Here is a 68,375-nt window from a genome sequence, read left to right on the forward strand (position 1 = left end):
AAGACTTGAAGTTGCCAGTATCAACAAGCGGTGAGAGCGAAATGGTCAAGAAACCTACCCCGGGATGCTGCTACAAAGGATATCAGACTCAGCCAGTGACCTGGGAGGAGATTGAAAGCAAGGGTTTCGTATTCAAGAATACGTTGTATGTGAACGTGGAACTCGAATAACAGCTATAGCGCTTGTTTGTTCGGGCCTTGGTCATTCAATGGAATGTCGCGATTTCAATGACTGCTGCTACAGTGGTTGTCAGTAATTTCAACTTTGAAGTCATAGCTTCAATGGCCTTGTGAAACGAGTAGCGTGTATTTACATCATTCACTGTCTGTCTATGATACCTATATAAAAGGAGTGAAATCTGCAGACTGTTCACAATAAATAAAATTTATACTTTTCTGGCATGTTTGTTGCTGGCTTCACGTGGGGCTCCGTCGTGGCCACGTGTCGTACAGGTAAACATATTAAGAACACTCGACTACCTAAGATGTGTTTCGCGACACACAGCAGCTAATCTACGACTCTTCCTTACTCTGCAAATTCCCTCAAAGAGCGTTCTTTTTGTTTGGAAGCAAGCTATTTTCCTGTATTAGTGCTGATTGAGGCCTTGGCGTGCGTACCATACGAGATCTCATCAGGCGTGGCATATATAATTATGGATTAACGCTAGTGCGCCTTAAGAAGTAGCAAAATTTTTGGCCCTTTTTTTACTGAGCGCTTACGGTAATTCTAGGCGAGATGCTAGCTGCTATCTTGACGAAGCTTAAGAAATAATAAGGTAGAATTTGATAACCTTTCTTTCACAAGTCTTAAGGTACAGAAAAGGCTACCTGATTGTTATGCGAGGCTTTCAGTTATAGTTCTCAACTATATGTGACCGAAAGCCTTCCTGAAAGAGGATTAGAACCTGGTATCTTGCGAAAGAAGGAAGGTTACAACAACGTTTAATGGCCACTTGACTCCCGCGAATTGTCCAGTATGGTGACGCCTTGCTGTGCGTTTACTTCTTCCTTTAATTTTCACCTTTTATAACTGGTACTACAAGGCTTGTCTGCTCAGGCAGCACGTTTGTCACTAGTTTGATATTGGACTAGAATGGCTTCGACGCGCAGAATCATTAGTGAACAGATAGCGGCGTCCTTGGCACTATCTTGACCATGGCGGCTTACTCGCTGCCAAGGCCTCAGTGGCTAACCCTTCCAGGATTCGTCGTCGTCATCTTCCGCACCTTTCTCCATTATATAAAAAACCATCACCAGCAATGGCTCGTGTGTCATGGTCTTCCAGAGCTGGCTGCGGTGCCGGTCATTATTCCAGTGTTGAATTTCAGTTCACTTGTGTCGTCGTAATGGGGAGGCCGCGTTTGCTGGAGTATGAGCCATTGCTTAAGGGAGTATAAGGATTTCATTGCCTTACGTGACCAGCACATTTAACAGAGGTCATCGCGAATGAGTGCGCGTATGTGTATAGCCACGATGGCCACAAATTAGGACAATTGTTCGTAATACATCTAGTGCTACTACTACATCCGCTGTGATTGTCCGTAAGATTCACGTGAAATCTATGGAAATACCACCAATTATTATTTTTTGGTATTCCCTCTAATCCGCAACCGATATAACTAAGCATAACTTTAACGCATTTCGCCGTGATTTTGGGTATGCATATCTCAAATGTGATACTAGCAGTAGCCATGTTGCTAATTTGGTATGCCTCGATCACTAAGCCGGTTCTATTCCGCAGTTGGAACATATGACTTGTGTTCCGCAGGGGCGTCTGCGTCAGCTGGCGTTTGGTGTGTTGCGATATCACGTACCCGAGCACATGAGGGTTGGACCCTCCCGCGTGTAGGCGTGCGAGGTTTAGCCATATTTGGGGAAAGGGGTTCCTGGGGGCTTAGCCGATGCTGGGTGTTTGGACCTTCAAGGCCTCCCGGTGGAGGCAACACACCTCTTGGGCCTCTGCTTCACATAGACGGCACCTCTAGGCTGACTCATCTGGAGGAAGTCGGCAGTCGCCTTTTCCTGTCCCTTTATTCAATCTTTTGCTTTCCCTCTCGCAGTCTCTTCTGTCCTGTCTTCTTATCACTTCTTGTCGCTGCCGAATTTCTAGGCGGCAAGGGTTAACCTGGTCTATGTATCAATCTTTGGGTATTTTATATTAGTTTTTAGTAGCTACGTACAACTGGCGTCTTCGTTTCCTCCCGGACTCGTGGCGTCCCCTTGTGATGGTTTGGTGACGCAATGTTTTTGTTTTGTTGTTGATCACATAGTTTTTGGGTGACAGCGATAACCACACCCAGAGCATGGCGAATACACTCAAAGCATTTAGGAAAAGGGGCCATGGACTTCTATTCACGTGTGAGGTTCCTAAACACAAAGAACTTCAGTTCCTTGAGTTGTCTTCGCGATTTGAACCTGCACAGTTTTTGTTGGATGTACGCTTGAAGATGCGTGAGACCCCGGTTAAGCTTTATCTCTGCGCATTCCAAGTCACTAAAATATGGGTCCACAAAATCGTGTTCTCAATCAGCAATTTCAAAATTCTCTTTTCAAGCCGCAGAAGAAAGCTTGGGTCGCCTGAAGATAGCCGATTTTCCCGCCGCCTTTCTTGTAACTCCTTCTGAGCATTTGCTAAAGAAGCTGAAAAGCGTTCTCAGTCAATCAGCTTGTGGCGTCGCAGAGTGAGCAGAGAAGAATTGGAATTCTTTATACACCCTCGATTTAGCGCAGGTTGAAGAAAGTTGCTGGCCATTACGGTGCTGGCGTCGCTTTTTCTGTTGGCAAAGAAGGCGGTGATTTGTGCGCGGCGATTGATAAGCATGCAAGGACTTGCGCCGGAGCGCGTGATCACGCATCCTCTTTTAAGCAGGTTAATGAATGCACTAACTGTTCCTTTCGAGTGGTGTATAGCATGTGTGGTAGGGTCAACATCGGACAGACAGGCCGTGTGTAAATACCAGGTTGCACGAGCATGCACATTTCTTAAAGGAAGTAGTGTCATCGCATCTTATCAGAAGTTGTCGTAACCATCACGACAATGACGATGACAGTTGACCCATACTTCAGTCATCACGAAACCACAATCAGCGCACACGTGAAACTGCTCATGAAAATAACATAGTCAAGAGCAAGAACATGTACATATGTAAGCTGTCAGTTTTCCTCTCACGTGGAGAGTTCGCGCTTATTGACAGCTCGTGATTGTGGGATAATTTTTTACATGCCATCCACATACCTTTTGCAATAACTGTTTTATCATCTTTTTTCAAGCAATAAAAATGTCGATCAGTTAGTCCTGTGTGGGTCACGTATTCTTTTCCGTGTTTCGCTTTTAGGGGCTCCTCAAGAAAGGACAGGTTCCAGCTCACCCGCCTTTCAATCCTTCTACGCGTTATGATGGCACGCCAAATCCAGACGTAGCCTTATGCAATATTGTATTTTTAAAAAGTACGGAGCGGTTAGAACAATCGCCTGCATTAGCTGCCAAGACAACGCCACCTGTTGCACCGCTACTGCTAATACAAGCACCGCCCCGATAACGACCACAGTCGCGGGTATGCGTTGAGAGAATCTCGAGACAGACCAAAACACGCGAATCACTACGGCTGGCACCTTCAATCTGCACGCTGCACAGTGCAAATTTGTTTAGCTTTGATACAATTGAGTTGGTGTGTAGGAACAACACAGCTACCTCGTCATACGCTCTAACCAGCAAGCTGGTTACCACCATTTGCCGTCGTTGGGATATCGCTCTGTCGTCTTCGGCTGATCTCCTGACGCGCTATCGCTTGTATTATGTTCTACACTTCGGTCTGAAACAAAAGAAACGACAACCAACAGCCTGCTTCCCACAAACGGTAGCGTAAAGTCTTGATGCACTGTCTTTAGAGTACATCTTGAGTGGGGCTTTCAATTATTTTTTTTCTTCTATTTGTGAAACTGCTGAATCAAGTGCAATCGAAAGCCGGGACTCATTCGGATGTAGGCTACACGAGCCTTGGAATGTGCAGCAAGGTAAGTCTTCACAAACTGAGAGGCTGAAGTTCACTTGTGTTAGAAGAAAGCTTATCGCTTCGCAGAAATGTTGCACAAAATAATTAGTTGTCGCCAGATTCACACTTGTGTGATTCAGCTTGCGCTCGTTCCTACTCAATTCGCTCTCCCGCAATAGCAATATTGTGAAGGCGGAAGTACTTCTAAAAACGTTTGGTGGGCGTTGTGCATGTCCGCCGGTTGCAGCAATTATATGTGGCACTTGAGGAAAGCAATCTAACGAAACGAACACTGCAGCTATTTCGATGGTGCGATTCATTTACGGATAATGAATAGATTGTGTCAGAACTTATTGCCCCCAAAGGTGGCAAGTTATTTCCTGCCATAAGAGGTGTCTTCCACGAGCTGATATTAGCGCATCAACAAAAGCCAAACAGTGAAAAACAGGAGGCTTCCATAAAAGCTTATCATTGAACATGTTCTGGTTATCAGCTCACTCATCGTCATTATCTCCGTCAGCTCAAAAACAATATAACGCAAGAAAGGCAAAAAATTGAAGGCTCTTTTTTGATTTGCGCTCTTTCGCTTATCGTAGTAATTGAACCAATAAAAGTAACCTGGAAACGATGAAGTGTGTTCTATCTGAAAAGTAATTTTCTGAGTCACATTTGAGCTCAGGACTGATACCTATGCGTCACAAACACGAGCAATTTCGCGTTCGCGTTGGCCATGCGAACACAGCGCGATAACATGAGTTTGTATAAGAGTCCCTCTTTCTCGCGTCACTCTCTGCGGGCGAACGCTCTTTCGCACCAAACTGACCCGAGCGCAGGGCCGATTGTTCCGTAGCTTCGCCTCCCTAGTTGTTTCGGCTGTTACACTACCGATCTCTGAAGGCGAAACATGACGGAACAAGTGGAGAACTTTGAAGACGCGGGAGATGACAGCCAAGTTGCGGAATGGAAGTGGCCTGCTTTTTTTGCCAAGACGGAGCCAGTCACTGCCGGACCGCACCGCTATGCCTCCCAGCCGGGGGCATTCGTCGCCTTGTTCGAGCTGCACGACGTGAAAGAGAAGCTTGAGTCACTCGGCGAGGACAACACCCAGACGACGATAGACAGCGAAGCCGCTACCTTGGGTGGCTACACAGTAGAAATTCAGTGTAAACTGCAAAAGGACGACAAAGGGGCGATCAGCGCGTCCTTTATCCTATGTCTCCGGTCTGGTGAATGGGACAGCTATTTGGACTGGCCCTTTGCGAAGAAGCTCACGGTGATCATCTCGCATACTGAAGGCCAAGCTAAAGACCTGAAGTTGCCGATATCAACAAGCGACGAGAGCGAAATGGTCAAGAAACCGGCCCCGGGATGCTGTAACAAAGGATATGAGAGTCAGCCAGTGACCTGGGAGGAGATCGAAAGCAAGGGTTTCGTATTCAAGAACACGTTGTATGTGAACGTGGAACTCGAATAACAGCTGTAGCACTTGTTTGGTCGTGCCTTGATCATTCAATGGAATGTCGCGGCTTCAATGGCTGCTGCTACAGTGGTTGTCAGTAATTTCATCTTTGAAGTCATAGCTTCAAAGGCCTTGTGAAACGAGTAGCCTCTATTTGCATCATTCGCTGTCTGTCTATGATACCTATATAAAATGTGTGAAATGTGCAGACTGTTCACAATAAATAAAATATATGCTTTTCTGATAGGTTTGTTGTGTGGTTTCACTTGGGGTTCCGTTGTAGCCGCGTCTAATGCAGGTAAACAATTTAGAAGCATTCGACTACCTAAGATATTGTGTTTCCTGACACACAGCAGCTAATCTACGACCCTTCCTTACACTGCGAATTCCCTCAAAGGCCGTTTTTTTTGTGGAAGCAAGCTATTTTCTTGTGTTAGTTCTGAGTGAGGCCTTGTCGGGCGCGCCATGCGAGATCCCATCAGGCGCGGCACATTTAGCTATGGAATGACGCTTGTCATGCTCGAGAAGCATCAAAATATTTAGGTCTTTTTTGTCTGAGCGCTTACAGGAATTCTAGACTAAATGCTAGCTGCAATTCTTGACGAAGCTTCGGAAATTAGGAAGTGTACTTTTATAACATTTTTTACGAAGACGTTTATGCTAAATTAAAGACTACCTAATTGTTACGTGAGGGCTTCAGTTTGTCTGCTAAAGTTTTCAACAATAGACCTGACAGAAAGCCCTGCCGAAAGAGGATTAGAATCTGGCGTCTTGCGAAAGAAGGAAGGTTACAACCGCATTTAATGGCCACTTGACTCCCGCGAATCGTCCAGTACGGTGAGGCTTTGCGGTGCTCTTGCTTCTTCCTTTTATTTGCACCGTTTATAACTGGTATTACAACGCTTGTCTGCTTAGGTCGCACTTTTTCATGCTATTGCGTAAACGTGTCCTTGGTCACTGGGTCGGTCGCATAAAATGGCTTCGACGCCTAGAACGTTTAGTGAACAGATAGCGCCGTCATTGGCGCTATCTTGGGAATGGTGGCGGACCCGCCATCAAGGTCTGAGTGCTGTTGTTATTGTAGCCTGTCACACGTGTGGCTCCAACCCACGATGGGGGATTTGCCAAGCCTTGGGTATTGGATTGGCCAGGCCTGAGCTGTAAACTCTCCCAGGGTTCGCCGTCGTCGTCTTCCGCAGCTTGCCCCGTTATGTAAAAAAAAAAAACCATCACCAGCAATGGCTCGAGTGTCGTCGTCTTCCACAGCTGGCTCCGGTGCCGCTCATTATTCCTGCGTAGAATTTCACTTCGCTTCTGTCGTTGTAATGGGGTGGCCGCATTTACTGGGGTATCATCCATTGCTTAAGAGAGTATAGGATAGGATAGAGTACACTTTATTGCTCTAATTTACAGAGTCATTAAGCGGTCAGACCGAGTGCTTCCATCTTATTCTTGTCGATGGTGACTCCCGTCTTGCAGTGTTGGCGCCCAGCAATTCATTGTCTTACGTGACCGGCACATTTACCACAGGTGATGCGCGAATGTGTGGGCATATCTGTATCGCCACGAGGACCACACATTACGACAATAAGTTTGTTCGTACTATATCTATTACTGGTACTACATCCGCTATAGCTGTCCGTAAGATTAAGGCGAAATCTATGGCAACCCCACCATTTATTCTTTTTGCGATTCCCTCTGATCCGCAATGGGTTAAACTAAGTGTTACTTCAACGCATTTTGTGGCGATATTGGGTATGCATATCTCAAATATGCGACTAGCAGCAGTAATTCTGCTAATTCTGCTAATTTAGCATGAGGTCGCGAGATCGAATCATGGCCACGGCGGCCGCATTCCGACGGGGGCGAAATGCGAAAACACCCTTGTACTTAGATTTAGGTGCACGTCAAACAACCCCAGGTGGTCCAAAATTCCAGAATTCCCCACTACGGCGTGCCTCATAATAATCAGTGGTTTTGGCTCGTGAAGTCCCATAGTTTGATTATAAAATATTCATTAGTAAGATAGGAGTAATTTAAGCGGGAGATATTTCCTATGTCCATATTCAAATTTTCTTTGTCCATATACCAGCGAGAATGTCACACCAAACCGCTTTACACTTGTCCCACTGAAATTGCTTGGGAATTACGCAACGGTTTCTCCGAAACAATGCTGCACATAAATGGGCCTGTATATATGCTATCGATAAGGAATAACAGTCATTAACACGCCTGTTCGCCAACAATAAAAGAATGCAATCGATATCATCAGCACATGTCGTAGTCAGTCTCGAGAGAAGTGAGAAAACCCGGGGCCGCATTAGAGCTTCATCCGGATACACAATCTACGGCAGCGTACACGGAATCCTTTACTTATTTTGACAGCTGAAGCAGCAGCGACTAGACCTAGAAACATGACGCGGAGCCCCAGAGGTGTGATCAGCAGACGCCCTTTGACTTTCTCGGCGCAGAGGGCATAGCAAACGGCACGCACGCGCAAGCAGACTAAATGGTACCGCTGTTCCAGCGCCGGCCTTATACACATGTTGTGCCACCCAGAGCGTATCTCTCATCTATACCTAATTCCTACCTAGGAGCCGCAAAGAAACTTCTTCTAGAGTTCTTTCTTGCTTCCGTCTTGTTCTTTTCCGCAGCTACACCTTCGCTATCAAAAGTTCCTTCCGATACTCATTACGCCTCGCCCTGCCTATCATCATTCACAGCTGAAGCCAAGAAATGGAGGAACCTTCTGAGACGCAAAAATAAACATCTGCAGGAGCGCCTCTTCCAGCGTACTCTAATGATGGCTTCGCCTGTTCGTCCTCAGGGAGATGCGGTGCTACCCGGACGTTTAGTGGGATTCAGAGATTGCTTTGGGGTCGCCCACTGCTTCGACAAGAAAAGTAATCGATCAGGCTTTAGGGAAGCCTTCATGGTGGTTTAGTTAGTAAAAAATTTCTAGGCACCTTTAACTTTCTCAAAACATTTTCTCAAACCGAAATTGCTAATACAAAACATTAGAAAGCGTGAGAAGAGCGGCGCAGAAGTTTTCTCGGTATCCTGGAAGGGCTGTATGTGGTAGCGACTACAAATTTGTAGTCTATGGGAGTAGCATTATGAGTGTTGAGCAAACATAGCTCGAAGTTTTCGCGTACATGACGGTTTTTGGCACAGAAAAAAAAGGCTGATTGAAGCGTTCGAAAGCAACAGCTTCGCTGAAAGTTTGGATGCGAATCCACAAGGTAGCCCAAGTCTGCGGTGTTTTCTTTTTCTTATTTGTTTTTGTCATTTCGCAAGGGCCTACCGCAGTTGCGAAATATTCGATGAGTTGTGGAACACAGTGTTGCCAACTTTTATTTCATTGCCGAAGGTATATTAGGAATCGTGCGGTCTTGCGTTTACTATTCATTACTACTATGTCTTGTGCCGAATCAGAGTCAACGTTGCTAAGTTATGAGCTCCCCTCGAGATATATGTCACACCGGAATTTCGGGCGTGCCGTTTTCTTTTTGTTGTCTTTTCTTTTTCTTTCGACAAACGACAGTGGTAAATTGTACACAGCACCCGTACTAGAGTCAGTGTACCACTCGACATAATTAATGGAGCAACTGCGGTAACCTCTCCTAATGTTGGCAATGTCGCAACACAACTTGCCCAACATTTCTTCCTACATAAAAATGAACATCTATGATTCAGCACCAAGCAACTCCTTTCATACGAGGCACATGGTCGGGATCTCGCCAATGATAATGCGGTTGCGCTCAATGCAACTACGGCCAACGGGACTAGTTTGAATTTTTAATCTATATAAAAGCTAGCCAGTTACCCTTTATCGATGCTTTTTATTTTTGCTAAGTTCATTGGTTCCGTTGTTTCCAAGGAAGCAAAAATGTCGTCGATAGTCTTAGAGATCAAGGAAACGAAGAAAAGATTACCAGAACGCTGCAGCTACCACCTTGCGCAATATTGTGCCTAATCTGCTTCGCTCCCCACCTTGCAGTTTAAATTGAAATAAAATTCTGGGCTTTTACATGTCAAAATCACTATTTCATAATGAGGCACGCCGTAGGGGGGGGGTGAGTCTCCTGATTAACTTTGACCACCTCGGGTTCTATAACCTGCACCCAATGCACTGCAAACGGTCGTTTCGACATTCTACTCCCATCGAAATGCGGCCGCCATGGCCGGTTTTCCATCATGCACCCTCGGGCTTAGTATCGCAACGCCCTAGCCACTACGCCAACACACAGGTGACTTTGCAGTTTAAATGGCCCTTCTGAATACATTGTCGCTTGCATCTGCAAAGTTTGGCATCAGCTACACGGTAGTTTGCGTAGCATTTATCAAGTTTACTGAAGCGTCCAGCAGATTATCTCGCTAGGCATACCGTCCCTGCTGCAATTTGCTTTTGTCACATGCTTTTCCAGTTATTTTTGTGTAATCTTTTGCGAAGGCACAGTAGTATCTTACTTTCTATCTTCTTTCAATTTGTTGACATTTGTTACCAGCAATTTTAATTGCCGACGTGCGGTCAATGCCCCTAGTGGGTAGGTGCCATTCGTTAAGGAGTCAACATATCGACAAAGCAGCAACATCAACTCGAAGAACAAAGAAGCACAGCAGCTGACTGACCACCAGCTATGCCGCCCATCAGGCCTGCGTTGGCTCCGCGTAAGTGCCCATATAGAATACCTTTCTTGCTGGGCGTTTTACACCAAAATGCCTGGTGGGCACAACGCTTCGCGCAGCTCGCAGTCTTGTTTGCGTTGCATTTCGGTTGTCCCTTATCGGGCGAGTGCGGATGTCTTATCCAGCCGCTTTGTCGTTGCTTGTCGCTGCGGGAAGGTGTTCGACGCGAAATTACGCTTTCGTAAGCATGGAAACCGATTTGGAAGCGGTCTTTGTTCTGTGAACGCCAATCATGAAAGAAATCGAAAAGCGCATCGAACGGACACGTTGGAATCTGTGTGAAGCGGAGCGTTGTTTGGTGATTGAGCTCAAGTTAAGCAATCTTCTCGATTAAGTTGGTGCACGTGCTTACGAAACCAGTGCACGAGTGGTAACGAGTACACGGGCGAAGCTCACGTAGATTGTGACATACGGGTTGGATCGGTGGGATGTGTTGGCGCGCAAGTATAGCCTCGCGTCTCACGACACAACGTTTACGCTAACTAGAGCTCGTTTCGCTAACGTGACACGTGACCACTGCTGAACCCTCATTGACGATGCACGCGTGGGCGCAGCAGTTCTCGGCGATCGCGCGACCTCCTAGGCCACCTGGTCAGTGAGAACTGACCACTTGACTGGCTTACGGGTTGAAGAGGTAAAGAAGGGTTCGCTTTAGTCTATTTGAGTCGTCACTGTGGCATATTCTTTCTGTGTGACTGGCCCGAGAATGGACGCATACCCTTCTATAAGTCGAAACAGCAGCCAGGAGCATAGTATATGTATGTATATATATATATATATATATATATATATATATATATATATATATATATATATATATATATATATCATCAGCCTGGTTACGCCCACTGCAGGGCAAAGGCCTCTCCTATACTTCTCCAACTGCCCCCGTCGTGTGCTAATTGTGGCCATGTTGTCCCAGCAAACCTCTTAATCTCATCCGCCCACCTAACTTTCTGCCACCCCCTGCTACGCTTCCTTTCCCTTGGAAGTCAGTCCGTAATTAATGACCATCGGTTATCTTGCATCCTCCCGATAAATATATATATATATATATATATATATATATATATATATATATATATATACAAAGCGAGAGCCTATACGCATCCGGGAGTTGAACAGGCACTTGTAGGTTGAGAACGCCCGTACGAAAAAACTATTTCCTACGTTTCGGCCATGGTCCGGCTTTCTTCAGATAATGGTTGAAACAGTAAATCCTGGTGCTTTATATATATATATATATATATATATATATATATATATATATATATATATATATATATATATATATATATATATATATACTCGTGGCTTAGGAAATCACGCTGTCCCCGGTAGGGAAATGAAGAAAAAAAAGCACGACGTACGTTCAATTAGCCCAGCATCTATATATAAATAAATAAAAAAATTATATATATATATATATATATATATATATATATATATATATATATATTATACTAACGCAGTGCTGGAACCTAAATGAAGCGAAACTTCTTTGAGTTAGCGTGCTAGCAGTGACAGTGGGCGACACTCGCACAACATTATCGCCTGTAGTTTTGTGTGACTTGGAAGGCCATGTATTATGCGCATCGAAGATAGTAAGCCGATGAGAGCTCTATGCACATAGATAAGTACGACAGACATGTAAGTACATCAGAGGCTTCTATACCAATGGTGTCACCATGGCACGTACCTAATCTGGGGGATTGAACCTAGAATGGGCAAATACACTCACTAAACAACTTGTGCTGCTGGGTTTCAAAACTGGAGATCGCAGGACGATGCGATAACCGTGTAGTGTACATAGAGCCTAATGGCAATGACCATGGTGATGTTGGCGATGATAAATACTGTGTTTTGATAGGTGGATACTATCTTGCCTAATTCGATGTTGAAAACCTGAGAAACTGGGTGACGCCACATGCTTCCACAGGAAAATATTACCCTTGCGTTGGGAAATATTCTTGTTCGCTATCATAGGGTAAATGCTTCCTTTTTTTTGCAAGGAGGACCAGCGGCAGCCGCAGGCGGAGCACAAAGATTACGGGCTCCTGCAGTGAGAGGTGAGGCACCTTCACAGCCTCAAAATTTTTTTCTACCTGAAGTGATCTCAAAAACAGTTACATTTCCTTTATTTGTTATCAAGCATGTGAAGATCAAACCTAAAAAAAAGTCGCAGTTTCGCCCGAAAGGTGAAGCATTCATTGCAATAGCGAATTAGGAGATAGCTATACGAAGTAAGTATAGTAGTTTTATCGCCCGTATAAGCTTGTAGATATTCGCTTACTAATTAAATTAACAAGCACTGTGTCACGTGCACACAGGTAAACATGAACACATCTCGATCCATGATCGCGGAAACTCACTGTCGAAACACTGGAATGAGGGATTTTGGCAGCAGCAGCGAGCGAATTGACCGTCGTGCTTCTTTCACTTCAACGTGAACGAAACGTCGAACGCACAGCGCATACGGAGCTACCGGCACTACGCCCACTTTGGAAGCGTCGCAGATTGCTTTGAAGACGTGGCCCGCGCAGGCACGCACTTTGGCCACGGCGCAAATCACTTTCTAGATACGGCGCCCACACGGCTGTGTGGTAAGCAGCATCAAGCTTGTTGGTTGCGGATATAATATTTGTTTAGTGGGCAAGAACAATAATGCTAAAATTTAAATTTCACTTGCGCAGTGTGGATCGTGACATGCACCAGGGGCAGTAATTCAAGGAAAAGAAAACATGGAAAAACTCTCAGGCACTTAACAAAAAATTCTGCTAACATTCAATTCAACTTTCTCTCCTGAATGCAATAAATGTAATTCAAATAGATTAAGCGGTCGTATAACGTGAGCATATCTACATTTCATAGACATTTCAATAGAGAACTCAGAGAAGGGCCCGAACTAAAACTGCCTCTCAGATACAAAAAGAACACAGCATGCGTTATTGGCGAGACCCCTTGACCGTATTTTGTGTGTAATGAAAATTATATTATTTCGAACACACTCCCAAGCCGTGAAGGGCAATTTAGCGATATCTTAGCTACAGATGTACATAATGAGAGCATCTTGCATGTAGTTGGATAACTGCCTGAAACGATTCCAGGAGCCTTCGCCACTGTCCTCTCGAAACACGAGAGCTTTACCTTGTCATCAGACGTATTCGCATTTGCGAAGTAAAGGGTCACGGGTGAGGTGTGTGGCAGGATGGATGGATGGGTGAATGTTATGAGCATCCCCTTTGGAACGGCGCGGTGGGTTGCGCCACCAAGCTCTTCCTATTATACTGCCTAATGTCCTACCAAGGTTAAAAAAGAAACAAAAAACGCTAAAAACTCCAACAACCAATTTTTCTGACCCCCTAGTGCGAACTTCGCTTTTGTACGGCTCCGTTCTTTGTCGTGTCGCTACTTTTCTTTCACCAGTCTTCCAATCGCCTCTTACTAATCTCTATTGCCGTCAACCTCATGCGGCACCAGCAAAGCTGGCGGCGACATCTGGTGACGCAGAGTCTAACCGGAAAGCGCGCAATGTTGATACTGCAGTAACCTGCATAATCTACTTGCCTGCTTATGTAAAGCATTAGTAGCAACATAATCATTAAGGCGCAGTAGTTTGATGCTTTATCTTCGAAGATCGCATTGACGTGGCACAAAAATCTTTCGGACATATTATAGTTGTGCAAATCTTCACAAGATGTCGGTACCAGCTACGCGTGAAAGCTAAACTTCTAGTACGAGCTGCGTTGCCACCGCGCCGACAAATCACGCTCTTCGTAGTGGAGAGATGACAAGAATTGCAACACCCCTTCCAATGTTAATTGACCGTCTGCATGCGCTGGTGAACCCAAAGCTCCGTTGCAGAAGCCACAAGTTCCGGAGCAATCCATCGTGTGCGCACCCGGCCTTGAGTACCTGGCCCTCATCGATCAAATTATAATACAGCAGGACGTGGAGCTCTTAGAAGGTGAGGAGGCACGAGACGCCGACGAGCAGCAGCCGTTAGATCCATTCTTTCCCCCTATATGGGGAGCGCGCACGATGAAACGGAAATGACGTATGCAGTGAGCGAAAAGTCAAGAGTGACGCCGGGGGCGCTCACTTCCTGCCTGCCTCCCCCTTCTCCCCGCCCACTTAGTAGTAAAGCGTGATGCACCGGCCATGCGCCGCAGCGTGTTCCGAGAAATCGTTCCCTTGCATGTGCCAGCGGGCCGAGGCGGAAAAGCTGAAACTGTTCAGCAACAATGAGCAAGCGTGGTAACGCATGCTCCATCCGCACGCGCCAGCAGCCTAAAATTTCCAAGTGTGCGAACAACGACTGCCCGCGTACCGCACGAACGGATCGTTCGAAAGAGGCCTCGGTAGAAATATTTCTAGTAGTGGAAAGACGGAGCGCATATATGTGGCCGGCAATAAACCAATTTCACGACTGGCAGCTAACCGCCAGCCTTGAAAAGAAAAGCGTACATTCATTGCATTTTACCGGTACTAACTTATGTAGCCTAAACTTGAGAAAAACGAAGAGTACATTCATTGCAGTTTACCGGTACTAACTTATGTAGCCTAAACTTGGAGAAAAACTAAGAAGCTTGACAAGGAGTTAAGGCACCGCTCCACTGGCAATGGAACTAAAAATGAGTCGGTTACCTTGAGAGGCATGCAGCAAAATAGCAATCTGGATTAGAGAGCGAAAGGGGGTAGTCTATATCCTATAGCTGAGATTGAGAGGAAGAAATCGATAGAAGCTGTCTTTGTATAGCTTAAGGCAGTTGACCACTGGTCTATTGCAGTTACGGAATGAGCGTAAAAAAGTGGGTAGCACAGCCGAGGACCGCAGAGAACAAAGTGATTTGGGGGAAATTACGACATTCGTGGGCATAACTTGGAATCAGCTGGCGCAAGAGAGGCGCGATTGGAGATCGCTGGGCAGAGACATTCGTCCTGCAGTCGACGTAAAATAGGCTGGCGATGAGAGGGATTGCATTCGACTTGAACACAGTGTACATATATCCTCGCTGACAACCCGGTCTACCCGCCTTTGTGTGAGAACGGGCTCCACTGTCGAGACGTACCAGGAAACGATAAAGGAACCGACTGGCCCTTTGAATGGCCTATCACTAACAGGTGACGCAATCAATTGCCCCCTTAAAGGGTGAGCGATTTGGTGGAAAAGAAACATTGGAGCAAATATATAAAGGGAAAATGTGACCTCCACCCAATCCTAGCCATTGCTACAAAGGAAGCCCAAACAGGTTCTATGATTCGGCTGGTGTCTCATTTTCCCATTAATAATGACTTCAGTCCACTTCGCGGGTTTCCGCTGAACTAATACGTCAAGCACCATATATACTTAGAAATAGGGACTGCAGTTGTATTCGTTCACTTGCTCATGTATAGATGTTTCAGTCAAAATAACGCTCGCCGCGGTGTTCTTGACATGTCATTATTATATTATTTCATCTAAACACAACTGACCGCTAGAAGACCCATCATCTCTGACATATTTTCGAGGCACTGGGCTCGGTCACTCCAAGTGTACACGACGAACACCACATAGATAGCACAAGGCCTGCTCACTCCGATCCAAGATCTCCATGCTCCTCGCTCGAAATTACTGTTGCCAAGGCTGGCGTGAAGAAAGATGTGACGTTAAAATCACCGCGGCTTACTTGGGAGCATAGCCATTAGATTCTATGGCGATCGGGCCAGTAGTGTGACGTCATGGATGGAAGTGAACAGGCCTTACGTTATCTGGGTGGTCTTGACACGACGAGACGCACTATCCAACAAATCTAAGGGTTGTAACGACGCAGCAAGTTTCCAACGAAGGCAGTAGTTGTACATCTACGCGAGAAGAATAAACGAACGTACGGAATTTACGAAAACGTTTAATCCCTTCACTCATTTGCCACTGAGCCTGGAAGCATATTGAACACTGTGCAAAATGCGAAAACAGCCGTGTAGTTGGATTTGCGTGCATGCTAAAGAACCCCCGGTGGTCCAAATTACTCCGTAGTCCCCCACGTCGGCGTGCCTCATAATCAAATCGCGAGTTTGGCTCGTAAAACCGCATTATTAAATTTTCGTAGAGGTAAACAATGCGGGCTGTCCAACATTATTTGATGTCGCTTCCCATGGACACTTAGCACCAGGTGCAGCGTCACACTGAAAAAAAAAATAAACGAAGACGACAGCAAATCAAATCAAATTATTTAGTTCGATCCTTTTTGGAACAGACAGAGGAGAAGCAGAGAGAAAGCTGCTCCGGTGAACTTGACGAAGCCACAGCTTCACTTTCTTGTTCAACTGCAAGAATAGTGGATGCACATAAGATAGTTCTTATAAAAAAAACTCGTCTAAGAGCAAAAAAAAAGAACCTGTAATAGAATAAACGGAAAATAGTGTAGACACACACAAATGCCGCAACGAGCATAATAATGACGCCGAACGTACAATGAACATAAATTCAGGTCTTGCACTATAGGTAATCTTACGATGCTATACTGTACAACATAATAGTTACTTCCACGCCTATATCAAGTGCCTCTTGCAAATTTCGCGTCCTATACTGGTAAGCAGGTCAAAGCGCCCCATTTGGCACACATTTAGAAGCGATGAAACCATGTGCCATAAACGTTACTTGCCTCTGTTTAAACGAGGGGCGGGCACTTACTATCTATATGAATGCTAAAATTCGTCGGAGAAAGAAAAGCTAGATTCGACAGAACTAATCCTTTGAATGAATAATTTGTTTATTCATGTTACCTTTATGTTGCCTCGCAGCTTTCACTGGCATCGAAACTTGCAATGCCTACACAGCGAAGAACTCGATGGGCCAGTTTATATACCACATCACCGAAAGTAAGTGGGCGAGTGTCGGGACGTTTTGGATGACGAGGCCGCCTTATCAATGCGGCCCCAATCGTCGTTCCTGTCAAAAGGAATATTGTCGATCCCCCATTGCGATTACTGGAACGCAGTGATTTCTGTATTTCAAGTGTACAACGTATCGAACCCACTTTGACGCATTTTCGGTTCGGGCGTGACTCGGCGTCAGGGCGTCAGCGTATCACAGACTTCAACATAGCTTTTAATGATACAACCACAAGTTCTTAGGGCACATTCACACCGGCGACTTGAGGAGGTCGCGCGACCATTTGCGACTCGCAATCAAAAAGCGACCGAAGGCGACTGATGTTCACACCGGCAAGCCCGGCTGAGCGCGACCAGCAAGTCGCAATCCCGGAGATTATCGTTCTCAGCGAGAACTCTCGGAATCTACGCGGAATTTGAATGCGACGCCGGAGGAGGCCGGATGTAGACACACGAAAGATCACTTCCGGTGCGCCGCTGATCCGCTGATCCGACTGCGGCTTTCTCTACGGCTACGCTCGTAGCCGTAGAGAAAGGCAACCGTTTGCGACCATTTGCGACTGGTCGCAAAGCGACCAACTTTGTCGCGCGACCTCCTCAAGTCGCCGGTGTGAATGTGCCCTTAGCATGAGGATGGTGACCTGCCGCGGTAGCTTAATGGCTCTGGTGTTGTGCTGCTGGACTCGAGGCGGGGGGTTCGGTCCCGGGCCGCTGCAGCCGCATTTCGTTGTGGTCGAAATGCAAGAGCGTTCGGGCAAGTAGTCATATTTAATTACACGTTAAAGGACCGCAGATGGTGAAAATTAGTCTGGCGAGCTCCCACATGGCACGCCTCACAATGTAAACGCGGTTCTGGCGCGTAAAATGCACCGTAATTTCAATTTTAGCGCGAGATGCGTGCCCCGATCCTTCAATACGCTGTACCTTATAGGGCGAAACAGTAATGAATGAACAGAAAACACTTTCCGGCGCTGAAAAAGAAAAAGCAGAAACGTGGATTAGGTAGAGACATTGAAAATAAAATTGATTGATTGATTGATTGATTGATTGATCGAAACAGCACAGGTTATAATCAGCTGAGAAGTATCCTATGTGTTGCGTTCCAGACCTTGTCGCATTCCTTGTATTTTTCTGCGCTAAATAAATTCAGATTTATTTGTTATTCATATGAAGCGCATTTATGCCTTGGTCTTAAGAGGGTGTGAACTTCAGCATGTTCGTAATTTATAATGAACTTGCAAAATCGTGCGGCCTACAGGACACGAAGAAACAAAGCAGCGCACGTGCTTGTTGTATACTTGGCGATTGTCATGTCCTCTCCGTAGCGCGATTAATAAAATTAAATATACACAGCGCCGCCACTACGATGTGTATAACGGGCGTGCCGGACATCCGCATTGTACAGATGAAAAATATTCAATCTCAAGTTCAAGTTCTTTGAGGTTCATATCGGTAAGTCCGCTTCGGCGCGAAAGATAGTGGAGAGAGCAAGTTCGAGCTCTACTTCCCGATAAACTCTGCTTATCCTAGCTCTACACCCAACAAACGCTCGTAGCCTTATCGCCTCCACAGAAGTGAAAGTATGCGGTGATTTATTGTTTGTCATCGATGTTATGTGCAGTAAACGTGAAAATTGGGAGGTGCTATAGCAGGGTTTGGAGATGTGTTACGATTTAGGAAACACCAGAGGCGCACGTGGCCAATGATGATGATTATGTTTATTGGCATCTCCTTTGTAACAGGGCGAAGACAAATGGTTTCCTAGACCGCTTGATTTAATCAGGTTTTACTACATTCATCATCATCTACCCTTTTGCCTATCTGATCTCGAGCTTTAACTTTTGTATCTAAAACCCCTGTACTCCGTCTCATACATCGGATGCAACGCTGTGGATGTGGAGGCTAGAGATACTTTTCGCTGTGACTGCGTTCGCGCTTGTAAATATTTCGGTGTCTTTTGACAGCGTTTTCTCAATATGTTCTTTATATAAGGTCAGTTCTGAATGAAAATAAGAATTTACCCTTAGATGGAGACAAACCATGCGCTTATGTGGCTGCTAACACGTTGCTTTACGCCAATTTGCTTTTCGTTGCTTTTTATTTGCATCCCGTCGCGGAAGCCTCACGTGCATGCTCGTGCGAGCAAACGTCGCGGGCGCCCAGCGAAGCATAGGCGGAACGCGCGGAGTGATAAAATTCGGAGACCGTACTACTTGCGTAGCTTCCACAGTGTTGCACCTGATGTATGAAAGGGAGTACAGCTATCACTACATTGTACCATTACCTACGCTTGCAATGACTCCAGTTCTACCAATCTCTTCCCTGCTTTCTTCACCAATACTATAACTGTGCCTTACTTAACTCGACTGTTGACCGATTAAGGCTTCCTTCTTCGAATCCGAACGCTTCAGGAAGGTGAGCACTCCCGACGGGTCTCGCTGGACGGACATCTTCGAGCATCAACGCTGGTGGCGACACGCTGTGACGCGTTGTCGAACCACACGTTAGAGATAATGTGGCGTTGCATGTTTGTAACACTGCTCGTTGGCGATTATGCCATTGCCGACGCATTACACCAGCGACAACTTAGCGTACAGTTGGTCCTTGCAATTAGAGCTCGGTGCATGGCGTCCGAGATTTAGCAACCGGATTTCAGAGGCCATGTTCAGTGACCTGTGGTTAAACATTGCGGGAAAAGATGGCTCTACCAAACTGGCCGCAAACGTGTACGGAGGTCGGGGTGGCGGAGGGGGCATTCGTTTTATTAATTAGGCTTTCTTTAAATGGTGATATGTACATATACAATGTTTAATGTCCTTAAACTTGAACATGGACATGAAAATGAAAGTTGAATGAAATGAAACTTCAACATGAACATGGGCAATAGCCCTCTTATAAAAACGCGGAACTGAGATTATTCTGCGTGCTGCATGCAGAACAGATATAGTTATTCCACAGTGACCACATTACAATAACTGTGGGTGCCCATTATTATTTTTTAACTACCGCCATAACCCCCTAGCGCAAACATAGATCCATGCGTGAAATAAAAGAGGCGCAAGGCTCATGCATTCAAAGCGGCCAAGTGTGTCAGCACAACACCGTTGCTGTCTCAAAAAGAAATTTGCTCTTAAACTTGTCAGTAAGTTAGACAGGACGCACCACGTGGCTGCATGGTGATGAACATATCATATCTTATCATCATCATCAGCCTGGTTACGCCCGCTGCAGGGCAAATGCCTCTCCCATATTTCTCCAACTACTCCGGTCATGTACTAATTGTGACCATGTTGTCCCTGCAAATTTCTTAATCTCATCCGCCCACCTAACTTTCTGCCACCCCTGCTACGCTTCCCTTCCCTTGTAATCCAGTCCGTAACCCTTAATGACCATCGGTTATCTTCCCTCCTCATTATATGTCCTGCCCATGCCCATACATATATGAACACAGGATGTTTTAATTAACGACACTCGCTACAGCGCTCCCGCGTGTTTGCCTGTGTGCCTCATTCTGTCGTCGTCTTCAAATAGCACCCCGGCACAGTATGAAATAGAGATATCGTTCCTTGTGACGTGCATTAGGCTGCTCTTATCTCGTGCAGATTCGGGTTGTTGTGCAAGGTGCTGCTGCGGGCCGAGGCGATGCCTGGAAATGGACGTTCGCGACTACAAGAGCTCCGTAGTGATGCACTTCGTGCGGCCACTGCGATGCGTGCACACGATGGTTTGCTGCGTTTGCTGGTGTTGCTGCTTGCAGGTGAGCAGCTGCGCGTTCTCTCGTTAAGCTTAAGAGCGAGCTGTACCTCGTGGCCAACTATGACTTCCCTATTGAATATTACTCGTGAAACGCAGCGGTGCTGTCATTGCTCAAGTGCGTAACCCATTTGCATGAAATTTGATGCACTTAACAAAAAAAAAGAAAAAGTAAAATTGGAAATATGGGTTCTGTAGAATGTGGAATATTTGTTTGAAAGCGTTTTTTGTTTGAGAAATTGCTGAAATTTGGCAAGTTCGGAAAACCAGCCAGCTGAAGCACGACGTCTACGATAATAACTGTGCACCAACACCAAGTTTATAAAGGGCATCGTTTATAAACTCGGTGTACAAACAAGTTTATAAAACTTGTGCACCAAGTTTTATAAATGGCATCGGTTGGAGCATCTGAAGCCCTGCAGAGGCGTCTGCATAAGCAGGCGTTTAGTGAGTTACGCCATCACGCACCCGAGCACATGGGGGTCGCACCCTCCCGCGTCTAACCATGCGTGGTTAGCCGCGTCCGGGGTAAAGGGGATCCTGGGGGTTGAGCCGATGCCGGTGGTTTGAACTTCTAAGGCTCTTCGACGGAAGCGACACGCCTATTTGTCCTCGGCTTCTCGTAACAAATTATTGGGTTTTACGTGCCAAAACCACTTTCTGATTATGAGGTACGACGTGGTGGAGGACTCCGGAAATATCGGACAACTGGGGTTCTTTAACGTGCACCTAAATCTATGTAAATGGGTGTTTTCGCATTTAGCCTCCATTTAAATGTGACCGCTTGGCCGGGATTCGATCCCGCGACTTCGTGCTCAGCAGCCCAACACCGTAGGCACAGAGGAACCACGGCGGGTTCAACTTCACGCGGGTGGCAGCCCCGGATTTGACCGACCCTGGGGAAATCGGTAGTTGCCTTTTTCCTATCGTCCTCTCCAATCTTCGTCTTTCTGTCTCACTTGAACTCTTTCCCGCATTCTTCCCCCTTCAGTATTCCTATCTTCCCTAGTCGGGTACACACTTTAGAAAAAAGGGGAGGCCCCACCCAAATGCCCGAAGCAGCGAAACAGCCGATTACCTCCGCGACTAAAATAGCCCCACTCAAAAAATCGTGCTTCTAAAACGTATAATTCTCTATGCCAATAAAGGCTTTTGCATTTTGATGACTGCTTTGGTAGAGGTCTCGTGATTGCTATGCTACAGCAGATGCCAGATCGCAAAAGAAAAATAACCCCATGCGTTCTGCAATGCTGCGAGTCGTCTGCTTTTTAGCTTCATTGCAAGTGACAAAAGTAAAAAGAGCGGCTCTGCATGGCTTTTGAGCGGATTTACATGTACGTGGCACATTTACTACTCGTTTTCAGAACTAAAAATGAATCAGTTGCTATTTAACAAGCAGCTAAAAAAAACGCATCTATCGAAACCATCACAGACCTGGGGTGAGAAGACGATTGATTCACGAAAGAATCAAAAATGGTTTATTCAGCGTTGTAAATTAATACTCTAGATTTTATTTTTTTTGCTTTGTGTTTTCACGAGATCACCTTCCAGAAAGTGATACATTTTAATTTCTTTTCGTTTTTCGCAAGCCTGCACTCTCGCCAGTTCGCGTAGCGTAGCGTCAACGATGCTCGCTGCAATCTTTCATCGCCGGTTCACGGCTCAGAATAAACGCGCGTGGCACAAATGGTGCATTGTAAGCTCGCAATAATATTTCAGGCATGATAGACCACCACAAACAGTTTGGCGAATTCACTCTGACGAGGCGCAGACGCACACGACTGACGCGATTCGGCTCAGTTCGAAGCGCGGGTGGCAATTTTCTCCATCGGCCGGGTCACCGGCCATCGGGCTCGTGGCGTCAGTCTAGAATGCGCGCCCATTGGTGGAGACTTGCTCATCTGCGTACGCCTTGGAGGAGCAAACATCCATTTTTTTCTGAAGTTGTACCCGACTATAGGCAGCGAGGTTTAACCCTGTGTGAGTAGCCAACCTGGGTTATGTCATATTCGGTTATTGTGGCAACGTACAGCTGGCGTTTGCAGGGCCTATTTTACAGGGCCTGCAGCGTCCCCCTGTAGGACTGCATGCTAGGTAGCTGGCGTTACTGCCGAAAAAAAAACACACTAACTTATAGCTACTTTCTTTCTCCCGTTACCTGATCATAATAATAATAATATTTGGGGTTTTACGTGCCAAAACCACTTTCTGATTATGAGGCACGCCGTAGTGGAGGACTCCGGAAATTTTGACCACCTGGGGTTCTTTAACGTGCACCTAAATCTAAGCACACGGGTGTTTTCGCATTTCGCCCCCATCGAAATGCGGCCGCCGTGGCCGGGATTCGATCCCGCGACCTCGTGCTCAGCAGCCCAACACCACAGCCACTGAGCAACCGCGGCGGGTCCGTTACCTGATCGCTCCCTGAGGGGGAATGGGCGCACCGATGAAGCCTTCCAATTTTTTGGTCGCCAAAAGGAAACTTTCCCCCGATTTCATGTAATCGGCTCTGAAAAACAAGAAAAACAAGCACGAACACAATCTCACCTATTCTTGTTTAGAAATCCGTAACTGAGCAACTTTGACCAGGCTGTAAAACATCAAAGATGGCTAGCGGCGACTCCCTTTTGGAACTCCGCGATAAAAAGCAACTCTAGAAACTGAATAACCAAGCATAATTTGGAGATGTGCCAGTTACAGTGACCCCGCACCGCATGATGAACGCCACCCGAGGTGTTAGAAGCTGGAGCGATCAAAACGTAATCAATGTTATGAGAACCCTATGAAGGCGTGATAGAAAAGAGAACAAAACAAACATCTGATACTTAGCTTCGTTTCAAGTGTGCTCCCTGAGAGTATTGAGACAGGGTATGTGAAGATCCGGGTCAGACGATATGTGCCAAACCCTCTGAGGTGTCTTGAATGCCAGCGATTTGGCCACAGTTCACAGAATTGCTGAGGCCGTCAAGCTTTTGCTAAATGCAGTGCTCATGAGCACTCGTCTGAATCGAATGAAAACTCTCTCCGCTACGTAAACTGTGATAGGGAGCACGGTGCGTACTCGCGGTCGCGTCCATCATGGAAAAAAGAAAAAAAAGGAATTGAGACAATCAAAGTGAGAGAAAAAGTCTCATTCAAGGAAGTGCGGTTGCTTTAGGCGGGTGTCCTACCTGCCTAAAGTCAGTTTTGCCAAAGTGACGCGTCAGGGGTCAGCGCCACAATGGCACGGCCTCCGGCGGCTGTCCGGCACGCACAAAGTGAGCCGGCAGTTATGCCATCTATCCAACTGGCGGCTCCAGCTAGCGCTGCTCTATCGTCTCGGAAGAAGGGGCCATCGACTTTCGGTTTGGCGACTTCCAGGGTATCGTCTCCCGAGGTGACGCCTTCAAGCCAAGCAAACCAAACAGACCACTCGAAAGAGCCGGTGTACAGCGCCTCAGAAAAGATGTTGGACACAAGATCCATTCAGATAATTCGCGAATCTCTCGACCGCTCCAAAAAGGCAGACCTCACATAACAACGCCCATAAAAGACTATGTGAACAAAGTCCTTTTTCTCAGACACACTGCACAAAAACCGCATTCAACGTGGATGCACAAAGATTACAGTGGAATGCCAGAGGTCTCCTCCACCACCTCGATGACACCAAAGAACCCCTACTTAAGCGTGATCCGAAGGTGCTTTGTGTTCAAGAAACACATTTAAAGCCCACGCAAGCAAATTTTCTCCGACAATATGCTATTTTTCGTACAGACCACGATGACACTGGTGCGTCCTCCGGTGGCGTGGATAGTCGACAGAAGCGTTGTCCGCCGGGAATGAAGGCTTTGTACGACCCTGGAGGCAGCTGCTCTCCGAGGGGTGTTGTTTGACATGCTAGTCACTATTAACTATGTTTTCATTCCTCTTAATTATCAAGTTAATAAAGCCGAATTTCAAAACTACTAAGATGAACTTCTGGCGCCAAACGTAGCTGTCGTAGATCTAAACACCCATAACACTTTGCGGGGAGACTCACACTGTGATGCGAGAGGGCGGCTAATAGAAAACATCCTATTCTCTTCAAGTGACTGCTTACTTAACAAGGAATAACCAACAATCTACAGCCCTTCACACAAAACAATCTCTTTCATAGTCCTAAGCACAGTGTCTTTAAAGAAGTGTAACACGAGAAGCCAACAAACAAAGACACCAAGGACAACATAGGAGAAATTACTTGTACTAACCAACTTAATTAGAGAAACGATAAATGCCAATGAAGGTGGATGAAAAAACAACTTGCCGCAGGGGGGGAACGATCCCACGTCTTCTCATTACGCGCGCTATGCTCTAATCATTTGAACTACTGCAGCGCCGTTTTCCCATCCACTTTCTTGGATATTTATGTTTTACTCCTTGAACTAACCTTGGAAGTTCTAGCCAGCGCCACCACTCACAAACCTTGGCGGTGGATGTAGAACATTCTTTGTGCCGCAGGCGTCACGAGTACGTGATCTTCTTGGGTTAAGGCAACTGGTCAATAAACACACTACATGCTACCTGACGACATAAATGTTGCCAGATTCGAAACCCTCGTTATGTATTAAACGAGAGCAAAGGGGGTTAACCGAGGGGCCTGATTTTTTTAATAAGCACATTACGAGAAGTCAACAACAAGAAAGAAAGTGGATGGGAAAACGAAGAAAGAATTGAGACGTCAAGTTAAATACAGGGTGTTTCAGCGAAGACTTCCAAAAATTTTTAAAGGCTGCCTGTGCCAGATAGCACAATTATAGTTTATGAGCCGGTCTACTCGATGCGGCGGACATTTCATCCCCAAAAAATTGAAATGCAAAATCGACCAATTAACAAGAATTCACGAATTAAGCTTTTAGCTAATTATCTTATGACCCATATTGCAATTTACAAATTCTAGCCGTGGACTTCGCAATGCGGGTCCACTTGGAGCGAATTCTCAGGACGACAGCAGTTTCGAGATGTAAATTCCCGAGCTTTGCGGAGAATTGCACTGGCGTTCCAGTTACTTGTGTGCTTCAGTGCACGAAGCGACGTTTTGTTAAAGAATTAACTAGAAAGCCAATGCATTTCTCCGCAATGTTCGGGAATTTGTATCTCGAAACTGGTGTCATCTTAAAAATTTGTTCCGAGTAGACCTGCCTTGCGAACTCCACGGCTAGAAGTTGTAACCTGCAATATTGGCCGCATTGTAATTAGTTAAAGTTCAAGGTAATTTATTTACCACATACATGGAGTTTCACATAAGCGGTTGAGACGAGGGAGAAAACAGCTTGACTAGCCCCACGTCACCGGTTCACTAAGGCAGCATGGCAGCAAAAGAAAAAAGACATTTCAACGTCGGTGTCAAATGAGAACACATATTTTACAAAAAAAAGGGGAAATTTAACTATGAACACACGTAACACAGCATGCTTGAAACAGAAGTGTTAGAGAGTGCGCGAACATTTTCATAAGAAAACTCGTAACTATTTAATGTCTTCAGCAAGCAATAACTTGATGTTTGAAGGCCATAGTTTGTGCGCGGCCGTGGTGCATACCATTGTTCCGAGTGTCTGTTTAGGTGCGAGGAAGGGTTTAGTTGCAAGTTAGCTGCACTGTGTATATAACCGCGATTTTTTACAGTATCAGATGTAAACGAAAGTAATAAAGTGTATTCATATAGCACGTTTAATTTAATTACATTATATTTAACGAATAGTTCTGAAGTATGTGCAATAAATGCTAGGTGTGCAACAGAACGTAGGGCCTTTTTTGCAGGATAACAAGATTATTCATGGATTGCTGTATTCCGTTATGCCAAATTACGTTACAATAACGCAGGTGTGATGTGAAGAGTGCCTTAAATATCGAAAGCTCTTGAGGAACTGGCAGTACATGCTGACATTTTCTCAGTACGCCCAAGACCTTGCAAAGTTTGTTTTGTTAATGTTTCGCATGGTGATCCCATTTCATATATTCGTGAAACATTACACGTAGATATTTATATGCAGAAGAAAATTCAATTTTATTATTATTCAACATGAAACATGAGATTATAAGAAAGAGTGAGCCCAGAAAGTGGGGAGCTAGAGCGAAAAAGAACAGCTGTAGTTTGTGAGCAGTTAATTTATAAAGAATTTCAAAGTGTCCAGCTGCATATTTTTTTCTAATGTCAAGTTAGCTAAATTCACGAGATTGTGTATATTTGTTCCTGAAAAGTTATAAACTTAATTAGTGAATTTTTATTAATTAGTCGGTTTTGGATGTGAATTTTTTGTGCAAGTATTGTCCACGGCTTCGAGCAGACCATCTTATTAACTAGAATTGTGTTATCTGCCATAGGAATCTTTTAAAAGTTTTGAAAGTGTTCGTTGAAACAACCTGTGTATATAGCTCACGTGAACTCGCGTTTATAACTATGGAAAACATATTATAGGGCTTTACGCGCCAAAATTACTTTCTGAATATGAGGCACACCGTAGTGGAGGACTCCGGAGATTTCGACCACCCGGGGATGTTTAACGTGCACCTAAATCTAAGTACACGAGTGTTTTCGCATTTCGCCTCCATCGAAATGCGGCCGCCGTGGCAGGGATTCGATCCTGCGTCCTCGTGCTCAGCAGCCCGACACCATAGCCACTGAGCTACCACGGCGGGTTATAACTGTGGAAGCGAAGCACAGATTACGTAATAAGATCAACGTAAACCCTGTCCCTGTTTCAATGTACTTCGTTTATGGGAGCTGCTCCATATCTCACGGTCGTTTATTCACCGTCATTCAAATCCCTGTTGCTGAGCGGGGCTCGTTTTGTTCCAATTGCATTGGTCGTTTTCCCATAAAAGGGGCAGTTCCAACACTTCGCCCTTTTCTCATTCTTATCCTTCCTTGCTTTCCGCGATAATAAATTAGTCATCGACTTAGTTAGAGTTCGTCCTTAAGGCCATCGTGGTTCACTCTATTTAAACTATAAAGCGCATTGCTTGAGGAACTAGCGTACATCTCCTCAAAACCACACTATTGACCATAAACTTTCTCCAGCGTGGAAATGAGCTAGCGGTGAAGGTGTTCTCCATTAATTTTCCTACAAATTTATATTCCTCCTCTTCTGGGAGTGCATTGCTTCAAAAAGAAAAAAAAGGAAAGCTACTGAGTACGCTGACAAATCATATGCTGGTTCCTCGGGATGTGGTAGGAACCTTTGTTGCGAGTGAATGGAGCAAACAGGTCGACGCTTGGTTGCCTCGTTCGTAGAGAATTATTGTGGTAGAATGGGACTGAAAAAAAGAACATGTTACTTTAACACCCCCTCATCCCTTTCTTTCTTGGATCCTTTTGCAGGCGTATGGACGTGGTGTTTCGCTCTCGCAAAGTGCGTCTGACTTGCTCTCGCAAATAAAAATTTCACGAAAAGCAAGTGCTTTATACAAGCCGGGAGCTCCTTATGAGGTCACGTTATGAGAAAATTTTACAACCATGTCCCACGCACTTAAGGCGTCCGTGTAGCTGCCGTGCGCCAGTCATCAAGTTGGCACAATTGCCAGTAGTTAGCTCGCAGACGAGTTAGCAGAAAACAGAACTTATCATTGTCATCGCTGGTAGCTTAAGAACAATGTTGAAAAAAAAATGAACAACTATAACAGAAATAAGTGACCTCCTTTCCCCACCGCAACATTTTCACAGCATTCGCCCGAACTATTTAGGAACTATGATCCAGTGGCCATTCTGTGAATTTAGCGTAAATGTCTTCACTTCTTTAGCGCTGTAACCACGTTTCATAATTTCGGCACACAATTAGGCCAGTTTTCAGCAATACCTTGTCGGTGGCGTTCAGAAGATGGCGGCCATGACGTGTTTGCAGCTTTAGAGGTGCTTTCGGTGCATTGCCTTCGACATCTCTTTCTGTTACTCCAAGCAAGTGGCCGCTATAGGCGCTGAACTTGTGTATGCCTACGCACAGCATCTGCACCCAAATTTTTATTGCCAGCTTGTTTGTTGCATGAAGTTTTTATAGCTGAGCGCATTAGTAGAAAGTTTCACTATTGCGTCCATGACAACGATAATGCGGTGCAAGCAAGCGCTTTCCGTAACCAGATGGTGGGTATCACCACAGCGCTTTTAAAGTAGAATAGAGTGCAGACGTACAGTCGACTGAAAAAAGTTACGCACCAAGAGATCTGACAAAAAGTTGAATATCTCCTCAGTCTCAAAACACAGCCTGTTATTCCCACTTTTAGCCTTTTGTGGCATATGCGAACAACATTGTGAGGCACAATTTTACTGGCTTCTTTTAAAGGCTGCTCGTATATTTTGAATTTTCTGAGATCCCGTGGTCCATAAACTTTTTTGGTCGACTGTACGGGAACCAAACAATAAGCCGCCGAAAAGTAGAGCCACAAGGCGCGCGTCGCAATTTACGCTTCCTTAAATGGCGGGACTGCGTCTCTATACTACTCTGGGATTTGGCGTAGTTGGTCATTGTACGGTGTACCGGGGTCGAAAATGGGCCAATCCCGAACACTGTGGAATCGGAGATGGTTACTTAGTTGACCAATCCTGCACCAGTTTATAATATGTGACTCCGCAGTGGTTTTATTCTGGGTTTTATTGCGAGCAGAAGCTGAAAGCGGTACAATCCTGATATAGTTTACATTGCTAACAAATTTTCAGTCGGTCCGACATTAAAATTTGCACCTACCTTAATTGCCTCTTTCTCTTTGTTTGGCATCCGTGTCGATGAGTTCACGTGTTATGCTGTGTTCAGACTACGTTGGTAAGGCGCCGATTTTTCGTAACATGCGTAAGCGGAGGCTCAACAAGTGTGTGCGTCTAGTTCAGACTGCGAACTTAAAGGTACCAACGTGCGCAATTCACGTAAAAATCGTGGGTGAGAGTGTTAAAGGGTCGGCAACATTTACACCTGTGATATTACGACCATTGCGACACAGCCAATGACCGACAAGCTTTCAGTTTTCAACAACCGGTGACGACACTTCCGTTCGCCCGTCTGCAGACAGCTCCGGGCGCGGGAAGTGCCATTCCGTGCGCACGATTAGGTTGGCTGTGTTCGTGAAAATTTATGCAGTGCGCCTTGCGAGACTGTTTTCAGTTGATCTGGTTTATCCGCCGACGAAATCGATGGCCGCAGATGCGTGCTCCGAACTTCGATGGGTGGTCTCACTACGTTTTCAAGGAAGCAGAACTGCTGGGGCGACATGCGCATGAAGTTATGAAACATCACAGCGTCACCAACTCGGAGCTTAGCGAAAAGGTTGTGAAAATCGCCGTCCACGGCCCTGTCGAGAAGTACTCGCTGCTCCCAAACCCTTCTGCGTCGCCTTCGTCGTCTTTGTGCGATTGAATACATGACTATAAGTTTGTTTTGAGCGTGAATTTCTTCGATATCGGCCAGCGCTCGCATGTTGACAGGAGCCATACTCGACCGCTGGTGACGTCGATTCTGCAGCTCCAAATTTGATTGGCCTGTTGTAAAAGCCGTAATTTACGCAGCAGTAAATGTGAACAAAGGTGCTGGCTCACCTGCCGTAACTTTTTTTACAGCCGTTACGTTCGATATGCCGAAAGAGCTGTTACGCGCGTTACGCCCTATCACTGTAAAAAAAATTTCTTCAGTTTACGGTCAAAGCTGTAGGTAAAACGTTGCCGGACACTTTTCCGTCAAATGAAAAACGGTGTTTCCGTAAAACGGACAGGCCGTAAAAATTATTTCCGTTAAATGGAAAACGGTGTTTCCGTAAAACGGACAGGCCGTAAAATTATTTCCGTTAAATGGAAAACGGTGTTTCCGTAAAACGGACAGGCCGTAAAATTATTTCCGTTAAATGGAAAACGGTGAGCTCCGTAGTTGTGATAACAGAATCGACCGTATTTTGCAAATAAGAAAAACGGTGAGTTCCGTAAAACGGAAATGCTGTAAATTGAGCCCCGTACTTGTGATTATAGTACATGACCGTACTTTGGTAATGAAGAAACGGGGACTTGAATGCTCGTGTTCTTGAGCCAAATTGTTTCGTTCATTGGAATAAGTTATTTTGGGCAATGAACCACCCAAGTCGTACATTAGAACGTGGATAACTTGCAACATCATTTAAGATATAGCTGGAAATGGGGCAGAAATCATAGCACACAGGAAATACACCAGACAGAACTTGCTGTGTTTGCATGTTTCCTCCTAGTGTAATTGTTTTCTACACCGCTTATTCTTCGTGTCAGTGTTGTCATGTTGCACTTGGGTTCTACACCCAACATGTACACAGCATACATACAGATTTGTGTTCGAGAAACAACAAGCCACTTGAATCTGAAAAAACCTGTGTTTATTCTGCTTTACTGAAAAAAGCAGTGTATGAGACCGGGCTAGTTGGTATTCCATGCTGAAGTGACCATCACAAGAGTGAACGCAGGACGCTAAAAACGTGACAAGAACAGGTGCGAACTTCCAATTGGTGTTTATTACGAAAAGGCATGTATATATACTCTTGTGCACTTGATCATAATCAGTTACAAGAGCGCACTAAGGCCGCCCCAAGGCCTAAGGCGGCCTTCCACATACAGACCCCAGGTATGCAAATTCTTTAATGTCAACGCTAGGGATAGTTTGCTAACGCAGTTGCCTTATGCGATATCTGCCCCCTCAATGATGGGCCTAGTGCTTTCTTATGCGTTGCTTGCTATTATTTGGTTTTTCAGAGTGCATGACATTTGCATTGGGAGTTGTGGATTCCAAGGAAACCCTCTCTCCCTTTTGTACTTTTGTATTATGTTCCTGTAGTCTCATATTTAGGCACCTTCCCGTTTGTCCCACGTAACGCTGCCCACAGAAAAGAGGTGTGCTATTCACTACTCCCCCTGAGCATTTCGACAAAACCTTTTCTGTGAGCAATGTTGCATGAAATTGATTGTCTGCTGACAGGGCTGGTTTTGGCACATAACTGAGATAACTTGATGGGTGCGGGAAAAACAACCGAAACTCCCGCCCTTTGGCCTATTTTCTTTAGTTTATGCAAGATAGCGTAATGTATGGGATGACTGCTAGATTCCTGTGAACAGTATCACATAGGTGTAACTAAAGAAAATAGGCCAAAGGACTGCAGTCTTGGTCATTTCTTCCGCGCCCCGCAAGCTATCCAAGTAATGCGCCAAAACCAGCCCTGTCAGCAGACAATCAAAATCATGCAACATTGTGCACAGAAAGGGTTTCATCAAATGCTCAAGAGGAATAGTGTATAGCATACCTCCTTCCTGCAGGCAGCGTTACGTGGGACAAATGGGAAGTTCCCTAAACTTTAGACTACAGGAACATAATCGGAAAGTACAAAACGGGAAAGGAGGTTTCCTTGGAGTCCATTGCTGCCAATGCAAATGTCATCGACTGTTTGAAAAAACAGAAATAATAGCAAGCAGTGTGAAAGAAAACGCTAGACTCATCATTGAGGCAGCGGCTATTGCAGAATGCAACAGCGTTAACAAGCCATCCCTATAGCACTGACTGTTAAAGAATCTGAATATCTGGGGTTTGTATGCGGGAAGCTGCCTTAGGCCTTGGTGCGCTTGTTTATTTGTGATGACCATGTTGACTTGCACGATTGTAACAGATTATGATCAAGTGTGCAAGAGTACATATACATACCTTTTTGTAATGAACACCGGTTGGAAGTTTACGCCTGTCCTTGTCGCCTTTTTAGTGTCCCGTGTCCAGTTTTGCGCAAGTCCTTTCCGCATAGACACTAGAAATTGGCTGACTAGAGGAAGGATTGGTTGAGACTTGGAATGACTGGCTGCTTGCAGAGTCCTTCGGCTTTGACTGAAAAGTAAGAAACACCAATCAATTAAGGCTGTTCAATTATTTACCATCATCATCACTACTGTTACTCAGATAAACAATGATTTCGTATTCACAACTGTCACTACAAGTGCTCTTGTCAAAAGAAATGGTTCAGACTCAGCCATGTTGGTATATATTCATTCGTAGCCTTATAGCATAAAAAGCTTCAGATAGAAAGGACCCAAGTCAATTGATGGTTTGCTTGGAACAGTCAAAGATGTCACGTGCACATTATGACATTCGGAGATTACATCTCCCATATTTAGGTAGAGCTGCCATGGCCACATACTGCAGACCATAGTTTTCAACTTTCACTGCTCCATTAAACAACCTTGCAGATTTCACTGTTTCCCAAAACAATTAAGCACTCTTGAAACAAGCGCAAACCATGCATGTTGTTTACTTCCGACGCAGAACAAGCAAGCCAAAGATATTGTCCAGCTGACAGGCTGGTAGAATAGCGACAATACAAAAAAACCATGCTTGCACCACAACTGTGTCACAACAGCTGTCAGCCCCTTTTGGATATGGTCTGTTGTGTCACGGAAGAAGTATCAATGCGTAATATTCTTTTTACTCAAGCAGTGAAAATTGAAAGTTACGGTCCCGAATGCATCAACATACCCTTCCCATCTTCATAAAAAGTTACAATATTGCACTGTGTTCACCAAAAAATTTGCCCTTTTTGTAAAGAAGCCTGCAATTATGCCTGGACCCCATACATGGCTCTGGCAGGCAGCACTGTTTATTCTGTCCGTTTCTTGACTTGCAATCCCATAACGAAACAAATAATGCAACATATTTTTCTAGATTGCATTGCTTCATGCAAATGCGCTTAATTCGGGAAATTTCTGAAATGAATCAAGCCTCTCCTAAAAAATTTTAAAGTAGAGTAATTCATTAACATGCCTAAACATGAGCACTTCCCATAGATTTTGAGAGCCAATGAGGACAGAGCTATTTGCTCAAATTTCTGCGACTCATGGGAACAGGATGGCCAAATTCCGTGCTTTTAGTAAATGCAAAGAAAAAAAACTTTGGTCAATTTGTGCAATGTTTCGTTCCGAAATTTTTCTTCTTTATACCGTAGTGGGGATACTCTGTGGTAATTAGTTGAAATTATTGCTATTGGCCTGCAGTCTGGTACAAAATATTTTTAAACCCGCAGCGACAACACTATTTCCTTCGGATCTATCCAAAGTGCAGATTCGGTAAAATCCAGGAAAAATGCTCCTAACTAAACAGTTCATTCTATATTGTTTTTTGCAGAGACACCTTTTTTTTTCTTGGAAAACTAAGGTTAATTTCATTGTCGCCAGGCTCGGGCAGCAAAATAAACTTTTAAATCAAAATTAAAAGTGATCGCCAGGCATGTCCAGTTGAATTTATCTGAACATGCCCTACTGTCTGCAGTACACATGTTGCCACTTTAAAGGCCTGCAAGAAGGCACCAGTTATATTTTCTAGGGCAAGAAGGCAATGAAGTATGTTACTTAAGGCAGTTAGTCACAGGAGTCCTGGATCAGTAGAAGAAAATTTAAAGACTATAAATTGTTTAGAAGACTTAAGTCACACATTACTGAGTCACCGTCTATAGCTTACCATTAGTCTTAAAAGTACCATCATTGCATTGTGATAAAACTAACCTAAGAGACTGAAACCTGGCATGATAAAAATGGAGCTTGAGAATGAAGGTTTGCTCAACAAGCAACGGAACGACAAAAAATGATATGCATGATAAATTAAAAAAAGCCGCTGTTGAGGACGGTAGAGAACTAGGCACCATGAAGAAATTTGTAAATATGCAAGCATAGGATGGAGTCAGTTGGCGCAAGCCATATATATTTACAGATTACTAGGAAATGCCTTCATCCCGCAGTGGACATAATGTATGTGAGAGCGTATGTATGTCTGCGCCCCTTCGATTACGCAGTCCCAGACTGTCCGCAAACCACCTGCGGCTTCTGGTCTGGCTAGCATTGACAGAAGGGCGCATCACAGTCATGTGATCCCGCTGCCTGGGACTGTCCGAGGTTTTGTTTGAAAGCACCGCGATTGGAGGTCGCTCTCCTGGCTGCTGTTGTCCGCTATTAGCTACTTAAATTATGGGGTTTTACGTGCCAAATCCACTTTCTGATTACGAGGCAAGCCGTAGTGGAGGACTCTGGAAATTTCGACCACCTGGGGTTCGTTAACGTGCACCTAGATCTAAGTACATGGGTGTTTTCATAATTTGCCCCCATTGATATGCAGCCACCGTGGACGGGATTCAATCCCATTACCTCATGCTTTTAGCTACTTGTAGATTGCGCCCTACCCAGCAAATTCAGTAGCGTGGTCATCAAAATAATGCAGTCTCAGAGGCCATGTCGCCGGCACAACCATAAAGCTTGCATAATGGAATCGCAGCCTGAGCACATTGAACATGTTAACAAAGCTCAGTTTACATCGTGCTCTCGCTCTTCGGGCCTTTTAACCGCTGTATTTAAGCCAGCTCATTTATTTCCTGTAAAATTTAAGCGTCACTGCCACACAAAAATAAGCAAAAACACGGTTGTGCCAGATCACTGTTCACCCACAAAGCACAGGCCGATATCCTCAAAGCTCATGAAACCGTCTACTAAAGGCCTGACGTGTGTCTAGGACAAAGCGCGTCTACACTGTCTACTAATCCTGCACAACCAAAAGCAAAATTTCGAATTTGGGTAACAGAAGGGATCAGCACACATGACAACAGCAATCGGTGAAGCTCTGATTATACAGGTTGTCCCACGTAACTTGAGCCAAACAATAAAAATATGCAAGTGTGACGTAGCTCGACAGAACCAAGGTAATGTTGTTTGCCGTCACTTGGAGATACTCGGATATTTTTTCATTCCACCAAAATAAATATTTCAACTTCGTTAATTAATCAACTTTTCAAATATTATAACTAGATTAGAAGTGTCCATGAGAAAATTGTAGAGCAACATGAAAAGCTCCCCATACAGCTTTGTGTTGTTCGAGACATGCTGCGTAGAAGTGTTTTTTCGAGAAAGAAGCTCGCGAATACACGCAAGGTGCTGCGAATGGACAGTCACGCAACAATTTAGTGTGTATTTGCAGGCTTCTTTCACGCTAGGAAAAACACTTTTATGTAGCATGTATTAATCATAATATTTGAGAATTTGATTAATTACCGAATACTAATGATTTAATCTGGCAAAATGAAAAAAAAATGAGTATCTCGAAGCGAGGGCAAACAACATTACTTTGGTTCTGTCCAGTTATGTGGCATTTGCATATTTTTAATGTTTGGCTCAAGTTACGTGAAACACCCTGTATGCCATGCCAGCTACCAGCATTAAATATCTACATGCAATATGATACGTTTCCTCGTTCACCAGTTTCACTCATCTGAAAAGCAAAATCTACCTGTTTACTATGCATATAGCAATGAGCATGACAGATTTCACGAAACACATCAAGAAAAGCAAGCATTTGCGCGTGATCACTGTGCTTTGTCTTAAAAAACACAAGGACTAAGGTTGCAGCAATTAGACCCCTCATGAAAACCTCGCATTATGGCACACGAAGCATCGATTTAACGGAAGCGATAGCTGAGTGCATGATATTTGCTGTCTGGAACGCACAAAGTACACATAAACACACAGCCTCTTTTAAAACATGGCGTCAAGCCCGCGTGCATCTTTTTAAGACAGCCGCCGTCTGCTAGCTACTTGCATATGTCAGAACAAATATCTGCTGACAGCTCTGAGAGTCCGCAGAGTCTGACTTCTGGTAAAACGAATGCGATACTGGGTGCTCTCGGACTGGTGGATGGGGCGTCCGAAGCTGATTGAGAAAATCGAATGCGGGACAGCACTGCTAAGCAGTCCAGGACTGTCAAGGACTGATAATCGAAGAGGCCCACTAATGCTTTGTGTTCCTATCCTATGTAATCTCTTCATACTGATCAGCTCAAGCTGCATGGCAAAGAAGTCTCTTGTTAGTGCTCTGAAGACAAGCCTCTTGCCCAAACATTGGCTATAGAGACGACCATCGTTCGACAACTGTTGATCTGTTCATAGAAGTGAGAATTCCGCGACAAACTTTTCAATGAAGTAAGCAATATGATGATGAACTTGTTTCACAAAACTTCATAAGTACACCTGACATTTGACTCACTTTTGCATGTAAGTAAATATTATGAAATTGTCGCTGTGAACAGTTGTCCCCGACTGCTGTACACTTGTGATAAAAAATTAACCATATTTGAAAGTTTGTATAATTAGCCAGGAGAGCCGCACTTGCTGGATGGCTCATCATCTAATTTGGAAAAAAATTCAGCAGTGAGCAGCAATTGTATCACTAATGACCTTGAACATCTTTTATAATTATTAATTTGTAAACACCTGTTGTCGAACAGCCACTTACTGAAGTTTTGAACACATTGTACACAATTATAGCACGTACTACACAAAATAAGATCTGTAATAGACCTTACCAAATACAATATTAGTGTGGCGGCAGGTCAACTGGCTCCTCAGCAATGCTTGCGTCCTTCCTGGGAGAACAAAAGACGACATTAGGCTTACACTGACAGCACCAAACCACATAATTTAAGTTGCAAACAAGTGCCCCAGAACATAGGAAGTTCTAATTAGATATGGTCAACCTGCTTAACCATGTCACAGACATTGAATGACAGAATGTACATTTATGAAGCCTCAACTCTATGAAATACATGCTAATACAAACATGCTAGTACACAGAATCAAATTGGATGCATGAAAATTCTCAGTAAACTTTTATTTCCTAGCAACCACAAGTTGCTCTTTGTGAAGTGCAACAAGTGAGTGTCTAACCTACACTAAGAAGGTGGAAAATTCGGGATCCTTTCTGGTGAATAACTAACCATATCTCTACCGGCACCCAGCAATACAAAGGTGAATTGTTAGCATTATATTGATTAAAGAAATAGTTCAGTGCTACCAAGCAAGTACAATAAATAAATTATTTCGAATTCATCTTCATGTCAGGCTAATCAAGTTAATTATCTTTGGTTCACATGAAAGAATGGTTCGAAAAAAATATTGGAATCTGTCAACAATGTTGAAGCAATTTTATGACGGCCTGCAGATAGCAGTTGTTGAAATAAGACCTGGGGCAGGGGGAAAAAAGACAAAGAAGTGTGATAAAACAAAATGGGGCCTGTGCTGTGCAGCTACTAAATGCAGTTTTATTAAAGTATGATGTGCAAAACAGCATATGTAAGAGATGCGAGACCCTCAGCTGGTATTTTGCAATGTTGTTACGGGAAATTGTTTCAAGGAGCATGACTCCTTAACCCTTCTAGGGTCAATGACGTAAATATACCGCACCGCGCAGTACAAAAATGGTAGATGCCGTATATTTACGGCGCTGTCTGTAGGTTTAAAAAGCACGACAATTTCCTAACCTTTTCTTTTCTGTCATGTGCTGCCACTATGTGGAAATACAGGGAATTTCTCTTGCACGCCTCACTCTCTCAGTTTTCGTTGCATGGTTTGTTTTAGCGCTAGTTTGCTCCTGCGCGTCTGTGTACTACCGCTTGAGCATTGGCGTGCGTACGGGTGGCGGTTTGGGTTTTGTTTTCGCGGGCGGTTTTGGCTTCTTGCGCTTGCAAAACTGATGGCTATCTCGTTACTAATCGCTCAAAAGGCTACTGCATGTTTCTCGCTCATTTAGTGCTCGCAGGGGTGCGCATAGGAAGGATGCTGCTGTGCATGAGCTTCTGTTGCTCCTTTTCTTTTTTTTTGAGATTCGCGAAAACTAATTGCATCTGGCTGGCGATAAGATGAAGATTAGCGGAAGTTTGTACACGTTTTGCTTTTTTGATGGGCACACAACCGCACAGTTTTCTTGAGTGCGTGCACCTACACAGTTCGATTATGCTATGGATGTACTATCATAAGCAATATGAAAGGGAACACAGGAACGTGTGGCAAACAGACTCGGAGCGATGCGCGGATGGCGCTGTGAAAAACGAAGGGGGAAAGGAGAGCGCTCTTCCACTAACTGTTGGCACTCTCACCACGCTGGTATTTCTACAAAGGAGCAGCTTACGTCATGGATCGTCCAACAGCCGATAAGACGGTGAGATCGTCGCCAGTGACTTACACCGATTCACTTTCTTTTCTTTCATTCTCTTTTTTTCTTCGTGCAACCGCTTGATAGTACTCTGAGAAAAAGTTTGCCCTGTATTTCAAACCGATTCTTTATTTGAATAGACGCACTCAGTTGTAAGTGGCACCTCGAACAGCGGCGACGCTCGAACCAATGACGACAGAGGAATAGAATACAGAAAAATTTTTTAAAAAGAACATTGACAAACTGCCTCTCGCCCGACTTTGTTGCACGAAGTTCGTTCAGAAAAATTCACATCGCACACTGCAGTGGCCCACGCAGAGCAGTCAACTCTGAATTTGTAACCTCAAGATGCCTCGAGTGCCTTTTAAAGAACGGGAAAACATAATAGAAATGTCTAAAAGAGGTTATACACAGCGCAATATTGCTCTCGTGACAAGCCGCCCATTGAAAACGGTCAACCGGATTATCCAGGCTTACCGAGACGAAGGACGCATAAACGATGCGCCGCACCGCACACGATTTCGATCGACAACGAACGACCAAGACCTTTGCATCGTGGCTGCCGTCAGCGACAAACCATTTCAAAGTGCAAAGGACGCTCGAGGCGCTCTTGGCTTGAACAACTTGAGCGACAGCATGGTACGATGAAGGCTTAGAGAAGCAGGACTGCGAAGTCACATCGCCGCACAGGAACCTCTGCTCACCGCAACCAACAAAGCGGCTCGCCTGAGGTTCGCTACTGAACACCGCAGGTGGAGCGAGAGTGGGTAGAAGTATGTAGTTTTCTCTGATGAGTCCACGTTCTCGAGCCGCTGGGACCAACGAAAGAGAGTGTGGTGGACCGCAAACACGCGCTTTAGTCCGCAGAATATCCAGGAGGTGGCCGCCAGTGGATGCGTGTCTGTGAACATCTGGGGGGCGATTTCCCACGCAGGCCTAGGCCCACTGGCGAGAATTGATGGGAGGTTCACCAGTGCTGCGTATTGCACTCTGCTCGAGCACCAGATGATCCCTTATGTGTTGAACAGGCCGCACCCAGATGGGTGTTATTTTTTCCAGCAGGACTTGTCTCCCATTCACACATCGAAGGACGTGGCGCGCCTTTTGGAAGAGCGAGGGGTAATGCAACTTCAGTGGTGTGCGAAGGGTGCCGACATGAACATTATAGAGCACGTTTGGGGCCGTATGAAAGTGAACCTTTCGAAGAGCTCACTACAATTGGCGAACTCCGACCAACTATGGGAAGCAATAGAACATGAGTGGAAGCGCCTTCAGCATGATACCGCATTCATCGAGGCTCTCTACGCGTCTTTGCCTCAAAGAATGGAGGCCATCGTTCAAGTCGATGGTGGCATGACGCATTATTAGGCCACCAACGAACAAAACAAAGGACGAGGATAAGCTGCGATAACGCTATTGCCTTATTTCGTTTGCTTCAATATCTTTTTAATATTCGGCAAGTGCCAATAAACTAACTTGGAACGCACCCTTAAAGACCATATTTTCCCGGTTTAGAAGACTTACCATAAATCAATATCGAAGTCTGGAACAGTGCTATCTTTTGTAACGATTCGACGCAAAAGGTTACCAGTGACGCAATATCGAACAGTGTTCTGGCGATGCGAAATTCCGCACTTTGCAGACACATGGCGGGAGTGCGAACAGCTGTTAGAACAGCGTTCCCCTTTCCACTTTGTTTCCGATGGTGGGTGCTGCGTATCACCCATACAGCTGGGTCTGAGGGTGTTTTCTACGCGTTCCTGTGTTCCTTTTCATATTGCTCATAACAGTACATATTTGTACATAACAGTACAAAGAGCAGGAACATTTGAGTCTTGCAAGGTATTCTCGTGTGCACATTTTCAAAGCTTTGAACTATAACAATGTATCAAATTTTTTACTCTTATAGGTTTATTTCCTTTTTTATTATTGTTATTCATGAATACAGAGTACATAAGTACCAACACAAAATAATTTTTTTCTCGCTTTACGGACACCCTAGAAAAATTACGGTCAATTTTTTTTGAAATAAGTCTCTAATTGGAATCTGCAATAAAAAAAAAACGAACCTGGGCGGTCGAATATGGTGAAAAAGATCGACCCTCAAAGGGTTAATTATATTCATGTAATCTTCAGAAACGGATGGCATAAAGGACATACTTGTTGACAGTTTCATAGCGAGTCATGAACACGATGCACGCGGGAGTTAAATAAGCATCTTTAAAAAATGCTCTAGAAACTTGCAAAACGCAAGTTGAAAGCAAGTTTCTATAACCTCTCACAACACCGAGCTTCACCTACAAGTGTTGTAACATTTCCTTGCAACTTGCAGCACTGTTTTTACAGACATAGTTTGAATCACTGTGTCACAAGCTCTGGAAACAAAAGTGCATAAGTGCTAAACAAGCACATATGATGCCCTACTCCTACTGCACAGACACATTTATCTACACCAACACATGTAGATGGATTATGTCATCCATTTGGTAGCTTCTGATCATGTTCCAAAGCATGAATCTCATAACTGCAAATTCTATAAGAATGTGACACCAACTGATTACTTGGGGACAACACGAAAAGACGGCAGAAGGCCAACAACACGAGCGCAGGCTAAGACTTTTGGTTAATTGCACACACACACACACACACACACACACACACACACAAAAGCGCGCGCGTGCGCGCGCACACGCACGTACGCACACGCACACAAATAAATATTAGGCCTATTTGTCCTGCCTAGTTGCAGCTGCAGGACAGCGGGATGTTGTAAACAACCACACACTTGAACTGCTGCATGTGCCTCTTGCTACACTTTGCGTCAAGGCCTGGTCTGATTCACCTTTTTGAACCCAGATTGCTTGACGTGACAAATAAATGTTCTAGCTCTCCCATCAGTCTTTTTGAGACTATGGCTGACCTTCTGAATGTGATCTAACAGTGGTCACACCACTGTAGGCCAATGTTAGACCTGGGTATAGAAGTTCTCCTCGACTTGTTGAGGATGCTATTTCGTGCTTCTGTGACAGTGCTTCACAGCCGAACAGTGCGCTGATGCGAAAGGCAGAATTCCCTCCTTAAAAGATGGAGCATAGATGCAGCGCACATGACACTCACCAAAGAAAACAATGAGGTCAAGAAATGGAAGATCACTGTCTAGTGGTAGTTTTCCAGTAGAACACGTTGTGGGGCTACTTGGTGCAGAGCTTTCAGAAGATGAAGCGCCAACAGAGACAACACAGTAAGAAAGAACAAAGACAGGACAAGGCGCTACTTGTAACTGTTTATTGAGGTCAAAAGCTGCTGAATATGTAGCCATGGGGAGAAGGGGAAGAAAAAAACAGAAGCATTGCTTGTGTGAAGGCACACGTGCGAGAACACAGAAGATGAAGGGAATCATAAGATTAGCCAAAATCTAAAACTTATCTGAAAACATGCATTCACTTGTGTAAATATTCAGACACAGGCATGCTGACACAGGTATCCCCTCTATTCTTAACCTGGTTGGCCTCCAACAGTTCATGTGCCACAGTGTATTTGCTTTTAAGCACGATCGTTGTATCATGAAGCCTTGCTTCACATACTTGCTTATTCTCATCCTTGCAGGCCTTGCAATGAAGTGGCAAGTTTGAGCCATAACTATTTTTCAGCGAAAGCTTGTGCTCCCACAGGTGTTCACTAATACATCAGCCAGTTTGCCCGATATACTCTTTCCCACACTTCCACGGTATACGACCGCTTCTTCACAGTTCACAAAAGGATTTGTATGTTTAATAGAACACTCTACTTTTAGAGTCATGAGATCCAATCAGGCGGCACAAAGTAGCAAGCTTTCGGGGCGCAGCAAAAACCACAGGAATTTTATATATTGCGGCGACGTGTTTAAGATTACGCGCCACTTCGTGAGAATACGGTATCGCCACTGGATACGGCAGAAATTCTTTGTGGGCACGAGGTCGGTATACCGACCCTGCAATTAATTGTTGCAGTATAAGTCTATGCACTCCAAGACTGTTAAACGTGCGATTGCCACTATGTGCCTTGAATTTACCCTTAAAGAATTGTGCTGTCATAAGGCACACAAAACCTTTGACGAACAGATTTTGAAGTTGAAGAAAGCTGGCTTTCCTTGTTTGGTATTGAGTAAAGTTTTGGAGGCGTTGTTGAAGAAGGTGCATAAAGAAACTGAAGCAGTGAAGAAGGTCAAACATTGGAAAAGAAAGCTAAACCAGTGGTGATATCGTATTCTCACAAAGCAGCGCATAATATTACACATGTCATCGTGAAATACAAAATTCCTGTGGTTTCTTCCGAGCCCCAAAAACTTGCTACTTTGTGCCGTCTGATTGGATATGATGACTAAGAAAGTAGAGTGTTCTAATAAACACACAAAACCTTTTGTGAAGTACGGAGAAGGGGTCGTATACTGCATACCGCTGAAGTGTGGGAAGGAGTAAACCGGACAAACTGGCCGATGTATTAATGAACGCCTGCAGGAGCACAAGCTTTCACTCAAAAATGGTTATGGCTCAAACTTGCTGCTTCATTGCAAGGCATCTGGGAATGAGAATAAGCAAGCACGTGAAGCAAGGCTTCCTGATACAACAATCATGTTTAAAAGCAAAGACACTGTGGCATGTGAACTTTTGGAGGCCAACCAGACTAAGAAAAGAGGGGACGCCTGTGTCGACACCCTGTCTCCGACTATTTACAGAAATGAACGCATGTTTTTAGATAAGTTTTAGATTTTGGTTAATCTTATGATTCCCTTCATATGCCTCTTCCATATTTTTGCACATGTGCATTCACGTAATCAGTGCTTCTTTTTTTTTTTCTTCCCCCTCTCCCAATGGCTATATATTCAGTGCTTTTGACCTCAATAAACAGTTGCAAGTAGCACCTTGTCCTGTCTTTGTTCTTTCTGACTGTGCTGTCTCTGTTGGCACTTCATCCATTGAAATGTAGTTTTCTTCCTTCCATGAGCTCATCTAGCACTGTATAGAAGACAGAAAACAAATCACTCAACCCATTTAGTAGGCTTACTTCACGTCATATAGGGTAGAAAGTTTCCAATGAAGCAGAATACTTTTACTACGCTGGTTCTTACAGCAGCTAGTGTTTTACGACTAGCTGACAGTGTTCTCGGCAGTGAAAAGTCGCATTTAAAGTGGTTGAGCAACTTTTTAATGTTTCCTACAAAGTACCACGCATGTTCAAGTAAGCAAAACTACTACTGAAAGGCAAGCTCCACTATCTGAGCCTGAAGATTTTCTGTGGTGAGCATAGAGCTGGAGCTATTCCCTGCACTCAAAGGTGTTTCTACCTTTTCTATTGGTGCACCTGAACACTGAAGCATGTTGTTGCTGCAGGAACACCGGAGAGCACATTTAACACTTCGTACCACCCCGACGTGGAGGGGAGCCTCCATAACCAAATACGTTTGCTTTCAACAGTGCGTTCGCACAGCCTTTTAGCATGCATTGCCAAGAAGCATTTAATGGAGTTGAATGTAGCTGACGTCTCAGGTCAGACAACTTCGAGAAAGCCAAGGCCGATGACTGTTATGCAATTTGTACACAAAGGCAACCATCAATTCAAGCAAATTACTCAGAGAGTTGAAACTACCTTTTTATTTTCAGTGCCAAGCAATCTGGGCACGTTCAAAATGCTAACCGGACCAGGGCAACACGTGAAGTTTACATCAAAAAGTATGTGCTGGAGTTCATAGGTACTATGGTTGGTGCTATTTACAATATGCCACTGTCCTGCAGCCGCAATCATGTGGGACAAACCGGCCGACGACTCAAGGATTATCTTACAAAACATGCACAGACCCTTGACACAACATGGGGGAGCAACATAGCTATTGATGCCGCTTTGTGCAGTTGTACACCAAATTTTTAGCAGTGAAGTATCTTCATGACACATTTTCATAGCAGACATAACTTTCAGAATAGCTCCCACTATGCTAGCGTTTCATCACTTAACCTGCTTGGCAAATTGAAGTATTCAGATCAACCTGCCGGAGCATTCTGAATTGGGCTGCTTGTTGGTGCATGTTTAGAAGGGAACCGAACAAGGCTACAGACAGGACAAAGGGAATACGTTGCTGTGTACAACGCTGTCACTTCGTTCTGGCAGTAGCACTGTTCGTTCCCTTTTAAATATTCATATCTTTTGGTCGCCTGACCACGCAACGTAGCTGCGAGCTCAGGCTATAATTTTACATTGTTACGTTGCCTTCCAATGTTGCACTTAATTACATCATCGCATACTCACCTGTTATAGTTAGCTCAACACTAGCTTACAGTGAGCTTATTCGTGGCTAATCTTAGTTACCATGGAGCCATGACAGTGCTAACGATCAGTGTGCAGTGTTGTTGCATACTCATTAAGCCAACACTAGACAAACAGTTATTTTATTGGTGCGTGTTTTATCTGTTGCCTCAAGTCTTGAACTCTGGCACTATAAGTGTTTTTTTAAACACCACTTATATGTGCAACCAAGTCAGGTATGAAACAATATCCCTTTCAAGTTGACGTGCTCATACTGAACCAATTTGTTGCCACAGGAAAACAAATCATCAATTATCCTTTGAATGCACTTGCAAAAATTACTCTACTTGCATAGGCCTCGTCATTCCACCAACATTTGCAATCACTGTCTAATAAGACTGCATATGCAAGACAGATATACAATAGAATGGCACAGCTTACCAGAACAAAGAGCACCACTACACAGACTGCTGTGGCACACTTTCTCAGGCCCGCTGGCTGAGAAATTGTGCACAAACCGGCACACAGACATCCTTGACAGGTGCAATAGCTGCAATTGAAGCAAATAATATCAGGTATTTTCAGACCGGTCGTCCACAGTAAAGCAAAAACATTTTCATATACAAATACTCTTGTACATAAGCTTGTCACCGAATTACCGATTGCTGTGGTATCGCTTGGTGTCTTCAATTGTATCGTTCAACTCATTTAAAGAAAAGACTTCATGAAGCACCTTCTATTCGGCAAAACAGCAGACATTTTGCTCTACATAACTCACAACATGTATTTTAGAATAATTATTGTATTGATGCCTGTATGCTGAAAATTAGTCTACGCAATTAGAGACAGTCAGTATTAGAACCAGCCTTTAACATCAGTGTTGACACATCTTTTGATTTTTTTATACCAGTTTGGAACATTTGTAACTTTGGATGTCCATTACACACTTTTGGGCACCGCTATTCTGTGTCAAGGTTACGTTAAAAATTACTTATCACATGCACTTGCTTTACAATTACGGCCGCAGATGGGCAAAATTTACGTGGCAATGCACTCCCAGATTACGTTAAATGCTGACGCATTGCGTCAGAACGTTGATAGTCAGCCTGGTAGCTGTATGAAGTAAAAACAAAACAAAAACAAAAACTCGCGAAACATCTGATGCCGATTACCAGCTAGCAAAATAATCAATTTCTTCTCCAGCGACCCTTAATGGGTATCACGCGGACACTTTCAAGTGCGATCGCGCACGATTGCTCGGGCTCGATCCTGTCTTTGTGTTCCAAGGCACCGTGTTACACCAGTGTTACCTAACACTGCAGACCGCACGAGGTTACGGCAGCAAGCACGCTACACCGTCCATTCACTGTGATGTAGGGGCATCGCATGCAACATGCTCCATGAGGTCTTCATACACAAGCAGACTTTCAATTCCAGAAGCAGTCTTTCAATTCCAGAAGCAGTCTTTCAATTACGGGTATGAACACAGCGATTATGCACGCCAAGCACACTGCGTCCTAAGCTTAAGGAAAAATAGAATTTCGCTGTGATGCAATGCGTCGCCGAATACGGCTAACATAGTGTTACAACGCGCCGTGAGAGATTGCTAAGGAGAACAGTAACTTCACTTTATTTTGGAATGCCAAGAACACATCACAACACATTGCAAAGCTGGAATGCCAACGTCAGTAAACCAGCTGCCACATACAGCCGATAACGAACTGCTACAGACGACATCGTCGCTGATGTTGCCTACGCGTCTCAATGTACTTTATATGAAATCAGCACAACAAACGCTACGCCATTTATCACAGACTCGCAATGCCGCGGCTTTATCAATCCTTACGGCCAAGCGGGAATGTCGTTACAGGGCATTGACAGGGCATGCTCACACAACACAGTTGAGCCCGTCAGCGGCCATCGCGGTGCATTTCGCACGCGCGACGTGCACCAACAACAAAAAGGACACTTAAATCACTTACTTGCGTAGCAGTCCATCGTCGATTCCTTCTTATTCTCTCAGTGAAATCCCAAATGCAACAGGTCTACCATCACCACACACCGCCATTTCCAGCCACTGTCCACTCTGTACTGTTGCGGCGGAGAAATGCAACCCGTCGTGTAGAAGCGATGAAGGGTGGTAAGCAGCGCCACCACTGAAACCTCTTCCGTTGTGTGGGCGTACTTACGATTCGCCTATGAATAATGTTCAAGCAGCGTTACCTATGGTGATATTATGTAACAGCTGGTAAATGTGGGCCGTGTCTTTTCTTTATATTCGTTGCGTGGTGATTTTTCGCTCTTAACATGCTCAGTTGCCCTCCACATGAAATTACGGACGGTTTTCCGTATTTCAAAAACAGAGCTCACGTCCGTTTTTTTACGTAGAATTCCGCCGTTTTTCATGAAACTGAACGGTCTACGTAATTTTTACGGCATGTTTGACCGTAAAATTACGGAAATTTTTTACAGTGTAGTGTGAACATAGCTTTAGGGTTTTCCACATGGCTGTAGCGCGGATAGAAAGTTCTGTACGTTCGAAATAAAATAGTAAGAGTATGGCACGTGCCTCTGTATAGCACTATATCGATACTATTTAAGAATGCTTCGTTTAACATAGGTCCGAGTGAGTGCGCTGGATCTGTGGTAATTTTTCTTTTCTTTTTTTTGGTAAAATAGAGCAGTCTCACGCTGTACCGAACAAGGCGAGAACTATGAGAGTAGTAGTTGAGCGCAGATACGTACGCAAGCAATGATGGTATATGCGCCTTGGGTACACGCCGGCCACGTGCGCATGCTGTTCTGTTCTAGATGCGTTCTGCGCGTGCCCGCTGTGAGAAGCGTGGTGTTCGCACGTACACAACGTGTGTGGTTGTGCAATGAAAAAAGAAAACACGTGGCACTAAGACTATGTTATATCAGTATCATTTCACAGGGTAACGCAATTCGTCCTCGGTTTTTCCTGTATGATAGGAAATGGAAGTTCAAGCACCACCTGGAAATACCATCGCACACGTATATCAGAAGTGGTCCTTATGCTATCCGTCGTTCAGTATACACGACCGCAATCAGAAGCGAGTGCTGGACATAGTGGGACCGCTGTGCACTCAAAGCATACCTTGTAAATGCGATGTTGAATTCACGGTAAGTGAACTGCTTTTTGCATCTTGGTTTAAGTTGTGAACGGTGTAGCGTAAAAATGGAAACATTGCGTCGCATTAAAGTTCTGACCGGTAGGGGGCATAAGCATAGTCATTGCATGAAATCACACGGATACATGAAAATAAAGACAATCGTAGGCGTCGCATTTAGTTTTATAGCATTTAGGTACCACCTTCACATTGGATCTCCATAACTCTCGATTTTGAGGCTTTTCTTGATCTATAAGCATCTTCTTACGATAAGAGTTGCAGTTATTCTTTGATATTGTAGAGAGAAAAAAATGTAAAGTGGGAAAGCAAGTAGGTTAACCAGGTCTCAGTGTCCAGTTAGCTGCTCTGCACTGAGGAAGGGAAAAGGGGAGGATAAAAGACCAAGAGAAAAAAGAAAGTAATAGAACATCAGAAAGAGCAAAGAACATGCGCGAAGTGAAAGCACACCCAAGTGTTTATAGTCGTTCGCCTGGGCAGTTTTCCGAAGGAAGTGCCCGATCTTCTGTGCTGACAATCGGTGAGGCCACTTGGATTTTCTGCGCAAGAAATGACGGTAGTTCGAGGAGTTTTTCGTCTACTCACCCCGCAGGGGCGTCTGTGTAGGCAGGCGCTTGGTGAGTTGTGCCACCACATGCCTGGGCACATGGGGTCAGACACTCCTGCGCTTAACAGTGCGTGGCATAGCCGTGTCCGGGAAAAGGGGATCCTGGGGGTTAAGCCGATGCCGGGAGTTTGGACCTTTAAGGACCCCAGGCGGAGGCAACGCGCCCTTTTGGCATCGGCTTCATGAAGACGGACCTCCCGGATAGACCCACCAGGGGAAATCAGTAGTTGCCTTTTCCTGTCCCCCTCGCCAATCTTCCTCATTCTCTCTCACTCTCCATCTTTGGCGTCTCCTACTCATTTATTTATTACTTCCGATTTTCCAGAAGCAAGGGCTAACCTTGTGTGAGTAGCCAACCTAGGTTATGTCATATGTGGTTATAGTGGTAACGTACCTTTTGTAAGGCATCTTATACAGGTATTCTAGCGTCCCCCTGTAGGGCTCCATGGTGGTTGGTTGGCGTTACTGCCGAAAAATACATTCTCACTTATGGCTAGTTCTTTACCCCCACTACCTGATCACTCCTTGAAGAGGGGGCGCACCGATGAAATTTTCGAATATTTTCATCGCCAAAAAGAAACCTTCCGCCGATTTGATGTCATCCACTCTGAAAAACAAGAAAAATCAGCACGAACAATCTCATATTTTGTTGCTTTGAAAGCCCCAACTCAGGCACTTTGACCAGGCTACAAAGCATCAAAGATAGATAGCGGCGATCTCTTTTTGTAACAACAATTGCAATTGCACAAGCTAGTATCATGTGGACATGTTCCAGTGACAGTAACCTGGCCCGCACAATGGTGTGGTAGGGGGTCACTTTAATATGCACTCTCACTTATGGCTAGTTCTTTACCCCGACTACCTGACCGGTCCGTGAAGAGGGGCGCACCTGCTAAGGCACGATGGAAAAGAGTTTAATACAAAGTATATAATACTTACCTTTGGTACAAATGTGCTCCCGGAGAGTATTGAGACAGGGTACGTGAAGCTCCAGGTCAGAACATGTCTCCCAAACCCTTTGAGATGTTTTAAATGCCAGAGATTTGACCACAGTTCACAGAACTGCCGACGCTGCCAAGCTTGTGCTACATGCAGTGCTCATGAGGACTCCTCTGAATCGCGTAAAAACTCTGTCCGCTGTGTGATAGGAAGCACGCCGCGTGCTCGCGGTCTTGCCCATCATGGAAAAAAAATAAATAGGGGCAATAAAAGGAAAACGAAACATCCCATTCAAGGAAGCACGCAGGCGGGTGCCATGCCTGCCTACAGTCAGTTTTGCCGAAGTGTCGTGCCAGGGGGCAGCGCCACTAAGGCTTCCGGCGGCTGTCCGGCCCGCACACATTGAGCCGTCCCCTTGGCGGCTGCAGGTAGCACAGCTCCGCCGTCCGAGAAGGAGGGGCCATCGACTTCCGGGTTGGTGATCTCCAGGGTTTCGCTTCTGAGGCGAGGCCTTCAAGCCAAACAAACCGCTAGAAAGAGCGGCTGCCTCGCGCCGCCTCGGAAGAGGTGGACGCAACACCGATTCAGACGGCGCCCCTAGCACCGAAAGAGCGGCGCTAATCTCGCGACCGCTACAGAAAAGACAGACCTCACACTAAAGGACTCTGTGAGCAAACTCTTTTTCTGAAACACACAGGACCAAAAACTACATTCAAAATGGAAACACAAATATTACACTGGAATGTCCGAGGTCTCCACAACTTCGACGACATTAAAGAACTCCTATGTAAGTATAATCCAAAGGTGCTGTGTGTTCAAGAGACACATTTAAAGTCTCACACAAGCGGATTTCCTACGGCGATATGTTATTTTTCGTAAAGACCACGCTGACACTGTCGTGTCATCCGAAGATGTGGCTATCATAGTCGACAGAGGTGTTGCCTGCTGGGATTTAAAACTTCGGATGCCCCTAGAGGCAGTTGCGGTCCGAGGGGTGTTGTTTGACAAGCTATTCACTATCAGCTCTGTATACATCCCTCCCAAATACCAGCTTACTAAAACCGAATTTCTAAACTGCATACATCAACTTCCGTTGCCATACATCGTCGTCGAAGATTTAAACGCATATAACACATTGTGGGGAGACTTGTTGCGATGCGAGAGGTCGCCTAATCAAAAACTTTTTTTCTTCAGGAGCATGTATACTTATTAAAAAGAGCTAACATATCACGGCGTGGCACATAACACATACTCCTCCTTAGATTTAAGCATAGTGTCGAGTGCGCTTAATGCTGTACCTGGAGTGGTCCATTCTCAAGAACCCCTTTGGAAGCGGCCACATCCCAGTTATGTTAAAGGGAGACTAGAGCGAGACAATAAATCAGTTTTGACTAATAAAACTTTGTTTTGAGAACCCTGCAGGCAGTTATTTCAAAACAATACTTGATGAGAAAAGATGAGAAAATGAACGTCGAAGTATCAGTATTTGAACTCCCCGCCGAAACTCCGACGCCGGTACGTCAGTGCAACGTCAGGGATTCCAAAGCATGTTTTCGCATTTGGGCCGCGTTCGCTGAGTAAGGGTTCCCGAAACTTCATATGTTTAATATTTGGTTCAGAACAAAATGTAGTCAACCTGTACCACTATATAAGTAAGCAGGCCCTAGAAAATGCCATCAAAATCCATGACGTCAAAGCGACCAGGCGCGGGAACATCAAGGAGGCGTCGCCACCCGTCTTTCGTGTTTGCTCTTTTTCTGGCTTACCAAGCGTCTTATTGCGGTAAGAGTGGTGTTTTAGCGTCGTTGAAACTAATTTACAGATGCAGAAGAAATAATTTTTTCTTTTTAGTGTCCCTTTAAGCTTCAGAAAACAAGGTGAATGCATGCCACACGCCCCTCGGTGGAAGGTCGAATCAGCTAAGTGGGAACTTCTCCGAGAGCACATTTAAGTCAGGATGATATGGATGGATGGATGGATGGATGCGAAACTTTAATAAGGTCCTGAGGTACGCGACTCAGCGCGCTGCGGGCCGCTCCCACTTTGGGACAGCCAGGCCTTGCCCGACCGCCGCATCGTGGGCCCTCTGGACAGCCCATAGTTGCACCCCGGCATCAGGGCTCTTGATAGCGGAGAGCCACTTGTCTTCGTTGATTTCTTCCGTGCCTCGTAACGAGGGGCAACGCCAGAGCATATGATCTAGGCTAGCGATGTCATTGCAATGCCTGCAAGAACTAGTGGCATAGGTGTCGGGATAAATTTTGTGGAATAAAGCCGGGCTGGGATATGAGCCTGTTTGCAGTAATCTGAGGGTCAATGCCTGCGCTCTATTTAACTTCTTGTGTGGAAGGGGAAGCTCTCTCCTGCCGAGATAAAAGTGCTGCGCAATTTCGTTATATGTGGTCGGTTGATCTCTATTCTCCACCGCTGCGGGCCGGCGTTGGAGTTCTCCATGGTCGCGGAAAGTGAGACCTCGCGCCTTGGAGTGGGCCAGCTCGTTGAGGTTTCTGGGGCCTCCCGTGATGGATCCCATGTGAGCGGGGAACCACGTGAGAGTGTGGGTGGTGATGGTTTTGCCATCGAGGATGCGACAGGCTTCCTTACACACGGCGCCAACGCTGAAGGCGCGGATGGCTGCCCTGGAGTCGCTGAAGATATTGGCATGTCCGTCGTCCAGGAGGGCCAAGGCAATGGCCACTTGCTCCGCCGCACGCGACGACGTGCTTCGTACCGAAGCCGCGTTAACGGTCGAACCCCTGTGGTTGATTGATACTACCGTGAAATTGTCGCTGTTGCCATACTGGGCCGCGTCAACGAAGCAGCTGCCGCCAGGGAGTTCTGTTGCGCGGCGTAGGAGCGCCACCGCTCTGGCCTTCCTTCTTTCTACGTTGCGCTGGGGATGCATATTGCGCGGGGCGGGCGATATGATGATGTTATCTTTCTGCTCTTTCGGTAGGCCTTGGTAGGCGTCTTCGACAGTGGCCGGGGGGACGCCCATCTCAGTAAGGAGTCGTCTGCCCGCCCTGGTGCCGGAGAGCCTGAGAATCTGTGCCCTTTCTTGTGCTTCTGCAATCTCTTACAGGGTATTATGAATACCCAACTGCAGGAGTCGGTCGGTGCGTGTGTAGTTTGGTAGTCCGAGCGCGCTCTTGATCCCCCTCCTTATCATGGCATTTAGTCTGTCTCGCTCGGCCCTCTTCCAGACGTGCATGGCCGCTACGTACGTAAAATGGCACAACAAGAAAGCGTGGACTAGCCTTAACAGATTCTCTTCGCTCAGGCCTCTCCTTCTGTTAGCTACCCGCCTGATTAGACCGATGACGCTATCCGTCTTCTTTGCTAATTTGTGAATGGTGATGCTATTTGTACCTGTCCCTTCGAGTGTCATTCCCAGGATTCGAATGGACGCGACTTTGGGAATGGGATCTCCGCAACTGGTGTAGAGATTAATGTCAATTTCAAGGGGGGGGGGGGGGGGGTTCCAGTTCTGTGGCTTGCGGCCCTTTCTACTTGGGCTGTAGAGAAGGAGCTCCGATTTCTTTGGGGAGCACCGGAGTCCCGTGTTGGTTAAAAAGCGCTCTGTAGTGTCGACAGCTTCCTGGAGAGCGGCTTCGACTTGTCCATCACTACCACCCGCGCACCAGACAGTGATGTCATCCGCGTAGATCGTGTGACCGATGCCCTGGACCTTGCCTAGATACCTTGAGAGGTCAACCATTGCGATGTTGAAGAGGAGTGGTGAGATGACTGATCCCTGGGGGGTGCCTCTTCTACTCAGCTCCATTGTCTCCGATTCCAAATCTCCAGCCTTGAGGATGGTGCATCGTTTGCTCAAGAAAGACCTGACGAAGGCATGGAAGGACGAGCCCAGGTCGAGCTTGGAGATGGCGTCGAGGACGAACTCGTGACGGATGTTATCAAAGGCCTTCTCCAGGTCCAAACCAAGGATGGCTCTCGTGTCCCGAGTGCAGCGTTCCAGGATTTGGATCTTGATAAGCTTCATGGCGTCCTGAGTGGAGAGGCCTGGCCTGAAACCTATCATGTTGTGAGGGAAAAGGTCGTTGGTCTCGATATACTCGGCAATTCTGTTATGGATGGCGTGCTCGGCCACCTTCCCTACACACGACGTCAGTCATATGGATGCTATTGCCTCTTTTAATATAGACGACGCTGTGGCGTATGTAGCAGACTCTATATTTGAGAATGCAAAAAAGCACGGAAAAGCAAAAGCAAATGTTGGGGACGACCTCGCGACTTTCCAAGCGCCGAAAACTTGATTAATTTTACACAAATAAGGTTCAGCGTAGAAGAACACGTCGACACGCTAAAAGGGAGAGTTGGGATAAGTACCTCTCCTGTTAAAATTCCTACACGGGCAAGGCGAAAGTCAGGAATAGGGTAAATAAATTAATAGGCAGGCAAGCACATCCTCTACCCTTAAGTGACCATGGTGATAGCCTGGAAGATCAGGCGGATTGTCTAGGCAAACACTTTCAATATGCTTCGTACGCTTCGCACTATACAAAAACTTTCCTCAGGCTTAAAGAACGTGAAGAGAGGCAGCCCCTTAACCACAAAGGTACATTAAGCGAGTTACAATCGCCTATGTAGCTAAGCTGAACTTAAGGCATCCCTCACTTGTTGCAGCAACGCGGCGCCAGGGAGAGATCGCATTATGTGTGACATAATAAGATACGTGCATCTGACGCCACTAGTCATTAGCCAGCAACTACAGGTCAGTAGCACTAATAAGCTGTCTATGCAAGCTGCATGAAAAAATGATAAGCCCACCCTTAATCTCTTTCCTAAAAATAGCAAAGTACTAGGCGCTTTCCAGTGTTGGTTGCCAGAAGGTAGGTCGACAATAGACCACCTCGTTTACAAAGAGGCAAACATCAGAGATGCGTTTATATATAAGCACCCGAAATGCGTTAACACCCATGTACTTAGATTTAGGTGCACGTTAAAGAACCCCAGGTGGTCGAAATACTTTTCATACTTCATACTCGGCGTTTATGCATGATTGGCATGTGGCAGAGAGGGACAAGCTCAGTTCCCTCAACATAAAATTCTTTAAGCTTGCCTTCGGCTTGCCTGTCAGCACCCATACCGAAAACCCGCTCTAGCTCGGACTCCAAAACGCGCTCGAAGAAATAATCGAGTCACAACAGCGCTCACAGCTGCTCAGGCTATCCAGCACCCCGGCGGCCCACAAGATACTCGACGAGATGGGCCTCAACCCTGTCGACCAATGCCCCGACGCCATGCGGATTCCCAGCGACATCAGGTCTCAACTGCACATCGCGCCCATTCCCCGGAATATGCACCCTGCAAACAACGTCGGCAGACGTCGAACCAGGGTTACAGCTCTACTCGAGCATGTCCGCTACAACCACATTGAGGCAAGCTGCGTGGATGCCGCGGCGTATGTCCATCAAGAGGCATTCGCCGTCTCCATCGTCGACTCCAATTCTAGACTCACTTGCTGTGCCACGCACTTCGAGGCCCGTGGTAGCCGAACAGGTTGCGATCGCGCTGGCTGTGTTCGATGGTCGCAGTGAGGCAATATATAGCAATTGAAAGGCCGTCATTAAGGCCAACCAAACCGGGATGGTCTCCCCGCAGGCCCTCCGCATTCTCCAAAGCGCCAAAAGTATATCTCGGCATTCTACCACTTGGTTTCCCGCTCCCTTGGGGTCGACTGAGGGCTCTCCTTCTAACCCTAACGAGGGTGCGCACGAGGCCGTGCGAGGACTCACTGACCGCGCCGCCTCCGCAGTTCCCCTGCCCCGTGAGGAACCCTTGCTTACGCTTCATGAGGTTACCTCACACTACTACCTGTCAAGACGGGCATTCCCCCTCCCACACCCCGCCTTATGCAGGGCGCGGGCGGTGACCCTTCGACTTTTACAAGCCCGTGCGCATCCTAACCTTGCGTTTCTTCATGCAATATACCCTGAAAGGTATTCCAGTGCGGACTGCCCTGTCTGTGGACTAACGGCAACATTGGACCATGTGATGTGGGAGTGCGAAGCCATCGGCTCCTCCTTCAGCGAGGATAGGTGGGCTGCGCTCTTGGGCAGCCCCGAACTCAACGACGAAACCCTGGCCCTCCAGAGTGCGCGCGATCGCACCGTCAAGCTCGGCTTGGCGGTCCCTTCGTGGGACTAGTCGGGTGGCGCGGGGTCTCCCCTGCGTCTTCTCTGGACCTATTAAAGTTATTTTACTCACTCACTCACGCACAACTAGTTGTTGACTGGCGATGAACCTCCGATGTGTGCTAAATGTAGCGAGAGATTGACCATCATCTAAGTCTTATTGTAGAGCTGGGAAGCAGACGCTGAAAGGCGAAAAAAGCTTTCTTCTTGCGCACAGACAACCTTTACCACTTCAACCGGCAATGTTTTTTGGTAATGGACCACTATTCAACATGAAATCAATACTATATTTTTTTCAGTCAAGTCCGTTTGCTGCGTGCTATCAGCCCCAAAAATTTTGTAACGCGGCTTCTCTTGTGAACTCGCCGCTGCGATGATAGCGTTTTGTATAGCGCACGCCTCCAGGCCCTTGCTCTCAAAGAACCCTGATGTGGCAGTACTGCTACTGACAACCACACATTTTAGTACATGACCTCTTCGTAGCGTATATTTTATTTTCGACCAACATGTCGCTGGACACCCTGTGTATCACTGCAATAATTTTACCTAAACGTATATTTCCGCACTATACAGCAAATGTTTCTGGTCCTCTATACAGCGGGGCACGTATACGCTCTGACAATGACACGTATACACTCTGACATCAACTACATTAAACCATTTTCTGGCGCTCTTTGGCCTTCCCTGGTCCTTGGGCCTAAAACTCCATTAATGAGCATCATCATCATCATTATCATTATATTTCTGTGACGTCAGATTTTGCCTGATCATTTTCTTTGAGGACATTCGATGTTGTAAAAGGGTAATTTCTCAATGTGAGCCGATATTTGCTTGTTACTAAAGGTCATTAGAGACGTAGACAGCAACTGTGCGTCCCGCGAACGTCCTCCTGTAGTTTTGGTATTCCATTCACGCGGCTGTTGAATCTTCACTGCCATCGGGGAAATCGAATATTGTCGCACACACATTTAGTTAGTAGCGGTATGATCACAGTAGGACGTGCGAGTGTCTGGTTAAATGTCCGCATTTCTTCGATGGAGACAAGTTTATCTGTCGGCGGTCGGAACAAATGTTATACACTTTTCAAAACTTCCCGATGTCTCGTAGGTCTACTCAACCAACGGCCAGCCAATCGGAAAGATTAGCAAGCACTGGAGCGGGCTACTGAAGGAGTACTTCACGGATGCCGACACCTTCGGCGTCAGTTTTCCGTTGGACATGGATGTGCATTTGAAGGCCGCTCTCATCGCCGCCACAATGCTCATAGTAAGCGGCACGCCTCAATACACGCCTGCACGCAGGAGCAATAACACTTATGTGCATCTGCGCCGCGATGTCGGCGCATTTATTTTACAAAGAGGGTTATCCTTCGACATTGATGTTAGTCTATTTACCGTAGCATTAGCCTTCTACCGTTACAGATGCCGTAAATTTCCTCCCAAGTGCCCATACGCTCAAACAAATACGCACATACACTCGGTGCGAGGACGAAAGAATGATTATGCTTTGCTAAAATACTTTATTGGAAGCTCGTATTCTGCGTATACTGCGTTGTAGACGGATACGCGATACGAAGCTACTTTCCTTTTTTCTCTTTGAGCTTGCTCTCGCGTTTTATAATTTACTTAATTTACTTGTACATGCTGCAACTGCTTCGATAACTCTTATCGCAGGCGTGGCGTAAAAAATTGCAAAAATACTTTTTTTTTTCACAAGGACGAGGTCAGCAGTTGTAAGTAGCTGCTGCGAATTTATTAATTGGTCAAAACATAAAAAAATAATATCTGACTTGGTTTCCAGCGTGCTACTTCCGCAAATTGAATGAGGGAAGTCGGTTAACTGTCCGAAAACAATAAGAATTTCTCGCTCATTACTGAAGCCAGCACTATAACAAAAACTTCACTCTGCGTTAGACAAAAAGAAAAGCCGCATCAAGAACGGAGACCATTTCTCAAACTTCTGATCAGTATAACAAGCAAACTGCGAGAACCGGTGACCTCGTGTTTGTGTGCGCACGCTTGAATTCAATCTTCACTTCCATGTTATTTATTGGTGCCGCTTGGAGTCACTTATACACCGATCTTAAATTACAGGACTACATGTTCTTCGAAGAAGCATACGGGCAAAACGATGACAAAGGACCCGGAGTATGGAACTGATTCCGCCGACAGCGTACAGCGAAATGGCTTCGTCAGTCATTGAACTTGATGCAGTGGCTTGAGTTCTCAATACTTGATTCGACCGAGTGCTATCCTTCAAATCAGACTTGATTGCAGTCAGTACGAAGTGATTCGGTTCAAGCCTTAAATTTGTTTTTCTCATATGTGCGCTGATGGTGCATTCCTTCATTTGGACTATGCCTGACGGAACCCAATCCGTTTCCTCACACAAGCCGTTTATCGTAGCAAAGATGCTGTGGGTGCGGCAAAGCCTTCCGACCACCGCATTGTTTTGCTCTGTCGCGGCCCTTTCTGAGGTGGCCTAACTTCTAAACCGACCCGCCTTGGTTGCTCAGTGGCTATGTTGTTGGGCTGCTGAGCACCAGGTCGCGGGATCGAATCCCGGCCACGGCGGCCGCATTTCGATGGGCGCGAAATGCGAAAACACCCGTGTACTTAGATTTAGGTGCACGTTAAAGAACCCCAGGTGGTCGAAATTTCCGGAGTCCTCCACTACGGCGGGTCTCATAATCAGAAAGTGGTTTTGGCACGTAATACCCCATAATTTTTTCTTAACTTCTAAACCACCGCCTTGCCGACACGTAAGCGTGGCGGCACTCAAAAGCTCGCGCTCACGCGCCTGACGCATGCGCACATGGTGTAGCACGGGTCACACGCATCGAATTGAGCCGTGTGGACAGACGTAGCCTTCTAGATCACTTCTGTACCTGGCGGATGATCGGTGAACCAATGGGAAGCAGCCGTCGTTTGTACTATGGTGGTGGCGCCACTCGCGAAGGGTGGTCTCGAGCACACTTTTGCGTTTTCGGTGCTCGCTGCTGACAAAAAGACAAGCATGTGCATCAGTAAAAGGGAAGTGGCGTACTTCTGCTTGCCGAATTATTAGCGAAGCTATAGCGAAGCAATAGAAAGCACCGACTGCTGGAACTTCACGATACTTTCATTTTGAGGGATCGCCAGCCATTTGTGCGCAGGCGCGACTAAGAGCGGGCGCGAGAGAGAAAATCTCGAGGGCTTTTGTTTCTTGAATACATGACTCTACCTAGGTACTACGGAGGAGCGCATGTTGCAGGCGTTTGTTTCTATGCATGCCGGCATTGCGAAGTGCGGTCGAGTTTGTTTACGCTCGGACGCTGGCTGCCCGCGCGGTGAAATATCGCCTATTTTACCGCGCCGGTGAACGCTGTGTCAGACAGACTGTCTCGCACCTGCGGCGCTCGGGCTAAGTCAATCGTGGTGGATCATAGCTTTTTCGCCCCTTAAGGGAATGTACTTAGTAAATAAGATCACAGATGGTTCTGTAGGAGCAGTTGCGACCTTAGTAGAAACCTGGCCGCATATATTGAACATGTAGAAGGCAGAGCACCTGAGCAACCACGGTTGAACGCAACTGGCTGAAAGGCCGCTGATGACGATGACTGACTTGCACCAGAGCAGCAGGCCAGGGTCTGTCCGACGTACCTTTAGAGGCAAATGTCTCATTGGTGTTGCAGAAGTGGCGGGGCACAGTAGTGCATATCTTAGCGTCACAAGTTGGCGGCTGGACGTAATTATATTTATTGAATCGTGTTTTTTACCATTCGTAACAATGTGTCATCATTTCGCATTATTGGCGGCGTCTCCAGGACACCAAAGCGGCATCAGGGACACCAAAGCTAGAACCCGGACGGGTCTGGGGGTTGGGGCTCGCCGAGGCCTGCGCGTGCCAGGGGGTGTTCGCCTAAAAAAATTGGCTGTCCGCGATGGCGGAGAGACGATTTTATACACCCTTGGCCTCCACAGCCCCAACCCACGGGCCGCGCTCCTTCCAGTTTTGATCCACTCCGCTTCGCCTTGGGTGCCCTGGAGATCCTGCACCGCCTCCTTTATTATAACCTCGGGTGCTCTCCTGAGGCCTCGGTTCGCCGGTTACAGGTGCCCACCTGGAGCAGTCCTTGCAAAAAATCCAATCTGTCATTGTGACGAAAAAAAGCGACCTGCGAATTATACGACACCAGTCAGAACCATGCCCCTTCAACGAGCGATCACTAAGTGGGGCGCCCGTGCCCACTGCATCACAATGCGGGCAGCCAGCGGCGGAGCGTAAACAAAACTAGACCGCACTCCGCAATACCGGCATGTCTAGGGGACAAACGCATGCAACAAACGATAAGAAACCTCCTCCGTAGTGCCTAGGCAGAGCCATACATTCAAGGAGCAAAAGGCCCCAGATTTTCTCTCTCGCGCGTGCTCTTAGTCGCGCCTGCGCAGAAACGGCTGGCGATCCCTCAAATGAACGTCTCGTTAGTTCTGTCAGACCGTGCGTAACAAATGAAGCACGCAGAGGGAAAAAGTGATCTGCAGCATCCAGTTTGTGCAGTGAGGAGGTACGTGTCTCTGTTATTGCGTGTTTGAAAGTTGCTAAGATATGTTGAAGCTTCCACAACAAAAACTGATCAGCAAGCTTAGCGGAAGCTCATCTCGAATGACGAATAAGTGGAGCCCGCGCCAAATTGTGGTGGTATTTCTGCTTAAGAGAAGATCAACAAGCACACTTATTTCTTTCTTCTGGACTATAAATCATGGGGACTAAAGAAGCATTGTTCGCAACGTCGACAAGAGCAGCCGCGGACACTACTTGTTTGGCGAAGGACTCCTTTAGGAACAGTTCCTCAAGCGCGATTTCACCCATGTTCTAGACTAACAAATGTTTACCAAACTTGCACTAATATGGTGCTTCCGCTCGTGTCTATAATATGATGTGGAGAAAATTAGAGCGAACATTTTTGGGACCGTGATCACACAACGTGATTGCGACCGCAAATCCTCGGAGAGATCATGCAGAGCAACAAGCTGCCAATGAACCTTGCTCAAGTTACGAAGTCATGATTTCTGTGCTGGCGCTTGCATGCGGATCTTGCCATCGCGTACCTGTTGCATCGTGCTCGGTCACCGGATCTGGAACCGGAAGGTTCTATGGCCGCTGCACTTTCTCTTTGAGCGACATTATCTTTTAACACCACGCTGAATAAAGCTTCGTTGCGTTTGCGTCCCCTTAAGTTAAACTAAAGGACTTGAAGGGATGCACACCAAAACGTCCCGCAGAACTGCTTGTGTTTAATGTATCCGTTAGGCGAGAAACGCTATTCTAAAGCCGTCAAGCTTCTCCAGACAAATATCGGTGCTCTGGCTGGTCACAAAAATACGAAACAATATCTACCAAGGCAAGTGGACGTGAGGAAGTGGATGTGAGGCAAGTGGATGCGCCCTGGCCGTGTCTTGTAGTTTCAAAACGCCATTATTCACGAGGGGCGGAAAACGCAAGGCGCGCTGGCGCGAGCTTTCACGCGCCGGCAAGCGTGCGTGTAGTTTGGCTTTCAGTGTCTAAAGCGCTCTGTCGCTGAGCATGACGTAGCAGGTTCGGTTCGCACGCCCGTATACAGAGCTATACGTGTGCGCTGATGGTTCATAGGTGGTGAAAATTATTACGGCATCTCTCATAGTCCCTGCGTTACCGCTATACCCCAGCAAGTAGTGAAGCAATAAATAATTATTATCGGTTGTATTTGTTGCCAATACGCTTATTCTCCTTTACTTCCTTCTTTTTTTGCTTTGTGCTGCAGCAGCGCCACCTTAAACATGGACGAAAATACAGGACCCGTCCTGTCCAGCATTTTTTTCGCTCTGTGCGCCCCGTCCTCTGTTGGGGAGGGTAGTTAACCTGTTAAACTGCTGATGCGGGTAGGGATAGTGTGTGGTGAGATTGCAATTGTGTCTGTAGTGACCTCGCATCACAGAGTGCAGAGGCGCTTACATGAACGCGACGAGTGGTGCATCGCATCACAGTTTTGCAGAACTGTATTCCCGTACACGGTATCAAGCCGTTGAGATGGCCAATTGCATTTATCCGCACGGAGAGGGCGGTTCAAGATGGGTGAAGCGATTTCACGCACATGCGTGTAAACGCTAACGCATCGCATTGAGGGAGACAGAGAGAGCGAGACGGCTGCCAGCCTGTGCTGTCTTGCATGCAGTAACCGGCGGAACGTAAATCGCCATGAGTAGGCGCCGGCTTGTTTGGGACGAAAAGAGGGGACGATAAGCTACTATCGCAGTGTAGTAAACGCAGTTAGTGTACTTGAAGAGGCGGGTTGGAGGAGTGACATTGTGCAGTATGTAAGCTGCCGTAACATATCTAATAATCACAGTTGCTGTGAGCACGTGACCTGTGTTCTCTTAGCTTGTCCTTAGTGTAAATAGTGTTCTTACAGTGTGGATCGTTAACAGCTTTCACAATTTACAATCCTTTTATTCGTTTCTTTCGGAACATGATGCCCGAGCTCATTATGCGTCGTGTTCATTATGTGTTTCGTGCTACAACCTTAACGCTTCTATTAAAGTACATGTGAAGTCAGACAGCAAGCTCAAGACAACGTCGTTATGCATGGGCGAGAAAGAAACACAACACATCCGAAAGCCTTCTTTCAGCAGCAGTAAATTTGAATACAACGGCAAGCCATTCAGAAACTTAACTGGCAATGGGTTAGCGTTAACATCTCGCCACGATTACTCGCACTATGCGTTTCAATTATTTATGATTAAAATAAGTACTTCAAATTTGTCGAATTTATGGTGTTACAGGATCGTCGGAGACTTTGAACAGACTCTATGGTAGCATATGTCTATCGTTCAGTGGTAGTCGTTTAGACGCGGAAGAAAAGAAAATTAGAAATCAAAAGGAACAGGTCCTTAGTTTAGTGGTGACGTTGCACTAAGGTGGTTGGTCAGCGCAGCTGTGGGGGAGGAGGTTAGTGGGAAGAAATGAGAACAGACCTTATCAAGTGGGTTGAAAATCTGAGGTGCCTATTTTTACAGGTAGTGTAAGATTTTTTTGTAATACCCGCGCATGAGATGGGGCCATGGCACTCATTCATGTGCCGTTTGGTAAGAAATTTGCATAAACGTGCTTTTAAAACATACACACGCCGAGTTGCTGATGGCGCGATTTGTTTGAGCTCAACCGCGTCACATTTGTCTGCGCAGTAAATCGGCGAGCCGTCCCACCGTGTGAACCTGGCCAGCTTGAACTTCACCGTTTACGGTCATTTGCGTTCAGACCTGTATATCCTAGCATTTTCACACCATAGAGGTTTAAATAAGTTTACTAAAGAGAGAGAAGTGCGGTTCGGGCAGCGTGGGAATTATGCTTATTACACGGATGAGCCTAAACTTCGTCCAACTGGCTTTGAACGGCTTCGGGAGGCTGCAAATCATGTTTCAAGAAAGTGCAGAGTTTTAAATAATTAATCAAACATTAATTACATTGTCTAACGACTGGATTTCTACGCGAGACCTGTAGCACAGAAGCCAGGCATATTGAGCCATTACACCACGGACGCTTGAACAAAGCTTGACAGCTGCAATTACCAGGTGAAGGTGCGTCTGCGCAAAGCCTTATTACTGTCGGCACAAAAAAAGAAGGAAAATACGGATGGCTCTGAAATTCAGACCAATGAAGGACGATAAAGCCTACTAATTGTAGCTACAAGATCGCCTGAAGGCAAGCTCGAAATCAGACAGAACCATATGCTAACCATCATTCCCATGATGGATGTATGTTATGAGAGTCCCCTTTACAACGGGACGGGTGGGTTGCGCTACCAAGCTCTTGTTATTTTATTGCCTATGTAAAAAAAAGGAATAAAATACGAATAATTTCCCAACGTTACGGAACCCCTCTTGTGAACTTGGTTTTTGTACGCCTCCGCTGTTCGTTGTTTCTGTACTGTTCTTCAAGCAACCTTCCAATCGCCTCTTACTAATCTCTATTACGGACATGTTTACTTTTCCCCTGCTCTGGCTGAACCCAAGGGCTTCAAGGAGGCCAGTGTTTCCTAAATCGACCGCTGGGCAGATGGCGTCACATTCTAACAAAACATGCTCCATCGGTTCCCTAACATTACCGCAGCCAAGTACAAGCTTCTTCTTCCTTCTTATACTTCGCTTTATAAGTGCGTGTTCTAACGCATCCTGATCTCGCTTCGAAAAGTAATGAGGTTCCCTTTGAGTTATCATGAATTCTTTTTTTTCCTGACTTCGCTTTTTCCTCTTAAGTATAGTTACTCATGGCAGGTTCCTTTTTCATTACCGCTACGCGTGAGATCATTTCAGCCTCTGTGTCTTTCCGCTTGACGTTCTTTGCTGCTCTATTACTCACCATACAAACCGCATACTCGCTGGTAAGCGTCCTATTTCTTTTCCTCCACTGTGAATAAATATTTTTCCTGTACACATACCTGAACACTCTCCCATGGAGCCCAGTTACTTTCTTCTATGTTCCTCAGTCGTTCTTCATAATTAATTTTACTGTGAGCTTCCCTCACTTCAAAACTTGTCCAGCCGATGTCACCATGCACAGCTTCGCCTGTAATCTTCCCCTGAGCACCCAGTGTGAGGCGTCCCACTTTCCTTTGATTCCCACCGAGTCCTGATTGTACGGATGGATGGATGGATGGATGTTATAAGCGTACCCTTTGGAACGGGATGGTGGGTTGCGCCACCAAGCTCTTCCTACTACACTGCCTAATGTCCTGCCTAGGTATCGATCGCAGCGCCGGAGTTCCCTCTAGTAACTATTATAGGAAACTGCGTGGCACGCAGCCGCTAAGCGGGAGTGCTACAGTGCATGTGCGCGCGACGCCATCACAGCCACTGCCTACGTGCACTAGCCACCAGCAGAAGACAAAATGCGTCCTTCGCACGGTTGTGGAGCAGATCAATAATTTCGCTCTCGTTTTATTTCCCAACAATGGCTCTTATGCCCTACGGGGGATGGGCCAGGAAGCGGGCAATTTTACGAACATTTTTCGGTAGCCCTGTGACCACAACGTTGCTTAGAAGATTACAGTACAACTGAGAGAAGAAAAAAAAAAGATGAAGGTATGAGGAGAAAGCTATAACAAATTTCGAGATAAGATAATCGAACGTGAAGAAATAAAATGAACGAACGAATGAATGAATGAATGGACTAACATTGAATATTTAGTAGCGGGAAGTGAGTGTACGTCCACTCGGCTGTATGGCAGCCAAGGTGAGTGCCCATCACTCCCGTCTAGAGTGCACGCGCTTATCGAAACTGTGAAATACAACGGGAGTGGAGCGAATACGACACTCAACCCAACCTGCCTGTGATAATACTCTACATATATATACAACTCTCAGTTATAATTTATAGCGCTATTACTAGCGAATTGAAATTACCCTCGCAAAGCATACGCATTGAGGCTGCGGCCCAGTGCTGCTGCTGTATGCTGCTGTTGCACACAAGTGAAGAAAAAATAACAAGGAAACAAATAAGAGAGAGAAAAAAAGAAAACAACGATAAAACAACAAACAACGTAGCACTTCTCCGGCCTTTAGGACACGTAATACACCCCTCGCCGAAGTTGCCAGGCCTAAACAGTCTCAACCGACTTGTGCATGTTGAGGTGAGGCGGCTTTCCGGTTTTCGGTACCGGGCAGCTTTCAGAGATTGCGAGACCCCTCCACGTGTACCTGCGTGCAGACAAACCAGACCACGGAAGGATGGATGGATGTCATGAGTGTCCTCTTTGGAACGGGGCGGTGCGTTGCGCCACCAAGCTCTTACTATTATACTATATTATATAGGTGTCCAATCTCCTAGTTAGGTTAAAGAATTCAGAAAAAATGAAAAAGAAACGCGAGATCATCGCAAGTGAGGGCAGCGCAGCCACGTGGCAAATAGATTCGAGGTGGTGGCCAGACTTTTGTCTTGGCAAGTTTCGCTACTGGTATAACACGGGGCTCTGTCTCTCCGCCCAAAAGGGGGCGCAGTAACTTTACACTGCGTCGACCTCGGTTTCGAGTGCTATGCCGCCACAGTGTCCTTTGTTCCAATATAACGCCGGCCTGATGCTTTGTCACCAGGAAAAACCTTCTCTAAGGAACAATGTGCGATAGCCGCGACCTGACCTGCTTTGGCGCAAGACGCTCTCTTTATACTACAATCTGAAAGCAGAGTGACCGGACTCCGCACGATCCACGATGACAACTCGAACCGCGTTCCGAAATGTATACGTACTCCTCACAATGAGGTCAGTCGCGCGGGTAAAAAAGAATAAAACTGAGGGCTCTATTATACATCGTCTCGTATAGCATGTGGCCTCCCGTTCTGCGTTGATCATTTCCTGTCTCCCCTTGCGCGAAAGGGGAATCGCTGGCGCAATCCTATATCTTCTTTTATGGGCGAGAGCAGCTCAGTGGGATGGTTATAGGCCGGTCTAGTTGGTTTGCGTTCATTGTGACGAGCAACCCAGACGACGGAACAAGTCGTACAAACAGCAGACAAGTTCCTTCAAAAATTACTAGTTACTTTACCCGCCGTGGTGGCTTAGCGGCTGTGCTGCTGCGCTGCCAAGCTCGAGGTCGTGGGATCGAATCCCGGCCGCACCGGCCGCATTTCAGTGGGGGACGAAATGCGAAAAAAACGCCCGTGACCCATGGAATGCGGGAAAGATCCCCGGGGGGCTCAGAATTTATCCGGAGTCCCCCGCTACGCATGGGCCTCGTATTGAAATCGTGGTTCTGGCACGTGAATCTCCACAATTCATTCATTTAAAATTACTATGGCAAACTCTCGCGCTAGCATACCGGGTGTCTCCGCTAACACGTTTTTTAACATTTTTTTAAACGTTGCCTGTGCTATATAGCACAATTTTAGTTCATGAGATGGTATACTCGAACAGGCGGACATTATTTGAAAAAAAAAATTGAAATTTTATTATCGACTAATCAACAAAGAATTCACTCATTAAATATTTCACTAATTACCGTACGGTCCATATTGCACTTGATAAATTCTAGCCGTGCAGTTCGCAAGGCGGATCCACTTGGAACGAGCTCTGAGGATGGCATCAGTTTCGAGATATTAATCCCCAAAATTTGCGAAGAAACGCACTGGCGTTCCAGTTACTTTCATAATAAAATGTCGGTCTATGCATTGAATCGTGAAAGTAACTAGTGTCATCCGGATAATTCGTTACAAGTGGATCCGTGCGAACTCTACTGCTATAATTTTTAACTTGCACTATGTACCATGAGGTAATTAGTTAAACTTAATAAATTATTTTTTTATTTATATATATTATAGCATATCAACTCCTGGGGCAAGATTTTGCGCTCATACACTTCATTAGTAATTTACAGCGTCTTACTATAAGCACATTTTACGCACACCGACTGTTTCCTAGGGCCTCTTTACAGTCACGTGAAATCTTAACTCTCGTTATACATCCCTATAGATTTGGAACTCTTGTAACACTAGCCTGGCGCTCCTCGGCCATACGTGGTCCTTGCCCCACAAAACAACGCATATCAACATCGTGATCATGAACGCATCAATCGCGAGACCAGGTTGTCCGAGTAAAAAGCTGCGCGTCGTATGCAGTGACATCTTGCAGCGAAAGCACCGCTCTCAGTCCCGCCTGCTAGCGCTCACTCATTCTGGCACCGGATTTCCTTCGGCCGTACCCTTTCCCACATAAGACGATGCATGGCCTCCATTACGAAAACAATGCTGTGTCATCTTAAGGAAACGCGTGGTGATAAACAAGGGCCTCTTGGAAACGCCTCTTCGCCGCATCGCAGCCCCTTGGCTTTGACGGCTGACAGAAGCGCCGCGGCAAGATTTACTGAATCCTATTTGTTCTCCGAGTCAAGGCTTTCCGAGCTGCGCTGGGAAAGCCACTGTTGCTTCTTTGCTCATTAGCGAAGTAGTTGCCTAACCTGTAACAATGCTCTGCAACGCAGCAGCACTTCTATGTTTGTCTATAGCTTGCTTCTAAGTGAGGGCCTTCGAAAAGTGAAAACCTTCGATACAGTAGACTAAGCATGACTTTGCAGCAACGTAAAATGGTGAGTGCGCTTCGAGTATTGCTTGGAACCCCGAACGATATCCTTTATGCTTCAAGAAGTGGAAAAAAGACACTGCTGTATAATGATACTGAATTGTTCTTTTTAATACATGCAGTGCTATTTATTAGTCCATTTCACGGAACACCAGCACATAAATGAGCAAGAATTTAAACGCCACCACTTTCACTGCCTTGGCGTATATTGGCAACTTGAAGCGGTTGACGGGCTACGTCAAGCAGAAGAGATGTTTTAGTAATCATGGCAACTCCTTAAATTTGGCCGCAATTGAATCAATCGAATGAAAGTACTCCCAGGAATTGAATATTTTCTGAATTGAAGCAAATTGATTTGAAATTGCAGCATTCGATCCGAGCTCGAAACTGACAACGTTCCCACGTTATACAGTGCGATACGTTGCATAGCCAGTGCTTTCTATGA

The 68,375-nt window shown here is 45.8% G+C and overlaps 1 protein-coding gene and 1 long non-coding RNA gene across 3 annotated transcripts; one reads left to right on the top strand and one right to left on the bottom strand.

Annotated features, from left to right (window-relative positions):
• Positions 1-9,989: 9,989 nt before the first annotated feature.
• On the top strand, positions 9,990-58,168 carry LOC135918706 (phospholipid scramblase 1-like). 2 transcript variants are annotated; one of them, XM_070520794.1, is made up of 8 exons: positions 9,991-10,121; positions 12,152-12,208; positions 13,993-14,106; positions 16,923-17,000; positions 20,615-20,769; positions 47,966-48,136; positions 56,953-57,111; positions 57,939-58,168. In XM_070520794.1, exons 1-8 carry the CDS (start codon positions 10,091-10,093, stop codon positions 58,002-58,004), a joined length of 831 nt encoding a protein of 276 aa, XP_070376895.1. In that variant the 5' UTR covers positions 9,991-10,090; the 3' UTR covers positions 58,005-58,168. The 2 variants fall into 2 exon arrangements, with proteins under 2 accessions (XP_070376896.1, XP_070376895.1); XM_070520795.1 differs by lacking the exon at positions 13,993-14,106 and having other exon boundaries at positions 9,990-10,121.
• On the bottom strand, positions 32,323-47,043 carry LOC139061084 (uncharacterized). Its single transcript, XR_011515163.1, has 4 exons — positions 46,975-47,043; positions 45,434-45,542; positions 37,092-37,151; positions 32,323-32,584 (listed from the first exon to the last, which is right to left on the bottom strand). It is a non-coding gene; the product is annotated as an uncharacterized lncRNA (long non-coding RNA).
• Positions 58,169-68,375: the final 10,207 nt, after the last annotated feature.

Source organism: Dermacentor albipictus, chromosome 6 (genome assembly GCF_038994185.2).
Source record: "Dermacentor albipictus isolate Rhodes 1998 colony chromosome 6, USDA_Dalb.pri_finalv2, whole genome shotgun sequence".
In the NCBI taxonomy this organism is placed as follows: Eukaryota; Metazoa; Arthropoda; class Arachnida; order Ixodida; family Ixodidae; genus Dermacentor; species Dermacentor albipictus.

Excerpts from the sequence above, each read along its gene's own strand:
- LOC135918706 (XM_070520794.1), top strand. The coding sequence starts at position 10,091 with ATGCCGCCCATCAGGCCTGCGTTGGCTCCGC. Across the intron at positions 17,001-20,614 it reads TATATACCACATCACCGAAA|ATTCGGGTTGTTGTGCAAGG; the intron begins GTAAGTGGGCGA and ends TATCTCGTGCAG. Across the intron at positions 57,112-57,938 it reads TCGCCGCCACAATGCTCATA|GACTACATGTTCTTCGAAGA; the intron begins GTAAGCGGCACG and ends CTTAAATTACAG.